Below are 72,089 nucleotides of genomic sequence, written 5' to 3'. Positions count from 1 at the left end.
GATATGAAATGTAAAGCTTATCATAATCATAGTAATTATTAATCATGTCCTCCATCATATTCAAGATATTTTGGAGAGAAATGAAACAGACTCCAGTCAGTCACTTTCAGTTTAAAGCACTGCAGAGGGGAGGTGTTGTGTGTCAGCTGATGCTCGTTGACGCTCGTTAATGTGACATGCATCTGCACTCTCAAATAGGCCTACATCTAATCTAAGATTGTATTATACTGTATCTGGTATTATAGATGTTTTTTAGCTGTTGGAAATAACTAGGCTGCACTTGGTTGGTAAAGTCCAGATGACAAAAATATGAGGTTTGTGGAATTTATAGTTATGCAGTCTTATATTATATTATATTTGTTATATTAGTGTCTATCTGTCCTCTGAAACAATGGGTTTATAGTTAGTGAGAACTTCACTTCTCCATTAAGCTTGCACAAATGTATTTATTTGTGTACAAAGCACTTTGTAATTGTTTCTAACTTGCTTTATAACGTTATTTATAAGATGATGGCCAATGTTGATGATACATGAGAAAAGAACATTAATAATATATCATATCGATATCATGCCCAACATCATGTATCATATTGTGAAATTCTTGACACCCCTAACCCTCCCCATCAAATACAACATGACATTTAAAACTGATATTTCCAATGTTTTGCTTTCCACATTGATTAGAACATTGCTGTAGTCAGTCTTGCTAAATGCACAGTGTATCTGTAGTAGTGGTAGCAGAATGGATAGTGTTCTCATCTTACATGTGGGAAACCCATTGAATCCTGGTCAGATTGAAGAAAGTTGAATATTTGGTAACCAGTAGTTTAAAACTTTTGTCACTCTGCCCTTTTAATTATCAACTACAGTGACTACAACTACACTGTTGCCTACATAAAACAGATTAGGCTATCAATTATGGCCTGATGCTTCTGGTTTTACTTGTGGAGCTATAGGCATCTATACACAACTGTCCATATAGATCCACATTAATCACATGCACAGAATTACTTCAAATGATTATGAATATCCAGTTATAGTAGGCCTATTTATAATGCATCTCTCCAATAACGCCTGTTGAAGTTTTGCTTAATTGTTCAACCACCATCGTTAAGACGCTGAATAGATTTGACTGGGTCGTTCACACTCGCTGTGCGTTGATGGCTTGTTAACGACCGTCATTGATTCTAAATAGACAAGGTGTTACTTGATTTGAATTATTTGTATCCTTTGAAATGGAGAGGGGTCATTGACCACTGTTCTGCTGTACTAAAAAGGTATATAAAAAACGGACTATTTTATCAATTCAAAATTGCATGACCCTCCCTTGGATTCAAAGTAAAATTAGCTGACCCTCCCTTGGACCAAAATTAGAAAGGCATGACCCTCCCCTATTTTCCTCCATGCCCCCCCTTATGTAAATTTCGACGGGTCCCTTAGGACTCAATCTCAATCTCCACACACAGCTCCCCCCATCGTCTCTTTCTGATTTCCGTTGCCCCATTATCCCTCTCTCCTCTGTTTCCATCCATCCCACAGTTGCCTATCTGTATCCATCGTTCTCATACTCTTTGTCTCACCTGTGTGTTTCTTTATTTATTCTTGATCCTTCTTCAGTCAGGGCTCAGGGGAGGTCAGCTTGTTACCAGCAGAGCCACGTTGCTGTCTAATAGATATGGGAGTAACAGCGCACAGGAGGCCCATGCTGGTCTGTTGGGAGAGCAGAGGCAATGAAAGGCAAGTTTATTTGTACAGCACATTTCAACGGCAGGGAAATGTAAACGGAGTGAGCGATTATCTGGGGAGACAGGCCTTGCCTCCATCACCATGCCAATATAGAGACAGAGCCTCATGGTTCACGGCCAGATAGGCCTGCAGACAGAGCCATGCTGCAGCTACACCCCACTCACTACAATGGAGAGATGAGACACAGTACACACCAACCACTATTATCACAGTCCACACTAGTTCTGTCACTGTGTGCTTTTATGTAATGTCTGTGTAACTCTCCCTGCTCTCTTAATTTCCCTAAAGATAACACTTTTCTTAAGGTGTAGAAATGTGTTATTGTCAGATCATCTGTAGCGGTAAAATAAAATAAAATCTATTTTGATTTTAAGTCTCAGCTGTATTTAGCCGCACATGGTGCTATGTTACTGGGAACATCTGTTCATTATGGTGAAATATAGTTTGATCAGGGGAGAGGAATCTAGGGAAAAGTGTTCCTTGGCTAATTTAACTTCTGTTAGGCCCTAGTTTTATTTATTTAACAAATGAGAAACATGAACAAATTCTGTCTCGGTTGTTATAGTAGCGTTGTGCAAGTGAGGCCAGATGTCTGGAAGGGCCTCGAAGTGCCCTGTGTTCTTTTCTAAAAGCAGAAATATATCTTAGAGTTAGACCAATTTAGAGTTGGTGTCTTGTACAAGAGTATAGACACAATTAAAACAATGAAACCCTGAAGGATGGATGAAGTGAGGAAAGTGAACGCATAATGTGTAATGTTTTGCGTTTGTGTGTGAACATCTTTTCTTCATTATTTGTATAACTCCCTTGATGCGAGAAGCTGTCTTTTCTTTCTTGGTTCTTCTTTTGTCTTCTGTCAGACATCACTGGAGCTCTGGGTCTCTACAGGGCCTTATCCCATGAAAACCGGGAAAGCGTATATTCATAGCGATATATAGCAACATACGTTTTTCAGAAAACTCTTAGGATTTAGAACAGTGATTCTCAAAAATAGCAGATATAAGCTCACAGTGTGTCACTTTGTGCAGCACTGCAAGCTTCTCATCTGCTATTTTTGCTATCTTTAAAGTGTTTGAAAAATGTTGAATAATTAACTTTTATTTGTATTTTTATTTTTTAAATTTTATCCCGCAATTTTTGTAACCCATTTTTTTCACCCGGTGCCAATTTCCTAAGTGATCCTGGGCGCTACACCAGCGCTACACCAGTCCCCCACAGCCTAGGGAGGCCAGGGCTGAGCTCATGCTTCCTTCAATGCATGAGAGCCAACTGACCTTCTTGTCACCTGACAGGGGAGAGTTTCCCTGGTAGGACGTAGTGAGAGGAAGGAACACGTTATTCCAACCAGTTCCCTTCCCCTCCATCAGGCGCCCCAGCTGTCATGGGGGAGGCGGTATAGCGACCAGGATTGTAATTTAAATTTTTTCAACACAAATCTTCTCTTCTGGGGAGTTCCTGGCATAAAATATTTCCGCGGCCAAATATATATCAATTTGGGAGTCCTTGACTGAATATCCTGATTCAGAAGGGATTTGTATCTGCCTCAGGTCTTAATGGGTTATGGGAAACAGCTAGCATCAGTGTGTTGGACCAGGGAATCCTGTTCCTCATCTGGCCATACGTGACGGGCCCACTTAAACCCCAGAGGACCATCAGAAGACGTCTGGACCATTAATCCATTCCACCCGTCAGTCACTGAGCAAAGACAGGCTTTTATTTCATGATGAGACTCAGACTCAGTAATGTAGAATCAACCAGCTGGGACAGACAGTATCGCAGAGGGATTGCAAAACGCTTTGTATTTCACCATGCTCCCAACTAATAAATTGTGAATTAATTGCTACTGTATAACCATCATGGTGAACAGCAAGGAATGGAGGAATGAGATAATGAGCTCTGTAGTGCTCAGCCCAAATTGGTGGAACAGCTTGAGCTTAGAGATAGGAAATGCATATCAAGTCATTCTACAAATGTCTTCTAAACCCTAACAATTTTCTGAAACACTTATGTTGCTATATCAGTGGTGCTCAAAACTTTTCATGTCAAGGACCCCCAAAATGATATGTATTTTTCCGCCGCGTGAAGGAAAATACATCTCTGAGGTGAATTAAACTGGATCTGGGTCCCCTGCTATGACTGCATTCTGCAGCAATAAACACGGATAACAAACAGTATTGCTGGAACTGGGATTTGTTTTAATTTGTTTTGCATGTGTCAGCAGGTAGGTATTTGTGTTTGTGCTTGTCTGGTAAGAAATGATCGTTTTCACAGTGGCTGCAGACTAGACAATAGCAGACAGGAATTGCTGAGCCAACTACAGCACTCTGGGAACAGTATAAGTCCAAGTCATTTCGCGGCCAGCCGTCCAGTTAATAGTTTTGGTGGATGCTGATGCATGAGTTTGGAAACCCATCAATTGGGCCAAACAGATGAGCAGACTGCTTACTAACATGCCCAGTGCATGTCAGGAAGGAGGAGGACACAATGGACCTGTGCACAGCATGAGTTCAGGTCATTTAATTACCCTTTGCAGCACAGGCTCCTGGCCACCAGTTGTGTCTGTGCGAGCCCCGTTGGTATCAACATCACCTCCTTTAAAAACATCTCCAGTCAGTGTTAAACCATGAAAAGAAATGATGCATCCCTCACATTTTAACAGCAAACTTTAACAAAACAGTAGCTTTACGTGTAGGTCTACTACTGTCATGATCTCTCAAACCTTACTTTTTACTTCACGTGCAAACTCAGCAGCCCCTTTTGTTTGTCTGTTTTGATTAAGTCGGCCATATTGTTAGTGTTAGCCTAATTTATTTTACTAGTTTACGGAATAATAACAGTGAATAATAGGGCTGGATTGCAGGTGCAAAGTCACACCCTGCAATCTGTACTTTTAAAAAAGACCATAGAAAATGGATAGGTATATACCTGTATGAGAATGTATGTGAATCCTCACAGTAGCAGAGATTCTGTAGTAGTACTGTATCACTTCAGCAGTAATACTGGAGGCCATCATCTTTTCTGTACTGTGGCCTCTCTTGAGAGACAAAATGATGAGTTTTTCTTGTGATTGTGCCATTGTCCCCCTTTCCAGCAATGCCATAAAAAACTATTGGAAGCAGTACAGCATATTAGACCATGATGTATTGCTTGAGAGGTGCAGGACACTGCATCTCACAATGTGCCAGTGTCCACTGCTGCTGAGCATGCATTTAAACACAACAGCTGTCTCACAGAGCCTTTGATAATGGCCAAAAATCACATTTCCAACAGTAGAATGTTATTGGCCACAGATTTCACAAATGCATATTTCACAAATGTGTTAGCATCAGTGGTGGAAAAATTACTCAAATGTTTATGTAAAAGTATCAATACTAAAATGTAGAAGCACTCTGTTACAAGTAAAAGTCAGGAATTAAAAAAGGACTTGAGTAAAAGTACAGAAGTATTGGTATCAAAATGTATTTAAAGTACCAAAAGTAAAAGTACTAAAATGTTTGAAAATAGCAGAGCTACAAGCTCACGACGCGTTGTGAGCTTCTAGATCGGCTATTTTCAAATAGCCTACGTTTAAAATAGGGCTAAAGTTGTTAATGTATGTTTTATAATGTAATAATGTATAGCTGCAAAGCAACTAAAGTTTTCAAATAATTGTAGTGGAGTAAAAGTACAATATTTGCCTCTGAGATGTAGTGGAGTAGAAGTAAAAGTACAGACAATTGGAAATACTCCAGTAAAGTGAAAGTACCTCAAAATTGTACTTAAGTACAGTACTTGAGTAAATGTACTTAGTTACTTTACACCACTGTTTAGCATTTACTAATGCTCATGACATTGAATCAATATCTGTTTAAAATATCGGTTTAACCCCTTTCATCTACATCTTTCCTAAACATTGATGGGTTGAACAGTTCCCCTGTAGTGAAAATGAAGGAAGATGAACAGAGGTGACCACTAATATTGCCCGTCTGAAACACATGCTACTGGCATGGAGCACCTTGAAGGGCCTTGATGACAGTTTAACTGTGGTGGTGAGAAACAGCCTTTCACGACAAAACAACACCAAAGAAAAACAGCTTGAATGATGAAGAATTGCACCTGGCTTTTTCTGTGTTCAGCAAATTTTACTGTCCAGAATTTGTGGTCAGCATTTACAGGGAACTGATACATAATAAGTATGACATTTCAAAAATAAAAGCAAAACAGCGACGCTTTCATGTAACGGTCTCCGTCTATTTTTGACCACTGGAATGCCAGGTAGCGTCAGCATTTTGTATAATAATTTAGAAGACAACATTTGTCTATGAGACATTCATGTCCATGGCAGCTCAACAGAGAGGCAGAGAATGTCACTCACACAAGCTAGGGGATCAATATGTCCAAGTCCAATTATATTTTGAGAACAGCCATGTTTTAGGTCCGATTTAAATCTGTCTGGGGAATCAGTTAGTTTACATGTCTGTTGGTGGGGCATTCCACATTTTGGTGGCAGTAGGCAATAGTAGAATGCATTTTTGTGCCTAATGTAGAGAGGACAAATGACTGAGGAGCTTCCTCTGGTGTAATGCCTGTGGACGTCTCTCACTAGAGAAGTTTGGCAGATACATGGGCACTGTTCCTGGAGTATTTTGAAGGCCAGACCCATTGCAAGTTGTACAACACAGTGCACTCTAGTAAATTACACTAACTTGAACATGAACCAAGAACCTGACATACAACTGAAGACGCAGCACTGAGAGCATAAATAAGGGCACAGTTAATAGTTTCTGCAGCTCGTCACCCTACCAGGCTCAGCTGGTCCTCATAGGTGATGGCACTCAGGGCAATCAGACCCTTCCATCTACTGTAGGTCACAGGGAGAGGGGAGAGGAGATTGGCCGAGTGGAATTATGAGCAGAGGCAAATCAGGGACAAACGGGGAGGGGCTGAGGTTGTGACCCTTTTAGGTTATAAGTTGGGTGATTTGTCTCTTTAAGATAAGATAAGATAAGGATAGCAATGGATAAGACCTTTATTGATCCTGTGAGGGAAATTCACCAAAAGCAGCACAGTAGGCGGTTATAGGGCAAGAGAAAATACTTTACAGTACATACATCCGGGTAAAGACATCACAGATCACACTCAAAAGAAAACAATGAACAAAACAACAGTATACACCCTCAACAAAGCTTGCGTTATGCAGGGCAAAATAATGAATACAAATAATACACAACAGTAACCATGTCCTTACAGTAATGTTGTTACTTCAGAGCTAATTAGATGATTGAATTAGACTATAAATGTCACTTTTTATGGTTATGGGGTCTGGAATTTCAATTATCCAGAAAAGGCTTCAGTTCACCTCTTGGGAATGCCATTACCCTACGGCGCTCTCTAAATATCCACCCAAGTCAATGGTTCAAGTAAAGTAAAGTTAGATGATAATGAAACTCCACTGGAAGACATTGACCCCTATGGTTCCTGCAACCCGATCTCCAGAGATTACCGTAACATTGCACGGAACGAGTGCACTTCATTCCGTGGATAGCCGCCTCGGAACTCCCGAATTGCGTGCATATGGTACGGCGCTGCCTTGTGACAAAACCATTTCGGAGGCGCGCAGTCACAGGCGAATTGTCACCCCGTGAAGGACCACCGAGGGAGCTAAGGCGACCGAGTTGCCGTCCTGAACGGTGTGACATTCGCCTGTGCCTACTCAGCGCCGTTTGAGTTATGTACCGATAGGCACAGAATCGTAAATTTTATTGTGCGGACTGCTCTGCTTCCGGGTTTTTCCGTGTTGCGACTGGTTACGCCCACCGTGGGACTCGCCGTACATATGCACGCAATTTGGGAGTTCCGAGGCGACTATCCACGGAATGAAGTGCACTCGTTCCGTGCAATGTTGCGGTATTCTCTGGAGATCAGGCTGGGTTCCTGTCAGGGTTCATTTATTCTCCTCTCAGTTTGCTCACCATGTGAATTCACATCTACATTCACATCTCAGCTCTGCCTGTGGCTCTGCATCCAAACGCCTTCCCAGTGGGCCTTGCTGTCAGCTTTTCACCACAGTTCTTACTGATTCAACCTCGTCTGTGAGCAGAGAAGACCCCACCTGGACCAGCTGGATCTGAATCACACCTCAGACTGAAGATCCTGACTGAGGCTTCAGACACAAGATGTCCTCTTTGATTACTTCGAGCCCAGAGGCTATGAAACTAGTCTGATCAAATACATTTTACTGCTTTTATGTCCTCGTAAGCTTCCTTCTGTGCAATGTTGGCCTTTCCGCAAAACGCCTACTTGTTTACCACTAAGGAGAATAGAGACAATCGCCTATGGCAATAGTACCATGTTATCAGTTTATTACGGTTTCCAGCTAAACAGAACTATATCAGATAGATAGACATTTATCCCTGTGGCGATAAATGTCATATGAATTGCCAAAGTTCAATTAAGTTTATTTTATTTGATATGGACATCACAGTAGAATTAAATTTGTAACAAACATGGAAGCAGAATTTGTGCTGTTTAGTGTTTACAGCTAAATTACAGCTATTTTACAACACAACATAAATAGAAAAACGAAAAGAAAGTACATCCAACAAATACCACACATAGCCTACATCAAAGTATGAGATCACTTTCTAGCTCCGTCTCTACTTTTGCCTTTTATCATGAATATTCTACCTGAAGATTAAAGTGTGTGTGTGTGTGTGTGTGTGTGTGTGTGTGTGTGTGTGTGTGTGTGTGTGTGTGTGTGTGTGTGTGTGTGTGTGTGTGTGTGTGTGTGTGTGTGTGTGTGGGGTTTTCAGTTTTTCACTAAAGCTCTCCTCTTCTCCCTCTCTCTCTGTGCAGCAAACAGTTTGTCCAAACCGGAGTCACTGATGCGGAGAGAATTGAAGATTAATTGGTATCTGCAGTGCCAGTGATGCCCTACATGTATGTACCTACATAGGACATCACTGGCAGGCTGTTTTTTTCTGGCCCCAATGGCAATAATCTTCCATATGCTGGATGAAATCTGACACATATTAGCATACATACATTACCCACAGGGGGACAGTTTTCATAATATTATTTCCTTCTAGCTGAGTGCTGCCCACAGAGGAGCGCGGAGGGGGGAGCAGTTAAGGGTTAAGTGTCTTGCTCAGGGACACTTCGACACATTGCTGAGAGCTGGAATTGTACGTGGGACCTTCGGGATCTCCAAAGTCCTAGGCGGGCTCACTAACCATTCAGCTATGGCCGCCCCCACATATACGTATGACATACATGCATATCATAATTGGATAAGATGGAAATGCTATCGTGACATTGATACAAATTTAGCTCAAATTATGAAAATATATGATGAGATCTTTTTAGTTCAGCCGGTGTATATAACGTGTTTTTGATTGTCTAATATACAGATGCTGAGGTTCAACTTAGTATCTAGGTCAGGACCATTATCATTTAGCAGCTGTAAAATAAAGTGCACAACAGGAGACTGTTATTATTATGCAGTTTTCATGTAGATGATGTTTTCCTTTATTTTGAAACAAAGAGTCTGTCTCTGTGGCGTGGCGTTTTGTTTGAGAGACACTTTTCACACGCTCTTAGAAAGAGCAAATTAATGAGGCCTCATTTTCACCGAGATGAGACAGAACCCTCTTCTACTATTCACACTGCCGTATTCCATTCTCATAATAACATTATTTTTGGATTGAAGCCTCTCGTCTCCAACTCCCAGAGGTGTATCAGTATTCATGCAACTCCTTACAATGCAATTAGTCTGGCACTGTCATTTCACATGCAGAACAGTGTGCCCCTTCCTCCAGTGATGGAAAGTAACTAAGTACATTTACTCAAGTACTGTACTTAAGCACAATTTTGAGGTACTTTTACTTTACTGGAGTATTTCCAATTTTCAATGCTTTTACTTCTACTCCACTACATCTCAGAGACAAAAATTTTGCTTTTACTCCACCACAATTATTTGAAAACTTTAGTTAAGTTACTTTGTAGATTTGGATTATTATTACAAAACATTCATTAACCACTTCAGCCCTATTTAAACTTTGTCTATTTGAAAATAGCCAATCTACAAGCTCACAACGTATCGCGATGCGACGCGTTGTGAGCTTGTAGATCGGCTATTTTCAAGGGATTTTTATACATTTTATACGTTTGAAAAACGGTGAAATGGGACATTCTGCATAACTTTTGGTACTTTGAGTACATTTTTATGCCAATACCTTTGTACTTTTACTCAAGTACATTTTTAATACCGAACTTGACTATTTCTACAATAGGGTATTAATACTTTTACTGAAGTAAAACATGTGAGTACTTCTTTCATCACTGCCATTCCCTTCTCACAATTTCACCTCACTCCTCCTCCTCCTCCTCCTCTTCCTCTTCCTCCAACCAGAAAGCACTGTGGCCTCTATGTGACATCATCAAACAATCCTAGACAGCCTAATCATAGGCCCTAATGGATGGACAGAGAGAGGTGGGGGGGGGGGGGGGGGGCGGTTGCACCTGTCAGTTTGAAGTCTTTTCATTAATAGTAGTTCGTCCAAAAAAATTACTTATTTTCTATAATATATAATCTATAATATAGTTCGTCCAAAAAAATTACTTATTTTCTATCAATTATACAGCCTTGAATTGAGATTTTTATTTTATTTTGTGGCATTCCTGAGCCAATAATTTGATGACCGGGTGGCTGCTCAGTAGGAGACTCAATTGAGTCTCCGCTGGTCATCAAATTATTGGATGTAAATGGTTAAGACGCCTGTCATCTATGACTTAAAAATAAAAGTTAAATATTTCAAAAACAATAAAAAATGATGTGAAGGGGCCCCCGCTGGCCTAGCGGTCCAGGCGCATGCCACGTACAGGCTCTAATGCCTCACAGCGTGTCGTGGGTTCGACTCCCGTTCCCGACGACCTTTGCTGCATGTCTCTCCACATCCCTCTCCCTGTTTCCTGTCTATCTCCTGTACTATCAATAGGCAGAAAAAGCCCCCCAAAAATATATGAAAAAATAATTATGTGGAGGGACTTATCTGGGGTACTGGCAATGTGCACAAGACATTTGACACTGATCGGTCCCGGTTTGTAAGATTAGCTGCGGACACACAGACAGACATAGACACAGACAGACAGACAAACACACAGACAGACAGACAGACAGATCCTCCGCTAGACAGTTCACCTCTGAGGACCATGATAATTGGCCTCCATCCATAACAGCGAGACATTTAGACCGTCGCCATCCATTCCCCAATGAATGCTCATTCATTTTCTATTCCACCTAATTGTTACAGCGATCCTTTCAGTCCTGGCTCCTTAAGTGACAAGGCTGACTGTTGATTGCCAGTGAATTTCAAGGGTGATTTATACTCACTGCACTCGTTAGAGAATATCCTGCTCTTTTCTCTGCATGAGATCAAAGCTTATAGATATGCATACACTCAGTGGTGGAAAAAGTACTCACATGTTAAAACATGTGAGCAAGGACTTAAGTAAAAGTATCAATACTGCAATGTAGAAATACTCTGTTACATAGTAAAAGTCCGGAATTCAAAATGTACTTTTTCAAATAAATGTAGTGGAGTAAAAGTACAATATTTGCCTCTGAGATGTAGTGGAGTAGAAGTAAAAGTATTGGGAATTGGAAATACTCAAGTAAAGTACAAATACCTCAAAATGGTACTTAAGTACAGTAGTTAAGTAAATGTACTTGTAGTTACTTTCCACCACTGCATAATACTATAGAGCACTGAAGTCTGATGTCACTGCCACTAGAGGGCGCTGTTTCACGGGTTCGTGGCTTTATTTTTTGTGTTGAAAAAGTTGGGAATCTTAGATCACGTCATAAGAACTGTGTTCCAAACATAAACACACCACCCCGGCGTTTTTGTCAGGGGGGTGGCTCTGCATCGTTTATGATATTCATTCATATTTGATACAGCCTGTTTCTGGCAAAAATGTAATGAATTCTGCCTTAAAAGTCTTAAGAACTACTACTTCTGGGTCTGATATCACTGTCCCTACAGCAGCCGTGTTCATGGGAAATGTAGTCTTTGGGTTGTTTGACTCGTTTCTAGTGTTTATATTGTGTTACTCTTTGGGTAAATGTGTACATTTACACCTTCAGTCGATGCTTTATATCCATATGAGTGAAATCGCCGGGGTGGCGTGTTTATTTTTGGAACACAGTTCTTATATGAAGCGATCTAAGATTCCCCAATGAGGATATCAACACAAAAAGTAAAGCCACGAACCTGCGAAAAGCGCCCTCTACTGGTAGTGACGTCAGGACTTCAGGGCTCTATACAATGGATGTATAGCAATTGTTTGTTGATTACGTTTGATGCAATAATGGTCGTTTTTCTTCTTCCTTTCTTTTTTAAGGTATTGAAAAGGTCTTCACTGTCAAATCATGTGGCGACCCCTCTGGGGGTCCCGACCCACAGGTTGAGAACCACTGGTCTGATACACAGATGCTGCGTTTCAACTTAGTATCTAGGAGTGGTATCATTTAATGATAAAGCAGCTGTAAATAAAGTGCACTACAGGGGACTGTTACAACACAGTTGTGCACCATGTCCTACACTGAAAATCAGTGTATTCTGCAATCTACAAGCTCACAACCAGTACGTACCTACGACGCGCTGTCAGCTTGTAGATCTGCTATTTTCGGTGCGTGACATGGCGGCGCACAACCCAGTATAAATCAGGCATGGATAACGGTTGGTATAGCCTGCAGGTATACAGAGCAGTGTGGCGATGAGAGATCTGCCCAGGGCAGAGCTGTTCTTGCAGGGAACTAGCTGTTCAAACCCCCCCCCCCCCCCCTCGAGGAACAACCTGTCAAAAACCTTTGAAAAGATGAGCTGTCAGCGTCTGACACCCAGCTGGGACCAGATTAACCCACAAATGCAGCAGAAAGAGAAGGAAAGACACAGCAGAGGCTTTTCCAATGCTGCCGGAGAACAGACCTGGAAATATTCAACATTTCTATTGACGTGTTGCTCACGAGGCATTTTTGCATCATATTTAATCATTCAGGACATGGTGTATAGTATCGTGTATACTAACTAGAGTGTATGCTTCTCCAGTAGATCTTTACTATCACTGACTCAACATTTGAACACGGTGGTTCACAAGGTACTGTACTTTAGTACAGTAACAGAGCCCACTTTACGCCCATTATTTTTTTATCATGATTTTTCCACTGTTTACAGATCTACATATATTATCCCATTATTGTTTAGCTGAGTACCGTACCTCAGTGACAAGTAAATAAATAAATAATTGCCAACAATGCCAGCGATTTTTTTGTTTTTCTTACATACCTTTTCAAGTAGTCACAGAATATTTATCTCCAGTATGACCGATCCCCTGAGGTTTTATCTATGCTAAAAAAATATATCTTTTCGACTGTCTGTTCTCTAGTTATTGGCCGTTGAACATAGCATGCAGACATAGCATGGGGGTCCCCAGCACAATAGCAGATATACAAGCTCATAGCGCGGCAGGGGCGGCACCGATCATGTGAGAAATCCAGGCACTGATGAGGATGGCAGCCCTGGTTTATAACGGTCACAAAACAGCAGAAAGGGCATCATAACTCCTACAGTATAAAACCATTTAAGGGTTTTGTAGCAGGCCATGAGCTGCCTCACACCAGCGGCGACTTTGTCCTTGCATGTCACCAAGTCACTGTGTAGCTGTCTCTCATGGGCATGCTGTATGGTTTTGCTTTCGCCTGTGGGGCCGTTGCTGTCCGTCAGTTCAAACTGGAGGAGCTCATCAATAGTGATTTAATTCTATTCTAATTCACTTAATTAAAGGAGTAGTTCACCCAAAACATTTCTTATTTTCTATCAATTACACACCCCATGAAGCTTTGAATTCATGGAGATGTTTTTGTTTTTGTTGCATTCCTAAGCCAATAATGTGATGACCGGTGAACTCTCCAGTAGGAGACTTCATGGCTTCATGGGGTGTGTAATGGATAGAAAATAAGTAATTTTTTGGGTGAACTACTCCTTTATACTCCTAAATCTGCCTACGCTACTCATCCTTGTTTATTTCATCCTTCATTTTCCATGAAAATAGGATGGGAAATGCTCAGTGTTGGCATGTTTCCTCTATGTGAAACACAAAAGCAACACAAACAACATGCAAGGCAAGTCGCTGGTATCTTGTTGCCAGACGTTTTTCAATTTGGCCCTCTGTCCTCCCTCGTTGCCCACCCTCGTTGTCTCCCGTTGTCACCGCTGGGGTGAACGCGGGGTAAGACACAGGACAACCACAGGACAAGGTGACATCTGATGGACAGGTATGAGGAGACTGGAGGAACAGGGATGGCCATGTGTTGCAAGTAGGCAGTGATGGAAGAGGTACTCACATGTTTTACTTAAAAGTATCAATACTGCAATGTAGATATACTCTGTTACAGGTAGAAGTCCCATATTGAAAATGTACTTGAGTAAAAGTACAAAAGTATCAAAATATACTTAAAATACCAAAAGTAAAAGTACTCATTGTGCATTTCAAGTTCAAAATGTATATGTCACGATCTGGTGGTGTGGTGAGGACCCAAATGCAGACAGCCAGGCAGAAATAGAGTTCAAACCCATGATCTGAATTTAATACAGGAAAACAGGGAACACGTCACAACATGATACAACAAGGACTGACTAGGCAACATGACTAATATACACATGAGGACTGATTACACATGAGATACAGCTGGGGAAGACATAACATAGAACCATGAAAACTAAAACATGAACATAACACATACTGATTGTTTGGGCAAATAAGGATAATAAAAGGGTAAGAATTATGGGGCGCAGAGGGACCCATATTTGTGTTTGCCTTCAGGCAAACACAACGCTAATTAATACATTTTGACAGCGCTTACTTTGTGTTGTCTTAGGACAACAGCTCATAATATTGTGGCATGCTGCTAGTGCCTTGCAAACATTTTACCTGGCAGCATCTGTAAGCCTTTGATCGCTCATACCGTGCCCTCCTCTCATATCATGTCATATCATCATATCCTATTCCATGGGAGTGGGCAGCTGAAGGCTCCCAAGGGCACTTTGTAAGAACATTAGAACTGCTGCTTTCACTATTTTAATCCATTAAGACCGGGAACGCATCTGTGTCATTTTAAGATTTCTTTGTCTATTAAAAAAAATAGCAGATATACAAGCTCAACTTGTAGATCTGCTATTTTTGAAAAAATCGTGAAAATGTGTGCAAATCTTAGAATATATATATTTTTAAAGCGAAGATTTTTAACTCTGTTACAACTTCTGGGGGTCCCTGGAACTAAATATTTTGAGATGGGGGTCCACTGCCATAAACATATAATTTTTGAGAACCACTGATATTATAGCAACATTAGTTAGGATTTAGAGTACATTTGTAGAAGCCCCAAAAGCAAAGATTTGAGTTACAAATGTTCACTTTGAAACTATACGTATTCAAAGACCCTCGATTTTCCAAGATGTTTCCCAAAAAATAGCAGATATACAAGCTCATAGCGCGGCACTCGGTGCCGCACTATGAACTTATATCTTATATCTGCTATTTTTGAATAGCCCAAAGAAATCAAAAAATGACAGAGATGCGTTACCGGTTTGAATGGGTTAAAATGAAAAACATTTTGTGTATAGCCTGTTTGTTGCTTGACACAAGCTCGCTGTTTGCCTGAAACTTTGCTTGTCCGGCAGTTTGTAGATAAGGGTGCTAAACCAGAAAGCTGCTCAGCTCAGATTGTCTGCCTGCCCATCACTGTGCCAACAGCACCCACCAATCAAAACACACAATAGTGTTTCTATGTTGTCTGTCTGTGATTTGTGTTTCTGTGTAAGTTGTGTTTTGTGAGTGTACTGAATGGATTTTACTTTAATGATGGGTTTTCTAATTAATTGCATTATGAGCAGTAGAAAGAATGGGGGGCCATTACAAAAAAAAGAGAGAGAGAGAGAGAGAGAGAGAGAGAGAGAGAGAGAGAGGTATCGCTTCATATTCACTTCTGTCTGGTTGACGCTACTTAGACAAGATTAATAGGCTGCAATGGGTACAGATGTATCTGTGTACTTGAAGAGTACAGCTAACTCTCTGTCTCTGTAATGTATATCTGGATCACATAACAGATCAAAGTAAAGACAGCTAGATATGTAAACTAAACTAAACTGAAAAGACTCACCTCCTCAGACTCCACCTTAGCCCATAGCGCTTGTGTAGCACTAGGCCTAGCCTTGACGACCTTGCAGGCTTATGCAAAGGATAACATGTAATTTAGATAGCATGTTATGTAGACAGATGCCAGGCTCATTGTTGACCTGGCATCCTATAGTTTCAATGTATAGAGATTATTAATGTTTTGATATTATACTGTTTAGACTGATAGGTTCTTGGTTTACCTATGATATCTCGTGTTTAAATCGTGTTTAAAAGTAAATCGCTCTGGATTAAGAGCATCTGCTAAATGCCTAAATTGTAAACAAGTCTGTCAAATATGTACCAAATAAATAATTTCATTATGGACTACACCAACATCTCTGAGTGTTGTTATTGTGAATCATTGGTTTAACATCCATCTCTGTACAATGCTGGCAGCATGATCACAAGCAGTTGATGAATGAATATTTAATTAATTTAGACTCTTTGTTACATTGCTAGATATAACATTATTTCATGTAGAGAGAGATACTGTAGACCACAGTTGATAATTCTGGGCTTTGTAATAACAGTAATACATACAGTATGTATCAATGATTTTCTTCTGGCCCATTTCTGGTAGCAAGGTAGATGATCCACCAACTAGCATATATCTTCATCATGCTAATAAATGTGGAGGCATATTGCAGAAGATATTGCATGACTCATCACAAGAAACAAGCTAAATATGAGCAAGGTTAGAACCTGCTGTTGAACGTTTATTTATATATTCTCTTGATTATGATTTATCGGAATCAATAACTGTGCTTCCCTGTACACTAAAGGGACTGCTTTAAAATAAATTATCTATCTATTTTCTGAGAAAAATTGTGAAAAGGGTTAATTAGTTACTTAATGATTAATTCATGATTTTAGCTGTATTACTTGACTATGTGCTTTCAAAAACTAAGATGGCTGAAAATAAAAGAGGTCCTTTTTTTACACAAATGTAATAATTATACTGTTCGTATTGGCGTATTCATGCCTTTGTGTGTGCATGTCTGTCTGTGTTCAGATTAAAGCTTGTCAGAAAGACATCTCTCTTCTCCAAAAGTCTAAAGAATTTAAGAGCGTTCCTCCGTTTTCCTTCATGTCTTTATCACCAGCATTATTATAGCATGAATTCAGTGGTTCTGTGGAAAAGCTTATTATCATGTATATGTATTTGAACAGGATGCTACCAATGGTTGTCATCAACGTCCTGTTTAGACTGACAGCCTGCCAAGATGAGTCGTCTTTGAATTCAGCTACCTGCTTGTTTTGGTCACAAACTTGGAAGATAAAATAAAAATAATTACAATTCCGGTGTGGATGTCACAGTTTACACGTGTTCTTACTTCAATAGACAAATGAGGTGTCATGCACTGCAGGAGGAGGAGGAGGAGGAGGACATAACAGCCTATTATTACCAAAGTTCTGTTGAAGCAAACCAACGAACAGTTGAGACATGCCTCCAGCAAGTTCCCAAAGTAAGGCGGAAGGAGAGTTGCCTCGACGGCAGAGTCATTGGGGCCCAGGAGGAGGTGACAGCAGCATACAGGGACTTTGTCACTGCTTGAAAAGGAGAGGTTCTAAGCGGAAGAAAGAGTATACCAAGTGTACGCAACACTGGAACAACAGGAGCTGACCTAAAAGATCAGGGAGGTTGAATAGGCATAATGTTAACCGGAGGCATGGCCAGAGCTGGAAGCTCATTAATGACATCTCTGGCAGAAAGCTCTCTCTAGTCTGCCAAGATCCAGGGAGTTCAGAGGAAAGAGTGGAAACTTGGTACTTGCAGTGTGGGGCCCGAGACATGTACGCTCACAGATACACGCTCACAGTACAGCAGGAAAACACCCTGGATGGTGTCTACACAAGAATGGCACTTGATGATAATCAGAAACATGAACCTCTATGGAGGCCTCCCGTGGGTCACAGACAAGGTCAGAGAGAGAAAGGAGGACGGACGAGGCTGCTGTGTGTGGGAGCCATACCAAGGCGCAGCTAGGAGGGGAAAAAGGCGCACCACCTACATCAGTGGTTCTCCGCCAGTGGTCCGGGGACCACCAGTGGTCCTTGAGGGGGTTCCAGGTGGTTCCCAGCTAAATGATGGAGAGTTGGTAACCAAATGGACCCTTATAGATCTTTAAAGGTATCATGACATTCATTTTCACTTTTTTTATTTTCAATGTTTTATTTGGGGTTTTATGACTTCAATTACACCCAAAAAACCTGAACTTAGAACATTCAGTGGATTTTCTGTGGTCACAGTCGATTAATCCCGCCCACTCTCCTCCTCGCCCCTCCCCTCCCCTATCCTTTCCTTTGGGGGGGGGGGCGGAGCAGAGAGGATGATTGACAGGCAAAATCCCTCACCAGCGACACCCGCAGGCAAAGATTTCTTTTTTCATTGCAGTTGAAAAGGCTTTAGAAATGTGAGAGAAAAACACCTGCCATTGATCACTGGAATGGAATTTTCACTTAAAACTTTTTGTACACTTTTGAAGGACCAGGACAAAGACTTTGAATGTGGTGTAAAATTGAATGTCATTAAACCTTTAACTCTTGAGCGCTTAAAATGAAACCAAATGGACCCTTACGGGTCCATTTGGTTTCATTTTACCCTCAAGAGTGACATTATTGACATTATTGACATGACATTATTCTAAGTTTTGTGTCTGAGAGGCTAAATCTCATCAAATGGTGGTTCCGTGGCTCAAATGCCGAATAAATAATTGATATGAAAACGGCAGATCTAGCAGCACTGCAGAGCTCCGGACCCTGATGCTGGATAGGAAGGAGTTGATGTCAGCTATAGTCTGCACTCTTGCATCACATGGCAAGTAAATTAGCCCATTAGCATCCATGCATCTCATTGCTGCTGTCGATAAACTTCTAGGACTGTTCCGAGCTGAATAAGAATGTTGCCTGCTTTGCACAGTAGCAGCCCAACCACAGAACTCTATAAGATACACCTCCATCAGAATAATGAGGATTACTCATATCAGTGAGTATTGATCAGTGTGTTCCCTCAGCCTACAGTGACACTGGAGTATTTTCTGTCTGTTGTTGTTGTTGTTGTCTGTTAGCTTGAAGCTACTATATCAAGCACAGACAACAGACAAGAGAGAAAGAGAGAAAGAGAGAGAGGGAGATGTACTATTTATTAAATAGACATATGAACCAGATAGCACACCATAGCACTCTGCATTTCCCTTATATGCACACCAACTGGGTCACAGAGAGCCAATGGAGCACAGCTTTTATTATAATAAATATAGACTGGGCACATGGTAATGCGTGTCATTACTTTCAGGCTATTTAGTAGTTGGATCCATTAGTAAAGATGGCAGCTACATTAATTGGAGAAAATGGTGTTACTGGATAATGTGTGTATGAGTCAACAAGGATGATGACTGGAGTGGGAGGCAGCCTGGGCCAATAACCGTGACTGCAACAAGTGCTGTTTCAGTGGAGTATAGTGGGCTGGCTTGAATCCTGACTGGTTGGGATCTAACTGGGTATTAAGTGAGAAATGGAGAGAAATCTGGTTAGAAACAACTCTCGTTTTATAAAGAAAGGAAAGGACTGACACCAGTCTGAATAATGTCTGAAGGGTCAAGAGTTGATTTACTTCACTTGAAAGCAGATCCATGGGACACTGACTGAGGTTATGGATGTTGATGTTGGTAATGAAAGGGAGTACATCAGAGGCAATGGTCCAGCAGATCAAGGGAGATGGGGTTTACTAGTAGCGGTTCTGAAAGAAAATCATGTCAAGGACCCCCATTTGAAAGGATTCAGTGCCAGCTAGGAACCCCCATTAGAGACTGGCACAACACCAGAGGGAGCTTCACTGATCTCGTTCAACCCAGATTCAGCACAAACATGGGGTTACATTTGTTCTACTGTTATGTCACCAAAATGTGGAATGCCCTACCAACAGACATCAAAAAGTATGACTCCTTACCCTCCTTCAAAACCACCATAAAAGAGCACCTGTCTGCAATGTGTAACTGGTCCTAGAAAAGTCTTCTAAGCCCCCCCCCCCCAAATTGTTTTCTGTACATATACGTTTATTGCTACTAGTGTTGATGATGTCTTGTATATTGTTGTCTTTAAATGATGAATTGAATACACATGAGCACAATGGAAACGAGCCCTTTTGTGTTATCCTTTTAGCATCATTGTATAATCGTACCACTGCACTATTTTCAAACTGATAATAAAGTATTCAATCAATTAAAAAAATGATTATACTGTAAAAGTTTGATTATACTGTATCTACACAATTTCACAACTGTCTATACTGTAAGTGGTGTTAGTTAAACTGTTCCTCTTTTCACCACAGACCCACTCGGACGTATGTTTATTGCTATGTATTTGTAGCATATAGGTGTGTAGCAGGGTTGTGCACACGACGGAGGATGGAGACCAGGTTAGGTTTAGTTTAGCAATAGGTGAGTACTAGTAGGCAGGGAGGGGGGCAGTGGCTCAGGAGGTAGAGAGCAGCCACTTGGGAACCCAGTTCGATCCCGGGCTCCCCCATGAGTCAGTGTCGAAGTGTCCTTGAGCAAGACACCGAACCCCTAATTTCTCCCCGTGAGCAGGTTGGTGCCTTGCATGGTTTCCTCCGCCATCGGTGTGTGAATGGGTGAAAGTTATGCACATTGTAAAGCGCCTTGGATAAAGGCGCTATATAAATTAAATGCTCCATTTACCATTTTACCAATGATGGCATTGTGCCCCACAAGCAGAGCAGCTTGTGTCTCTGTTGGCTGATTTGACTCTGTCAGGAACAAAATGAGAGAGACTGGAGCCACTGGAACTTCACAGGCGGGAAGCATAGAATATAAATGTATCTGGAAGTCATCCATGCTTCTCAATATGCAAAGTAATTTAGGCAATGACCCAAAAACTAAATTAAACTGATGCTATATCATGCTCCAGAAGTCTCCAGAGATTAGCACCAAGGATAAATCCCAGACTTCTTTGATGCTAATGAGCTCTCTAATTTGATCTGCTGCCATGAAAAAGCTGTTGAACAAATTTAACAGTTTAAATAAATTCTTTATTAAGACATAAACACAAGATAGTTCTCCTCTGAAATACTGCTGCTTCGTGCTATAATGTAATGCCAAATATTGGATATAATGATTTCCTACAAGGACATTACAACAATTATACTTTCACTTCAGAAGATTTATTTTATGTCATTTTGTAGTTTTGGAAAGGCAAAAATTACAAAGTAGCCTTTTATGTTGTTATGACACAAGAGGATTCATTTAAGTTTCCTTTGGAACCCATTTTCCATTGTAAGTCAATGTTTGAAAACGCTTTTTCATGAAGAAAAGATGTTTCAGCCGTTTGGAGAGCAGCACTGAATTGGCGAGGGATTGTCTGATAAAGTATTCATATTGCAATGGTTATGCTCACGAATTATGCATCATTCGCCCTTTCATGATGAATCAAGAGAGAGAATCAAGCATACAATACAAGCAGCAAAATGTTGGTGTGACATGCTCCACAAGATTATGCAACAACAGCAATATACCAGACAAGAGAATAATAAGAATAATACTGGACTGTAATAAAATAAAATAAAACTAGAAAAAGTGCTCCTCGGAGCACAAGTCTCCGCCAGGTCAGGTAGATTATTGTGGCCTCCTGGTGGCGCTATAATAGGCCAATGTGAAAAGGGTGCCATTTCTTCTTAGGCCTTGCACGACAATCGGAAACTGCTTTCATGATTTGAGGCATTTTGTTCCAAAATTTTTTTTTGTTTTGCTAAATTAGACCTGCTGGTGGTGCTATAACAGGCCAATGTGAAAAGCGTGGCATTTCTTCCTGGGCCAAGTGGGAATATCTGTGGAAAATTTCACGGAAATCGGATGCTGCGTTCATGATTTGAGACATTTTGTTCAAAATGAACCAATCCTGCAAACTTTGGAAGCCATTCTTAGCCAATCAGGATGGAATATGGTAAATCGGACAGATCCGTGATGATCACATGACTATAGAGATACTGTGTACCGAATTGTGTGTTTTTTGGACAAAATCTGTAGGAGTCATATCCAAAAATGTGTTTTGGATAAGTCGGCCTCATGGAGGCGCTATGACAGCCTGATCTGAAAAATGTGGGGCAGAGGTTCTGCTGTGGCATGAGTGTGTGTGTGCAGTTTCACAGCGACCGGGCCAACGGTGGCGGAGATTAGCTGGTCGCAGATAGGACGGACACACACACACACGGACAGACGGATGGACGGACGGACGGACGGACGGACGGACGGTAAAACATACTCTCTCGCCATGCCTTTCGGCCTGGCGGAGACAATAAAGAAAGGTTAAGCATATTTTAAGAAACACTCTGAAACTCAAAGGTGTTTGAGGGGCTCAGGGGTAGAGTGGCCGGTAGAGCGGCCGGATGGCAACCGCAAGGTTCCCAGTTCGATCCCGGGCTCCCCCAGAGTTAGTGTCGAAGTGTCCTTGAGCAAGACGCTGAACCCCTAATTGCTCCCGATGAGCAGGTTGGTGCCTTGCATGGTTTCCTCCGCCACCGGTGTATGAATGTGTGTGTGAATGGGTGAATGTAATGCACAATCTATGTAAAGCGCTTTGGATAAAAGAGCTATATAAATGCACCATTTACAATTTATTTAGAAGAGGTGGAGAAGAGATCCAGTAGAACTAAAAGACAAGTAATTGTATTTTTGGTTGCGCCGGGTGTTGCGCTCTGAAAATAGCAGATCGGGATCGGCTATTTTCATCATGCAAACAAGTGTAAAATCAGCCATTACGACACCATCAAGGCACAGCCAACATACATTTTAGTCGACTAAATCAACTATAGATTTAGTAGACTATAATCTTAGGATATTTAGTCGACTAAAACTAGACAAAAACTAAAACATTTCAGATGACTAAAATATGACTAAAAATAAATGGATTTTTTTTCAAAAGACTATATATGGCTAAAACTAAATAAAAATGTGCAGTCAAAATCAACACTGCCTGTCTGCAAGAACTGTGTCTGATACCAACCATGGACAGTTCCACTCTCCCCTGTCCTGTCCTCCCCAGTTTCAGGACCATGGAGAGAGCCTCTGCCCAATATACAGAGAGAGAGAAACCTGAGATGGATTACACACCAAACTTTATAGTTTTTTATTGTCAGATCCGTGATAGTTGCACTTTAATGCATTTAAAATGCAAATATAGCTGAAAATAGTTCCTGCATAAAACATTGACTGATTTTGCTGATGTGATTAGTGAGCTGACACAGCTGTTTCGTCTTACTGCTAATTGAACCCCCATCCACACCTTCTGTAAAAACCTACATGTCTTTGGTTAGACTAAGGCCAATAACCCATCCGTTGCTAAAGGGGAATTGTGTGATTAGTTTTGTCATTGTGTTTTGCCTACTGTGTTTCGTGTATAAGGAGGATGGACATTAGATTAGATTAATTCTGTTGGTCTTTTCTTAGTTCAAAATGTCAGCAAAAAAAACCATTTTGAAAAAGTTAAGTTAGAAATGACACTAATGTGATACCCAATCATTCCAAGATTAAAAGGCTTGCATTTCATAGCCTTTTCACAATGATAAGATAAAACCTATATTGATCACCAGCGAGACACTCAGGTGCCATAGCAGCAACAGATGAGTATTGTGTTTGCATAGACACTCGACAAAGCCAGATGCACACCGGGGTGGATTCGAATCCACAACCTCCGTGGTGGTGGGCAGGGACTTTACCACTGCCCCAACGAGTGCACCAGACATTTGTGAGACATTTATGAATCAATAGAGTGCTGTACTGGTGATGCGTGATGCCTCATGTTGAATCAACCTCTTGTTAAATAAAAGACTGCGTGGACTAGTGATTAAATGAACACATCAAAGTGTTCCTGTCTGTCTGCCTGTCTCTGACACATTCTGACTCATTATCAGCCATCATCTGGCACTGAAACTTGACTTATTTAAACCTCCCTCAAAGCTCACAGCTTATAACACCAGAGATTTCAGCTGTGATCTCCATTAATGAGACACAGTTACAAAGAACATGGGAGCCCTTTCAGATGAGTGTGATGACATGAAACCCACACATGATACCAGATACAATCTAATCAAATAGAATAGACTTAATTTGGACGCATTTGCACAGATGCATAGAACATCTTGGAGCTCAGCTCCCGGGGTCAGCATTTAAAAAAAGACAGAAAATACAGACAGAAAGAACATATATCCGACAATTCTACATAATATCCTATACTCTTTAAAAAGACAAATAAAATAAATAGTACTAAAAAACGTGCAATCGTAGTGCAATTAATATATCATGATTCAGTTCATCTGTCATGATTCAGTTCATCTGTCATGATTCAGTTCATCTGTCATGATTCAGTTCACCTATATCCTATGTATGCACGATATGTGATGTGTAATAATGGCTACCGTCCCTAATGTCGTCGGCGACTAATCACACAGTGTCTGGAAAAAAATGTTAACCCATTAAAACTGGGAAAGCATCTGTGTCATTTTAGATTTTAGCTGTAAATAAGCCTTACAAAAAGGTAACCAAACAAGCAGCAGTCTTGTCAAGTGTTAGACACTGAACCCCAGTTCTTGAGTCAAAGTAGCCTATAGATATATATATTGATATAGATATTGTGGTCAAAGTTTACTCACCTGAAATAAAATAAACAAATAGTGAAAGTATATATCTACAAGCACACAACACGTCACATCGCGACACGATGTGGGCTTAAGGTACTTTTTCTCTTATTATAAAAGTAGTGGAGGCAAAAAGTACATTATTTGACTTTTTGCCATCTTAGCGTTGACTGACACACAACACAAATGTATCATGCCCGTATATGACATTCGTCTAATTAACTCTTATGAACAATGGCATAAAGCACTTTATATCGTTTTTATGGAGTCTAGTGCAAAACCCAGACACTGACAGGTATTTTTGAAGCATTAACACGTTACATCTTTAAGACTCTCCAACTGCTCACCACTACAAACACACAGAATCAACTCCCACATGCATCCCCAGGCTCAATGGGCTTCTGCCAAGTCCTAAGCCTTGCCTTGTAGAGCAAACATACTGTATACAGATCCCTATGGTAAAAACCCTGCAGTAAAGTCAACAGGAATACAGCATAATGTACAGCCACCACTGGCTCATTCTCTGCAGCCTGGAGTTTATTTCACAGCTGTGAATGTCTTACAGTAACTTAGTAACCTACACCAGTGCTTCTCAAACTTTTTCAACTTTTTCCCAGTCATTGGGTCCTAACATGATAGCAATAGAGCAACCGCTTGAATCCCAGTAGTACAGAGCATACAACATAAGCAGCAGCAGCAGCAGCAGCAGCAGCAAAGAAATAAAGAACAAACTTCCGAAAGAAAGAGAAAGAAAGAAAGAAAGAAAGAAAGAAAGAAAGAAAGAAAGAAAGAAAGAAAGACAGAAAGGAAGGAAGGTGGAATAATGACCATGAGGAATATACAGTACATAGACAGAGGTGTTGCCACCAAGCCAATCATCATGAACCAATAAACCCACCATGTCAACAAACAGCCACAACACAAAAGATAGCATTTAGATTCACATTGGTCTTCATTTCCATTTAACATTTGCAATGTCAAAGCCCAAAGCCTCCATCTTAAACTTAAAAGGAAACTCAGCAAACTCACACATACTGTACGTAGGTATCAGACACAATGGTCACACAAGTGATACTGTACACATACGTACGCTGTACCCTGTCACAACTCACTACCTTCAACAACAACCACAACAACACAACAGACACACTCTAGATTCACAACAGCCTTCAATTCCAGAACCAGAAACAGTCACTGAACATTTTCATTGCCACCCAGTGGCTGGGTTCCAAAATCACAGCAATAGAGAAACAGCTTGAATGACATTACCATAGACCAATTATTTGTTTACCAACATTGAGGCTAGATGCACAGGTGATTGTTTCATGCAATCAATTCTCAACCTATTGTTTTGGGGTGTGCTGGTTTCAGCACACCCCAACCACCTCTTGTGTGTTGGCTAGTGAGGCGCGTTCTAGCGAGACCTGAAAGAATGGGTTTCATTGCGCGCATACTGGTTGCACGCATACTGGTTCTTATCAGTGTGACGTCGTCTGTTAAGGGGTCTATACACACAGCAAACAACACAAGCAGCAGCAGCAGAGAAAATAAAAAAAGGTTCCTACCTGGAGCTGTCTTCTACTTGACTTTATCAGATGAGTGAGTGATGACCAAACTTTGGAACTCATCATAGAGAGATAAGAGTCCCCTAATCTCTAGTTCGTCCTCGGACAAGCCCTCCAGTGGCATCTCCGGTCATCTCCATCCTCCATACATCTGGCTAGCGTCGCCAGTAGTTCAACCTGCTGCTGGGAGCTCCTGGTGAACGACCAGCCTCATTCTTCTGGTCGATATCTTTCACTCACCCTTGTTTTTTTATTGATTGTTTATTTCGAACACTGTTAAAAGACAAAGAGAAATACATAAAATAAACATAATACACTTAAAATAAGAAATTAAAAATATGAAAACAAATACATGTTGTGTTCGAAAAAGGCATAGGATGAAGTTAAAAACGTATCTAGTCCCATCCCTTATTGCTCAACGATCATATTATATTTAGAAATACAATTTCTAAAATCTATGTTAAGAAAATACTATGAAAACAGTAACGGAAAATAGTAGCCCCCCCATACAGATGCTTGTTGATAACAGTTGATAAAGGTTACCCATCTTCGACTGGTGCAAAATTCAGGTGCTAGATTATTAAAAAAAACATAACAAGAAATATGACCATATTACACTCATCCATGTTTCTCTTCACTGATGCCAGTGAGTTTCAGGATTTATTTTACTGATGACTTTTGCAAGGCCAGGCTCCCAGTAACATTTTATATATTGTTGCTGTCAGGTAGAAAAATGGTGTCTCCATATTTCAACGTTTGCTTGTTTGTTTGTTCTTGTTTTTTTTATTTTTATAAATGGCCTACTTTGTCTGTCATACAGTGTCACACAAAAGTAAGCAAACACACACACACACACACACACACACACACACACACACACACACACACACACACACACACACACACACGCGCGCTTTACCAGTATTGCGTCAGGTTACAATTATAAAACACAGCTCAAAACAAACAACATTCACCTCACAGCACACAAACATTTTGCTTTACCAAGTAAAATAATAGAAGGGAAATTATACACAATTCAGCTCTAATTACATGCAGGCTAAATGTTATGCTAAGCATTTAACTGTTAGCTATAAACTCACCATGGAGAATGGAAAGAAAACTCTCTACGCATTTTTTTTTGCCAGTTGCCACGAGTATAATTCACTTCTCTTTCATCTGACAGTCCACACACATCTTTTGGCAGCTTTGACTCCCTGCAAATACTGACAACAAAATTCCATGTCATGTCGTGGGAAGCTACATTATAAGATGTTTATTTCACTCTTTTAGCCTACTTTATCCAAACATAATAGAGCTGGAGCACTGTCTGTCCCATTACTTAAAAAGTGTGCTTGCTTAACATCCAGGGGCAACAAACAAAGCTCCATGAACAGTGTTGCCATGTCCGCTTATAATAAGCGAGTTTGGACTTGTTTTTCTGTAAAGTTGCTTGTAAATATTGGTAGTTGTGGGTTGTGTTTTTTGGGGCTTGTTTAGTTGCTTATTTGGGCTTTTGCTTCCTTGTGCCAGGGAGCCCTCCCTACCAGATTTGTGTTGTTAGAATGTTTAAAATATAAAAACAAAAAAATATATTTTTTAAAAATAGCAGATCTATAAACTCACAACGCACGTGCGTAGTGAGCTTGTAGATTGGCTATTTTCAAAGTGCTCATGTGGCCTAATAGTCGCTTCTTTTGTTTTTTTTCCCTAGACCTGGTTGCTTATTTCACAGACAATCTGGCAACACTGTCTGGTGGACAGTGGCCGCTCCCTTCGCGGGCCCTTTAAATCCTCCAGTTTCCGCGCCACCCCCCCCCCCCCCCCTACCACCACACCTGCACGCCAGGACAGACGGAGCTCCTCCAGCTCTATTACGTTTGGATTAAAGTAGGCTAAAAGAGTGAAATAAACATCTTATAATGTAGCTTCCCACGACATGGCAGTTTGTTGTGAGTATTTGCAGGGAGTCAAAGCTGCTAAAAGATATGTGTGGACTGTCAGCTGAAAGAGAAGTGAATTATAGTCGTGGCAACTGGCAAACAAACTGCGTAGGGAGTTGTCTTCCCATTCTCCAATCTCCATGGTGAGTTTAGCTAACAGTTAACTGCTTAGCATGAACTTTTAGCCTGCATGTAATTAGAGCTGATAATTTCCCTGCTATTATTTTACTTGGTGAAGCAAAAACAAGTCAGGATGAAGCATTTCTGTGTTTTGTGAGGGGAATATGTTTGAAACTGACGCAACATAGGCCTACTGTCCTAGTAAAGTAGGTGTGTCTGTGTGTGCGCGCGCGCGGGAGAGAGAGAGACATAGTGTCGCTTTAACTTTGACTTTCACTGGGCGGGAACCCCTATTTGTAACTATATCTTTCAGGAAGGGAACCCCTTTTGGGGTTCTTGTTACAATGTACAGTATATAGCAACATATTCCTACATTTGTTGTAATTTTTTAATAAATATTTGAAGTTTTTCAGAAAACTTAGGTCAGGATTTAGAAGGCGTTTTTAGAATCGGCCTGAGGTCTAAATGGGTTTAAAAAATGATAAAATAGTAAAGAATAGCTCACAATACATCTCTAGTTTGCCAATTGGCTATTTTTGCTATACTTTTGTGTGAGACAGTAGTATGACAAAGTAGGCCATTTATTATTTTTATTATTTATTTATTATAATATTTATAACAAAAAAACAAACTTTGAAATATGGAGACACCATTTTTCTACCTGACAGCAACAATATGTAAAATGTTACTGGGAGCCTGGCCTTGCAAAAGTCATCAGTAAAATAAATCCTGAAACTCACCAGCATTCAGTGAAGAGAAACATGGATGGGTGTAATATGGTCATATTTCTTACAATGTTTTAATAATCCAGCATCTAAATTTTGCACCAGTCGAAGATGGGAGATAACCTTCATCAACTGTTATCAACAAGCACCTGTATGGGGGGGGGGGGGGGCTACCATTTTCCGTTACTGTTTTCATAGTATTTTCTTGACAGATTTGAGAAATTATATTTCTTAATATAATTTGATGGTTGAGCAATAAGGGATAGGATATATGTTTTTAACTTCTTCCTATGCCTTTTTCGAACACCCCAGAGTACAACATGTATTCGTTTTCATATTTTTACATTTCTTATTTTAAGTGTTTATGTATTTATCTTTGTCTTTTAACAGTGTGAGTGAGAAGATATCGGCCATGGGATGAGGCTGGTCGTTCACCAGGAGCTCCCAGCAGCAGGTGGGGGGTTGAACTACTGGCGAAGCTAGCCTATGTATGGAGGATGGAGATGACCGGAGACGCCGCTGGAGGGCTTATCCGAGGACGAACTAGAGATTAGGGGACTCTATCTCTCTATGATGAGTTCCAAAGTTTGGTCATCACTCACTCAACTGATAAAGTCAAGTAGAAGACTGCTCCAGGTAGGAACCTTTTTCTTTTCTTTTCTTTTCTTTTCTCAGCTGCTGCTTGTGTTGTTTGCTGTGTGTATACTAATGTGATTCAAGCTGTTTCTCTATTGCTGTGATTTTGGAACCCAGCCACTGGTTCTACAGTGTGTCTGTTGTGTTGTTGTGGTTGTTGTTGATGAAGGTAGTGAGTTGTGACAGGGTACAGCATACGTATGTGTACAGTATGCGACTCTTGGTCACTTGTGTAACCAGTGTGTCTGACACCTGCATGTACATACAGAGTTTACTTTTACGTTTAAGATGGAGGTTTTGGGCTTTGACATTGCAAATGTTAAATGGAAATGAAGACCAATGTGAATCTACATCTATCTTTTGTGTTGTGGCTGTTTGTTGACATGGTGGGTTTATTGGTTCATGATGATTGGCTTGATGGCAACACCTCTGTCTATGCTCATGGTCATTATTCCACCTTCCTTCCTTCCTTCCTTCCTGTCTTCCTTTTCTGTCTATCTGTGTCTGTCTGTCTGTCTGTCTGTCTGTCTGTCTGTCTGTAGCTTGTTCTTTATTTCTTTGCTGCTGCTGCTGCTTATGTTTTATGCTCTGTTCTACCAGGGTCCCCACGGTCATGAAATTCCTGGAAATATTTGGAAATAAAAATAAAAAAAATCCAGTACTGGAAAAGGTTTGGAATTGAACAAAGGTCCTGGAATTTATCAAGGGTCCTGGATATTTTTTTGGCTATGCATTGTTTTTGGCTATTGATTTTGTTAACACAAAACATTTTCATAAACATGTATAACATTACACGAAATATGTAACATAAGTAGTTTTTCGCCGAACGGGCTGTGTGATGGCAGCCTAATGTATGTCTCAATTGTTAGGTTGCACTGCATAGGGTGCCATGTTGGTGTCAAGTAATAAAAAGAACAGAGCTACAAGCTCACAACATGCTGCAGCGTGATGAGTAGTTAGCTTGTAGAGCTGTTCGTTTGTCACGTGACACCAACCTGGCAACTTGAGCAGGTTGTGTGTTTGCTGTCCCAACAAACAATTGCGAGCAACATGTGAATAGTCGGTGAAGCATAAACGAACGCAGTTAAAATATATCTGTTGAGCTAGTAGTATGATCCACAATGCCAGGGAAATGTTTGTTTAATAATTTGTGGCTTACAAATGAAAAGTTTAAAGACTGGGTCAAGCGAGAAGAGGACCCGAATAGAGCTGGCTGGTTTTACATAATTATGTTCATCCCTCCTGTGTCTGACAGTATCCTCTTGTTGAAAACTTAATAGGAAAAACATAGGAAAAACTACAACAAAAGTGTAATTTAAAACATCCTTGCATCCTTCATTACTTTTAAATTCATAAATGGGGCAAATGCAAGGCAATATTATAAAAAAGAAAAATCATACGGATGCCATAATGAGTCTATTCCAGTGAGCTATGCCCTAATTTTGCACGGAATTTTTAATGGAATTGTACCATTCTATATTCTATGCTTTATTTTTGCTACACTGCCTATCTTTGGGCATTGTACATAGGAGTAAGAGACACATTATTGCGCTGAATGATTGTTATATAGGCCTGGAAATTGGGCTAAATATTCTGGAAAAGTTTTGGAAAAGTTTTGGAAATTCATTGCTAAAAATGTGTGGGGACCCTGTCTACTGTGATTCAAGCAGTTGCTCTATTGCTGTCATGTTAGGACCCAATTCACTGGGTTGGCAATGCAACATGGCTCTGGAATTGAAGGCTGTTGTGAATCTGCAGTGTGTCTGTTTGTTTTGTTGTAGAAGGTAGGGAGTTGTGACAGGCCCATATAGGCCTACTGTGTATGTGGCTCAATCTTGGTCACTTCAATTATGTGAGTTTGCTTCTTTCTTTAAAGTTCCAAGCTAGAGTTTTTTTGGGCTTTGACATAAAAGTATGTATGTATGGATGAATGGATGTATGGATGTATGTATGTATGTATGGATGGATGGATGGATCACATTATGTTGTGTTTTTTTTTCCTACTCGGTCTAGAACAATGGCTTCCATTATAGCATCCAAGAATAGATAGCCAGCAGTTTCTATTAGCTTGGCTTCCCCATTGATGTCGCCATTAGGCGCACGGTTTCTGAGCTGTCTCCCCTGAGACACAGAGTGAGTAGACAAAAATGGTACCATATTATACTGAGCATTAGTGAGGACACATTATATGAAGATATAGCTGGTATATGCAATGCCCGTTAGTACCACAAGGTGGTGTTGCTGCTGTTCTTCATAGTGTATGTGACGTCACTTGTAGTAGTGTATGCGCAGAAGGCATTCTATTTTTCCTACTTTTACATACCGTAGTACAATAATTCTGTGAGACCTGGCTTCATATGGTCCATGTTTACATTATATTCTGCTAAATAAATAAATCAGCTGTGTTGACACTATCCTATCCGTGGCCTGTCAATGAACTGGCTAACCTGTTGGACCTACTGTATGCTGCTAGTCAACTCCTGCTCATAAAACATTGCTCGCACACACACACACACACACACACACACACACACACACACACACACACACACACACACACACACACACACACACACACACACACACACACACACACACACACACACACACGGTGGCTCAGTCCTAAGGAGGCTGATTAAATGTATCGCTAATTTGGGTCAACTTACAGTATGTTAACTTTCCAAATAAGCATTTTCTGCAAATCTTGCAGCCCACATTTTTAGCATTATTTCCAGTTTTCTCTCTCATTTAAATTCCTTTTTGCAGTTTCAGCTAATGAGGTCAGAGGTTATAGATGACAGCAGTGGTGTAAAGTAACTAAGTACATTTACTCAAGTACTGCACTTTTGAGGAATTTTTACTTTACTGGACTAATTTCCAATTTTCAATACATTTACTTTAACTCCACTACATCTCAGAGGCAAATATTGTACTTTTACTCCACTACAATCATTTGAAAATGTTAATTACTCGTTACTTTTTAGATTTTAATTATTATTACAAAACCACTTCAGACCTACACTATATATATACTGTACTTTGGCTATTTGAAAATAGCCGATCTACAAGCGAAGTTCACAAATATTTGTGAAATGGAACCTTATGCATAATGAGTATGTTTACTTTTGGTACTTTAAGTATATTTTGATGCCGATACTTTTGCACTTTTACCCAAGTACATTTTGAATACTGAACTTTTTTCTATTTCTACAATAAGGTATTGATACTTTTACTCAAGTACAAAATGTGAGTATTTCTTGCAGTGGTGGAAGAAGTTCTCACATTTTGTACTTGAGTCTCCCTGCCACCATTTACTCTCTGTTTTAAAGAGATCAGCCTATCAGAAAGCTGCGTCATTGGCATGTCCTTGGGCGATGGAGCGTCATCTAAACCAATTAGAATCCACCGAAATTGACTTGTATATTGGTTTAATAGCCTTTAATTGTTTAGAACTGAGAACTGTCAGATAAATGAAACCCAGTATGACTCTATTGCTTTGCAACCGGCGCTGTCAATGACTCTCTCCATCTTAACCCATTAAGACCGGGAACGAATGCATCTGTGTCATTTTAAGATTTCTTTGGCTATTGAAAAATAGCAGATATACAAGCTCATAGCGCTTGTAGATCTGCATTTTTTTTTAAAAATTGAGGAAAATGTGTCCCTGGAAAAACATATTGAGATGGGGGTCCGTGGAAGTGAACTGAATGGCAAATGCATCGTCGTAGACCTGTGCTCAATGGGTTCCACAGTAAGACAAAACAAACAAACCACAACAACAGGTTTTTACCCAGCTATGTTATGAATGTTAATTTAGGACACATATTCATTTAGGAAGCAAAGAAAATGTAACCTTTTGTTGGTAAATTATATTAAATTGTAATACATTGCTACTCATCTCCTCTCCCAGCATCAGTACACAAATACGACAACACAGACATTGGTTTGACCCTTTCCACCAATGGAGATAGATGGTTTCTATATTCAAAGTAATGACTGCATTGATTGGCTGATTTGGATTCTGATTAGAGCTCTGATTGGACTGGGATCTCGAGGCAGCTCCTTATGAAACCAAGGAAGATATCATCTGTAGGCTAGTGGAGCTGGCAAGCAAAATCACACACACACACACACACACACACACACACTCACTCACTCACTCACTCACTCACTCACTCACTCACTCACTCACTCACTCACTCACTCACACGGCCAGAGCCCCTGGCACAAAACATTTTCAGATGGGGGTCCGTGGCCAAATGCTTATCATTTTGGGTGTCCTTGGCATGAAAAAGTTTGAGAACTACTGATTTAGAAGTCGTCGTAGAATCGGCCTCAGGTCTTAATGGGTTAATAAGTTATTTTATGTTTATTCAAACAGAACGTGCATTTGCTTTCCATCAGTATAAAAAGCTCTTGAGGGCCGACAACAACAACTAAATGCAACCAAACAACATTTCTTACAGCGCAGATGATGACAAACATCCGCTTGGAGCTGATGTGATTACCATCAGAAAATAGGGCAAAACAAAGACAGAGACAGCGTGTACGAAACATGCACTCTCTTAGTCTTTCTTTCTGAGACACACACACACACACACGCGCGCGCGCGCGCACGCACATGTGTGTTTGTGCATATTTATACACATTTGTATGTTTGTGTACATTCATGCATGTGTGTGTTTGTGTGTATTCATACTAATATGTGGGTTTATGTAAACTGTCCATAAAAAGTTTGGAAAGTTAACTCCTGTCGATTATATCTCCCGTTTAATAATACCAATTGGTATTGTGTTTTATATCATTATCGGTGATTAGTCACCATTACAACGAGATACAGCTTGTAAGGATCGGGCATTCGTGGAATGAGCAACACAGCTAAACGTGTGGGAATAGCGCCCCAAATGTTTTGGCCAAAATTCCCTGCAAAATTGTTCTGTATATTCACCCTTGTTTTGAGTTCCTTGGTGGATTGGATGATTGCACTCTCCCACAGTAATAAGGAAAGAACAACACATATTGGCCATTTTTACACTCAGTGTCAGGGTCCTTCAGCAAGATGCTGAACCCCTAATTGCTCCCGATGAGCAGGTTGGTGCATTGCATGGTTTCCTCCGCCATCGGTGTATGAATGTGTGTGTGAATGGGTGAATGGCACAATCAAGGTAAAGCGCTTTGGATAAAATTCCTGGGACGGCCACTTTGCGGTCTGTCTTTGACTTCACGGAACTTGAAGAACCTAAGTTTTGAAGTGGTTCCAGGGCTGACACCAAATAATGCTGCCACTTTGTATGCTGAAACACCAGCTTCCAATTGCTCTATTGCACAGGCCTTATCCTGAAGGGACAAACGTGGCATCTTTCCACCAGTGTTGCTGCCTGGAGCATACACAAACTCAACAAAGTTGCAGGACCCATGCTCAGGTGCCAGGCACACACCTGTGACTTGCACACACAGTGAATGCCAACAGAACAGGGGATATTGCAGGGGATTATGGCAAAATATTTTGGGGCGCTACCCACACGTTTAGCTGTGTTGCTCATTCCATGAATGCCCGAACCTTACAAGCTTTACCTCATTATAAAGGTGACTAATCAATGATAAAAATGATATAAAACACAATACCAATTGGTACCATTAACTTTTTGTGGGCAATTTTATATACAACAATATTGATGTGTATATTGTTGTACATGTTTATATTCATACATAAGTGTATGCTTGTGTAAATTAATACCTACTGTACACTACAGTACTGTATGTACTGTTTAAAATAGCAGCCCCTCTGTTTGTGGGAAACAGCTGTACCTCTCCATCCCCACTCTACTTCTGTTTTTATCTCTCCTACACACACACACACACACACACACACACACACACACACACACACACACACACACACACACACACACACACACACACACACACACACACACACACACACACACACACAGTTTCTCTGAGTCTGACTGGGTCAGCTCTCATCTGTCACCGGTTGTAGTCGTTTGTTGTTTATTATGAGCAACCTTTGGTTTTGTAAACATTTTTTTGTCAGGTGGGTCTATTTGTAACTAATAAAGCTCACAGGTTACGCTTCACACTTGCGACACGTTATGAGGTTTTAGATTAGATAGAGCTACGGTATTTTCGGCGTAGGACACCATTGTAGTATAAATTAAGCTTTTTTCTAGATTAGATGAAGTTGTAAGCAGACTAAAAACAGAAACGGGTAGAAGACAGGAGACAGCAATGGATGTTTGAAGACTGGAGACAGGCTCATGCGCATCAGGGTCCATTATAGTATTATACCAAACTCAGCATGCCTTTTTAGCTATATAAATATGTTATTCAGTGGTGCTGCCAGAGATAGCTTATAGTATTAGTAAGAACTCAAGTTTGAAATTAAGTAAAACTGGACTATACTGTAAATACAAACACATATTTGTCATCTAGTGCTCATATAGGCTATAAGTTGTCTGATTAGTCAATATACTATGCAAGATATCCAAGAGAGAAAGAGGGCATAAACATTCAAATGTGTATATACATTATTTCCTAATGATTAGTTCATCATTGACTACTAGTTTTTAATTATGTATAAGTGATCATTATGATGAACTTTTAATAACACTTGTAACATTGTTATTGTTGTATGTCTCGCCTTCTTTTTCTATTTTGTCCTTCTTAACAATGACCTACATCACACATCATTTGGACTCATGTAGGCAGGGTGTGGGACATATGCCGCTGGAGATAACACACATACAAATATGGTGTGGGAAAATTGTGTGACCACTGTACAGAAATAGGTCTATTTGACCATAATGCCAAATAATTTCCCCTTTTAGAAAAACCAAAAAAAAAACATACATCTGCTTTTTAGTTTAGACTATTATAGGATAAATGAAACCCAGTATGACTCCATTGCTTTGCAACCGGCGCTGTCAATGACTCACTCCATCTTAACCCATTAAGACCGGGAACGAATGCATCTGTGTCATTTTAAGATTTCTTTGGCTATTGAAAAATAGCAGATATACAAGCTCATAGCGCTTGTAGATCTGCATTTTTTTGAAAAATCGAGGAAAATGTGTCCTTGGAAAAACATATTGAGATGGGGGTCCGCGGAAGTGAACTGAATGGCAAATGCATCGTCGTAGACCTGTGCTCAATGGGTTCCACAGTAAGACAAAACAAACAAACCACGAAAACAGGTTTTTACCCAGCTATGTTATGAATGTTAATTTAGGACACATATTCATTTAGGAAGCAAAGAAAATGTAACCTTTTGTTGGTAAATTATATTAAATTGTAATACATTGCTACTCATCTCCTCTCCCAGCATCAGTACACAAATACGACAACACAGACATTGGTTTGACCCTTTCCACCAATGGAGATAGATGGTTTCTATATTCAAAGTAATGACTGCATTGATTGGCTGATTTGGATTCTGATTAGATCTCTGATTGGACTGAGATCTCGAGGCAGCTCCTTATGAAACCAAGGAAGATATCATCTGTAGGCTAGTGGAGCTGGCAAACAAAATCACACACACACACACACACACACTCACTCACTCACTCACTCGCGCACACGCGCACAAGCACACGCGCACACGCACACGCACACGGCCAGGGCCCCTGGCACAAAACATTTTCAGATGGGGGTCCGTGGCCAAATGCTTATCATTTTGGGGGTCCTTGGCATGAAAAAGTTTGAGAACTACTGATTTAGAAGGCATCGTAGAATCGGCCTCAGGTCTTAATGGGTTAATAAGTTATTTTATGTTTATTCAAACAGAACGTGCATTTGCTTTCCATCAGTATAAAAAGCTCTTGAGGTCCGACAACAACAACTAAATGCAACCAAACAACATTTCTTACAGCGCAGATGATGACAAACATCCGCTTGGAGCTGATGTGATTACCATAGATCAGAAAATAGGGCAAAACAAAGACAGAGACAGCGTGTACGAAACATGCACTCTCTTAGTCTTTCTTTCTGAGACACACACACACACACACACACACACACACACACACACACACACACACACACACACACACACACACATGTGTGTTTGTGCATCTTTATACACATTTGTATGTTTGTGTACATTCATGCATGTGTGTATTTGTGTGTATTCATACTAATATGTGGGTTTATGTAAACTGCCCATAAAAAGTTTGGAAAGTTAACTTATGTCGATTATTTCTCCCCTTTAATAATACCAATTGGTATTGTGTTTTATATCATTATCTGTGATTAGTCACCATTACAACGAGATACAGCTTGTAAAGGATCGGGCATTCGTGGAATGAGCAACACAGCTAAACGTGTGGGAATAGCGCCCCAAATGTTTTTCTGTATAATTCACCCTTGTTTTGAGTTGCTTGGTGGATTGGATGATTGCACTCTCCCAAAGTAATAAGGAAAGAACAACACATATTGGAAATTTTTACACTCAGTGTCAGGGACCTCAGTAGCGTGTAGAAGATCTATGTACACTGGGGCGGCAGTGGCTCAGGGGTAGAGTGGCCGGGTAGAGTGAACTGGAAACCACAAGGTTCCCAGTTCGATCCCGGGCTGGGGCGCTCCCCCGAGTTAGTGTCGAAGTGTCCTTCAGCAAGATGCTGAACCCCTAATTGCTCCCGATGAGCAGGTTGGTGCCTTGCATGGTTTACTCCGCCATCGGCGTATGAATGTGTGTGTGAATGGGTGGATGGCACAATCAATGTAAAGCGCTTTGGATAAAAGCGCTATATAAATGCACCATTTACCATTTACACTTCCACTCCCAAATTCCTGGGACGGCCACTTTGAGGTCTGTCTTTGACTTCACGGAACTTGAAGAACATAAGTTTTGAAATGGTTCCAAATAATGACACCAAATAATGCTGCCACTTTGTATGCTGAAACACCAGCTTCCAATTGCTCTATTGCACGGGCCTTATCCTGAAGGGACAAACGTGGCATCTTTCCACCAGTGTTGCTGCCTGGAGCATACACAAACTCAACAAAGTTGCAGGACCCATGCTCAGGTGCCAGGCACACACCTGTGACTTGCACACACAGTGAATGTCAACAGAACAGGGGATATTGCAGGGGATTTTGGCAAAATATTTTGGGGGCAAATTAATATACAACAATATTGATGTGTATATTGTTGTACATGTTTATATTCATACATAAGTGTATGCTTGTGTAAATTAATACCTACTGTACAGTACTGTATGTACTGTTTAGAATAGCAACCCCTCTGTTTGTGGGAAACAGCTCAGTGTACCTCTCCATCCCCATTCTACTTCTGTTTTTATCTCTCCTACACACACACACACACACACACACACACACACACACACACACACACACACACACACACACACACACACACACACACACACACACACACACACACACACACACACACACACACACACACACACACAGTTTCTCTGAGTCTGACTGAGTCAGCTCTCATCTGTCACCGGTTGTAGTCGTTTGTTGTTTATTATGAGCAACCTTTTGTTTTGTTATTTTTTTTTGTCAGGTGGGTCTATTTGTAACTAATAAAGCTCACAAGTTACGCTTCACACTTCACACTACGCGTTATGAGGTTTTAGATTAGATGGAGCTACGGTATTTTCGGCATAGGACACCATTGTAGTATAAATTAAGCTTTTTTCTAGATTAGATGAAGTTGTAAGCAGACTAAAACAGATAAAGAAACAGGTAGAAGAGACAGGAGACAGAAATGGATGTTTGAAGACTGGAGACAGGCTCATGCGCATCAGGGTCCATTATAGTATTATACCAAACTCAGCCTGCCTTTTTAGCTATATAAATATGTTATTCAGTTCTGCTGCCGGAGATAGCTTATAGTGTTAGTAAGAACTCAAGTTTAGTATAGTACTCAAGTTTAGTATAGTATTTACAGTATAGTCCAGTTAAAACTGGACTATACTGTAAATACAAACACATATTTGTCATCTAGTGCTCATGTAGGCTATACGTTGTCTGATTAGTCAATATACTATGCAAGATATCCAAGAGAGAAAGAGGGCATAAACATTCAAATGTATATACATTATTTCCTAATGATTAGTTCATCATGGACTAATAGTTTTTAATTATGTATAAGTGATCATTATGATGAAGTTTTAATAACACTTGTAACATTGTTATTGTTGTATGTCTCGCCTTCTTTTTCTATTTTGTTCTTCTTAACAATGAACTACATCACACATCATTTGGACTCATGTAGGCAGGGTGTGGGACATATGCCGCTGGAGATAACACATATACAGAAATATGGTGTGGGAAAATTATGTGACCACTGTACAGAAATAGGTCTATTTGACCAGAATGCCAAATAATTTCCCCTTTAGAAAAACAAAAAAAACATAAATGTGCTTTTTAGTTTAGACTATTATAGGCCTGAAGAAAGGCAGTGTTGCAGGAGGCCACGGTTTTCTTTGCTCCAACGACACATTCAATTATTGGATAGGTTAATTTAAAGTCATGCCATATAATTAAAGATACAACTATGGGATAAAAAAAAAAACTGGGTAAACTCTGAATCCAAGCCAAGCCAATATGGGTGTGGTAAAACCTGACTACATAATAATAATAATAATAATAATAATAATAATAATAATAATAATATCAATACATTTAATTTAACACACTTAACATTTTTGCAAACCCCAAAGTGCTACAGGGTTTAAAAAAAATGGCATAAAACGGCAAAGGCAGACAAACAACTACATGGGACCCTGCTAGGCTAAAGGGTCAAATTAAAAACTAGGTAAAATAAGGTAATAGAAAAAAAGAAGAGGGAAAAAAAGGCTCAAGAATAATTAAGAAAACGCTTTGTTTAAAAGGTAGGTTTTTAGACCATTGTTAAAAGCATCAGTGGACTCAGGTGTTTGGGAGGGCATTCCACAGACGTGGGACAGTAGAGCAGAAGGCCCCGGTCGCCCATGGTGCGGCGCTTGGTCATGGGAACTAGATGCATTATTGGAAACATCCTTATCTCTTCCGACCAGTCAAAAGATAAACAGACCACAGGAATGGACACAGTGTAGACCAAAATAGAACTTCCAAAAGTTCCTAGAAGCTACTAGAAAAACTGAGACATAATCGGACACCTCATCTCCAACCTATCACAACCAGTCGTCTCGTTTTGGGGCGGAGGACATTTCATGTATATAAAGAGAAGAAGGGCCCAAGTACAGTAGGTCTGCATTTCTTCTGAGACTTCTTCTGCACTTCAGGAAACCACAACAAAGCAACCATGGGAGACAAACTGTGGACAGATAATGAAAAGGCCTTGATTCAAACCGTCTTCACCAGTCTCAACTATGAAGAAGTCGGAGCCGAGGCTCTTTCCAGGTATAGAGTTCCTCTCCATCAAAATCAGATCATTATCAGATGTTACGTTTAACATATCGTATGATCATTCCCTTCAACATAATTTCAACCTGCTCTGTCATTATTTCCCCAGGTGTCTGATCGTTTACCCCTGGTGCCTGCGGTACTTCGGCAACTTTGGTAACTTGTACAGCGCCAAGGACATCATAATGAACCCAATGATCGCAGCCCACGGTACCAAGATTGTGCACGGTCTGGACAGAGCTATGCAGAACATGGACAACATCAAGGAGACGTATAAGGAGTTGAGTACTCTGCACTCAACGAAGCTGAACGTTGATCCTGACAACTTCAGGGTAAGATTTATAATAAGAACCAAGTTATGTTATGTTGCACCTTTCTTCAGCCATGCGCCTCACTGTCTCCCTGGGCGTTGGTGACGATAATACTGACACGTTTCTCTTCCATAGTGCATTGCTCTGAACAAACGCTATGGTATAAATATTTAGGGCTCAAGCCAATTTCTCTGACCTCAAATTTTGTACTACTACCAACTAATAGTTTTTCATTCGCTACCTCTTCAACTGATGTTTCGATCTGATAATAGGTGATCAATTATTATATATTATTTATAAAATTGTAAGCTTTTTTTCCAATGTTTTCTCAGCCATTGTCCGACATTTTACCTATATGAATATGTACTTAGACTTAGAAAGGTATAGGATATTAACAGCTTAATTGTGGGAGTATTTCTAATCATTCAGTGGTACAAATGGGAGGGGATGCATATGCGTTTGTGTGCATACAATTCCACACTGATTTCTCCACCATGCCATGATTTATGATAAAAAACAGTCGTACAGTACATTATATGCATACGCATGCATTTAGTGTGGATACTTCATACATACAGTATCTAACAGTATTAATTCTCTACCCCACAGCTGTTTTCTGACGTCCTCTCCATCGTCATTGCCGCTAAGCTGGGCGTCCAAACCTTCACTCCTGAAATGCAGGCAGCCTGGCAGAAGTTCTTGTACGTAGTGTGCAACGCTCTGAGCCAGCAGTACAACTAAAAGTCCATGAGAACGAGAGGCAAGGGTGATCCTTTGGATGGAAAAGTGCACTCATTTGAAATGACACCATCTGAATAAAAACTTGAGAAGGAGATAACTGCTAGTAATTTGTTATTGTGTGTGTGTGTGTGTGTGTGTGTGCGTGTGTGTGTGTGTGTGTGTGTGTGTGTGCGTGCGCATGCGCGTATGTTGATGGAGCAAGAGGCAGCAGCTTACATACTGTATGGAGGTCATCCCATGAAAAATAACATTGAGCTACTCAAAAACTTCACACTCAATAGCCTGTAACAAGACAACTCTCTCTCTTGTGTGCACACGCACGCACAGACGCACAGACGCATGGCGCACGCACCCACACCCGCACGCACACACGCCAAAAAACACCAGATGAGTGGAAAAAGCTGTACTCCCAAATAAAAATGCCAAGACGTTTAGCACAGGTTAATTATTTGTATAATATTAAAAAAAATGAACCTTTGCTAAACGTTAATACAATATAACAATTAGGGTAGTTGTATTTTGTCTCCCTGCTCTTCTATTGAGACATTTAGATCGTGTCAAAGGCCATGTCTCACCTAGACACAGGATCTGACATGACATTTGATCTGATGGTCAAGATTTAATTTATCCCCTGAACAAGCAGGCAGGCTCTATTAGCTCAATGGTAAAAATGTCAGCACTCAACACAGGTTCCAATCTGAGGTAGAAGAGTAAAGTTACATTAAGCCTAAGCCTAGGCCAAGACATACACTTGAATGATTTTTAAGGTTTTCATTTATATAAATGTGTTATTCAGTGGTGGTGCTGCTGGAGCAGGAGGGGTATATGCAAGATATCTAAGAGAAAAGGCAAGATATCCAAGAGAAAAGGAGGGGATATATGCAGGATATCCAAGAGAAAAGGAGGGGATATATGCAATATATCCAAGGGAAAAGGAGGGGATGTATGCAAGATATCCAAGATAAAGGAAGGGGATATATGCATGATATCCAAGAGAAAAGGAGTGGGTATATGTGCAAGATATCCAAGACAAAGGGAGGGGATATATGCAAGATATCCAAGGGAAAAGGAGGGGATATATGCAAGATATCCAAGATAAAGGGAGGGGATATATGCAAGATATCCAAGAGAAAAGGAGTGGGCATATGTGCAAGATATCCAAGAGAAAGGGATGGGATATATATACAAATGCATATTGTATGTCTTAATAACTATTTATTAATAGGGCTGGGACTCGATAAAAAAAATGTAATTAATTAGAGGCTTTGCAATTAATAAATCAAAATTAATTGTACGTTTAATCGTATATCAATATTTGACCTGAGAAGCAATTTCTTTTAAGTTATAACAGATTTTGGTATATGAGTGAATCAATGAGTGAATACATAAGTTTAAGTATATGTTTTATATTTACAAAATATAGTTGTTTTTTATCAAGGTTGTACTAAACAGACCAACAGATCAGTGTATGTTTTACCATAAAGTGCAGCAATTTTAGGAATATATTCAGAGATATTCAGCCTATATACATTCAAGGACCTTCTGTAAACTCAAGCACAAGTAAAACACAATACTTTCAAGTACATTCCAGAACAGTGGAAACCCTGACCATTAGAGAAATTAAAATAAAGATGTCTTGATTGACCTTATTGTCCAATATCCTGTATGAACAAACCAGACTAACAAAAACAAAACTCTCTGTTGCTTCTAAAACCATAACACTACCAACAATTTAGTTAGTCCGTATTGTCCATATTGATAAAAACTAAGCGTGATTAAAATGCGATTATTTGCGTTATTTTTCTGTAATTAATTAATCAAAATAAATCAGTTAAAGTCCCAGCCCTATTTATTAATGATTAATTAGTTCATCATCACAAACAAATAGTTTTACATTATTTATAAGTGATCATGAAATTCTCTCTCTCTTTTCTTTTACCAGAGACGTCATTTCAGAAAATAATAGAGGGAGGCAAATAAAGTGACCATTAAAGCTTTATTTTATTTTTTAAACATAGCGAAAGTAGCAGATCTACAAGCTCTAAATGCGTGAGAAGTTTTATTTAACCAGTAAATACACATTGAGACAAAGTCTCTTTTTCAAGTGTGAACTGACCAAGAGGCAGAATGAAATTACACATCTTTGCCAAACATACACTACAAAACAAAGAATAATAGGACATCCATGATACACAGTAAATACCTAAAATATAAGTGATACAGCTGAAGCAAAAACAACAAAAAAGAATGATCCTACATAGAATTTCACAAAATGTAAACCTACAAAGAGGCTACACATCCAAGCAGTGTTGGTGAGTACATCAAAAGTGATCCTTTTAAAACTCAAGGAAATTAGCAGTGCGAATTTGAGTCTGGTCAGCAGATCGTTCCTTTTTTTTTTTTTACGATGCTTTGTGAGTTTACAGATTACCTATTTTTGCTCATTTTGGGCGGGAACCCCTATTTGTAACTATACCTTTCAGGACGGGAACCCCTTTTGGGGTTGTTGTTGCTATGTACAGTATATAGCAACATACATACAGATTTTTGAATAAATATTTGAAGTTTTTCTGAAAACGTTTTTAGAATCGGCCTCAGGTCTAAATGGATTAAAAAAAATAACAGGTTGAAAGTTGTTAATAAATGTATGGTTGCAGACCAAAAAGAATGTGTTACATGTCACATGTAGGTGTATGGGCGACACTGGGCGTGGATTAAAATCAGATTAATCAGTAAAACAACATTCAGAGGTGAAAAAAAAGGAGCATATAAAAACTGAATTTGAAGTTAAATGTGAATGCTAGGGGTGGCAATTGTCATCCCCTTGGAAACCGAATGACACAACTGGCCTTCTGGCCTCAAGTACATAGGGTGTGGGTCACATGCTGCTGGAGATAAGACGTTTCTAAAAATAGTCATATGAGTGACCACTGTGCAAAATCTACTAGAAGCTTCTAGAAAAGCAGAGACTTATCGGAAACTTCTCATCTCCAACCTATCACAACCAGTCGTCTCGTTTTGGGGCGGACGACATTTCGTGTATATAAAGAGCAGAAGGGCCCTAGTTACAGTACGTCTGCATTTCTTCTGAGACTGAAGGAAATCACAACAAAGCAACCATGGGAGACAAACTGTGGACAGATAATGAAAAGGCCTTGATTCAAACCATCTTCACCAGTCTCAACTATGAAGAAGTCGGAGCCGAGGCTCTTTCCAGGTATAGAGTTCCTCTCCATCAAAATCTGATCATTATCAGATGTTACGTTTAACATATCATAAGATCATTCCCTCAACATAATTTCAACCCGCTCTGTCATTATTTCCCCAGGTGTCTGATCGTATACCCCTGGTGCCTGCGGTACTTCGGCAACTTTGGTAACTTGTACAGCGCCAAGGACATCATTGCCAACCCAATGATCGCAGCCCACGGTGTCAAGATTGTGCACGGTCTGGACAGAGCTATGCAGAACATGGACAACATCAAGGAGACGTATAAGGAGTTGAGTACTCTGCACTCAACGAAGCTGAACGTCGATCCTGACAACTTCAGGGTAAGATTTATAATAAGAACCAAGTTACGTTATGTTATGTTGCACCTTTCTTCAGCCATGCACCTCACTGTCTCCCTGGGCGTTGGTGATGATGCTATTGACAGTTTTTACTGTATAGGTACAGGACCTCAGCCATGCGCTGGTCTAGTAGTGCATTGGTTCTCAACCTTTTCAGGCTCTGACTCCCCAAAATAACCATATTTGAACAGGGTTTCCCCCAAGATAATCATATTTGAACTGGGGACCCCCCACCCTGACAAGCACTTGAATTGTAGGAGTTGAGGCATTACATTTAGTTTGACTCGGTTTGACAGATAAATGTTGTGAAAATAGCAGATCTATTTTCAAAATGTTTGCCTTTTTCTTAAGTCATGTCACAATTTGGCTAATATTTGACTGACTTTTTAATTACTTTTGACACAGTAGTCTTGGAGGTATTAAAAAGGTATTAAACGTCCTTAAAGTGTCACTTTAGAAATATGTTGGTTTGTTTACTGTTGAGTGAGAAGACAATGTTGAACATTAAGCTAATCATCTGGGTACGACCCATAGAGTTTTGTCTCCTCTCCTCCTCCAGTGGCTGGCACACTTGCTTCGTGCTCATTGATCCTTGATCCACTTTTTGGACTCCCTTTTGAAGTCCCACCATGTTTTTCTTCCATAGTGCATTGCTCTGAACAAACGCTATGGTATAAATATTTAGGGCTCAAGCCAATTTCTCTGACCTCCTATTTTGTACTACTACCAACTAATAGTTTTTCATTCGCTACCTCCTCAACTAATGTTTCGATTTGATAATAGTTGATCAATTATTATATATTATTTACAAAATTGTACGCTTTTTTTTCTAATGTTTTCTCAGCCATTGTCCGACATTTTACCTATATGAATATGTGCTTAGACTTAGAAAGGTATAGGATATTAACAGCTTAATTGTGGGAGTATTTCTAATCATTCAGTGGTACAAATGGGAGGGGATGCATATGCGTTTGTTTGCATACAGTTCCACACTGATTTCTCCACCACGCCATGATTTATGATGAAAAGCAGTCGTACAGTATACATACGCATGCATTTAGTGTGGATACTTGCATACATGTTCATACATATCTAACAGTATTAATTCTCTGCCCCACAGCTGTTTTCTGACGTCCTCTCCATCGTCATTGCCGCTAAGCTGGGCGTCCAAACCTTCACTCCTGAAATGCAGGCAGCCTGGCAGAAGTTCTTGTACGTAGTGTGCAACGCTCTGAGCGCTCAGTACGCCTAAATGTCCGTGGGCCTACAGGCCTGGAGAACAAGAGGCAAGGGTGATCCTTTGGATGGAAAAGTGCACTCGTTATCTACAGGGTTATTTGAACTGATACCATCTGAATAAAAACTTGAGAAGGAGATAACTGCTAGTAATTTGTTATAGTGTGTGTGTGTGTGTGTGTGTGTGTGTGTGTGTGTGTGTGTGTGCGTGTGCGTATGTTGATGGAGCAAGAGGCAGCAGCTTACATACTGTATGGAGGTCATCCCATGAAAAATAACATCCAGCTACTCACAAACTTCACACTCAATAGCCTGTAACAAGACAACTCTGATTGATTGAATGAATATTTTATTTGGCAAAAATGTAAAATAGCACAGTTACATTTAAAATACTTTGTCTAAAAGGTTCGTTCATAAAAGTCCTTGCGGTCTTGTTTCCAATGAGGTCCTTGATATTCAATTCATAGACAAAAAATAAAGTGGCACCACAGTTCAAATATCATTACAAAAAAAAATGGTAAAAGATAACATTATGTACATCAAAAAAATAAAAAAGGGGGGAAAATAAGAAGAGACTAAAAGACTATGTACAAGAACAGGGGGGGGGGGGGGGCGTCGTCTGTCTAATGGGAAAATAGTACTATCTCCTTTCTTGGACTCCTGAAAGGTGAATTTTCAGGGCTGTTTTAAAAGAGCCCAGCGAACTGCACTTTTGGAGGGATGGGGTTAGACTATTCCAAACCTGGGTGGCAGTGCTGTAGAAGGAGAATTTGCCCATGTTTGTTTTGTGGGTGGGTGGTACCAGATCGTTGTTAACGCTCCCTCTAGTTTTGTGACTGTGGGTGTCGCTAACTTTTTGTAGGTATTTACTCAGATATGCGGGAATAGGGGGCATATCGGTCAAATTTGCATTTACAATTTTGAAGACCAATCCCATTTTTAGTTGTTTAACCCTGTCTTCTACCCTGTGGCAGCCTAGGCTGGCAAAATGGGTGGGTGAAAGGTGGGTCATGGGCCCCAGACCGAGGAGTAGCCGAATCAGTTTGTTTCGGGAGGTTTGAAGCTTAGTCTTCAGTGACACTGAGGTGTTGGAGTACCAAGAGGTGCAAGCATAGTCAAAAAGGGGCTGAATCAGGGCCCCTGAGAGGGTTCTGAGTGCCTGAGGGTTGACAAAAGAGGAAACTCTGCCCATAAATCTGGTTCTCTGGTTTACTCTTTTGACTACCTTTGTGGCCATGCTTTCACCTGTCAGGTATTTGTCAAGAATACAACCCAAATAGGTAATCTCTTCTTTGCTAGAGATAACTGTGTCATTGACTTTGACCTTGAAATCATTTACATTCATCTGTCCGAGGGAATGTTTGGTCCCAAAGAGAATGGATTCAGTTTTCCTAAGGTGTAGTGACAGTTTGTTATCGGTAAGGCAATTACGGATTTTGGGGTTCGGAGCTGAGAGCTTCCTCAACTTGCAATTTGTCCTCTCCCGAGATCAGGAGTGCTGAGTCATCAGCGAACAGGAACAATTTGCAGTTACAGGCAGCATTCATGTCGTTAATGTATAGAAGAAACAGTAACGGCCCTAGAATGCTTCCCTGAGGAACCCCGCAGCTCAACAGGAGGGATGAGGACATGGTTCCGTTGATGTCAACCACTTGTTCTCTACCCTCCAAGTAAGTTCTCATCCAGTTTAGAGATGTGCTATCAAAGCCAATCGCCCTCAGCTTGTCAATTAGAATTGAATGGGTTACAGTGTCGAACGCCTTTTGGAGGTCCAGCATGACCATGCCCCAGTACTTGCCCGAATCTACCTCACGTTTGATGTAGTCGGTCAGATACAGTAGGCATGTGTCAGTGGAGTGCTTACCAATTGGGTCGCAACGGTGGTAAAAAGGCTGTAAAAACAGTTTGCTACCACCTGCTGGTCGGTAATGAATGTGCCAATTGAAATAATGCAGATATTTGTTGATTTGGTTTAAATTTTGTTGTTGCAGCAACAATTTTGTTGTTGCACACGCACGCACAGACGCACGCACGCACGCACGCCAAAAAACACCAGATAAGTGGAAAATTATTATATAATATAAAAGAAATGAACCTTTGCTAAACGTATAGTATATAGTTCACACGTATCAGCATAGTGCCTTCATCAGAGCATTGATGCTCTTTGTTTTGGAGTGCACTCGTCTGCTTTTCTTTTTTTCTCTCTCTACAAAGTGTTGAGTGTAGCGTGAGCACCCACAGCCAGGGAGGCAATCAAGCGCAGCTGCTCTGCATCTTGACTCAATCTCACTGTCTCTGTATTTCTCATTATTTATATCTGACTCTGTGTCTCACCCTCAACTTTCTCTGAATTGAGCTTCTGGTTAATTTATGCTTTGTTGTACGATGGTCGCACACGCCAAACATAACAGATAAAGCCCACCAAGTGTTGAGAGCTCAACACATCGTGGGCTTGTTCAGCATTCAACACAGTCAGTCTTTTTGACTTGAGAATTTCTAAAATACCCAGCTCAAGAAGATCTACCAACCAAAACATTATAGTAATTATTAATAGCGGCACTGGCGTTACGTATAAGAAAACGTACTTGGAAAGACTTTCCTCCCATACTGTATGGAAGTGGCAGTGGTGTAAAGTAACTAAGTACATTTACCCAAGTACTGTACTTAAGTACAATTTTGAGGTACTTTTACTTTACCGGAGTATTTCCAATTGTCTATGCTTTTACTTCTACTCCACTACATCAGAGACAAATATTGTACTTTTACTCCACTACAATTATTTGAACATTTTAGTTACTTTGCAGATATAAATATATTACATTATAAAACATACATTGGCCACTTTAGCCCTATTTTATTCCTAGGCTATTTGAACATTTGAAATCTCTTATCTATTTTCTTACTATTTTCACATGGCTATATAGTATCATGTCTTTGCTTTGTCCCAATCGTTTCTTTTGGCTTTGTTTTTGTCTCTTCTTCCCTTATCTTTTTAGATCACAGACGTTTTTTCTGTCTTGTTTTTTTGTCTGTTCATTATTAACTCATTGGCCGCCATTATCGCATTAACGCGATCTAATAAATAGCGCGCTTGGCCGCCAGGATCGCATTAATGCGATCTAACGTCTTTATTGATCTTTATGCTCTGATCACGCTATTCTGTTATGAATCAGGCTAAGTTTCGGGTTCCACTTACTTCAACCACCACTGCATCCGGTTCCATGACTTGGGTTCCGTTTTCGGTTTTACATTTTTCCCCCCAGTCATTTTCGACCATAATAGGGAAACAAACGGTTTTTCACACGCTATGAAAAGCGATCGGAGACCTCCCCCCCTATAATCTATGGTCTGGGTGACGAACAGTCATCCCCGTTGTGTATCACAAAGTAATTTTCGCCGATAACAGAATCTGAGAGATTTCACTTCCGGTTCATGTGTTTCACTGTGTGAGTGGGTCTGGGAGGGGGCGAGTGTGATCGAGAGGCGATCAAGCTTGGTATGTGCTGCTCTCTGGTGGTGGAACGATCAAAACGTTTCAAGTGTCAAGGTAGACTTTCTAGATGTGAATTAAATAACAAAATAACGAAACAAAAAAACACGAAAATCGCTGGCAAGGGCTGCTATGAACGAGGTTTTAACTCTGGCAGTCAATGAGTTAAGGTTTCGAGGCCTATCAGGCTCGAAGCCTTATTGAGATTGTAGGCTTTCTTCCGCCTTTTTTTCAGTTCTGGCCCAACCGCGTGGTCGCTTTTTACGAAACTCGGCAATATGGTAGAGGGCTATGCCAAACGGCGAAGACCCGAAACTCACAACCATTGGCCAAAGGGTGGCGCTGTAGCACTCAATTGAAATATGCCAACTTTGAACAGGTACAACTCATGCCCTGTTTGACCTACAGCCATGAAACTTTGATAAACACATGCGTCTCCTCATGCCTAACAACTTTCACATTTTTACTTTTGACCTCTGACCATTAGATCCCCCACCATTTTGAATTATATGAAAAACAGTAAAAATATATAGCTTTCTGGGATCTTTGAGCAATCTGCACGAAACGTTTTACACATGAACTTTGGACCTATGCCGACAAAAACATGGTTTGGATTTTTTCTAAGTGAAAACATTAAGCTTTTATGAGCCAATTAATATTGCAGTTTTATGACAATTATTTGTCTGCCCCTAACACGTTCATGCAGACTCAAATTTGTTTGAAACTTTGCAATAATGTACAGGGTCATTCCAAGTATCACTGAAACTAATCTTACTCCAATTGGTCAAAGGGGGGCGCTATAGCAATTTTTGGAAAATGCAAACTTTAAACAGGCAAAAGTCATGCCTCGTTTGGCCGACAGCCATTGAACCTGCTTACACATGTGCCTTTACTCATGAGGAACACATGTCTCTCTGTCACTGCCTCTCTCTCTCTGCCTCTCTCTCTCTCTCTCTCTCTCTCTCTCTGTCACTGCCTCTCACTGCCTCTCTCTCTCTCTCTCTCTCTCTCACTGCCTCTCTCTCTCTCTCTCTCTCTCTCTCTCTCTCTCTCTCTCTCTCTCTCTCTCTCTCTCTCTCTCTCTCTCTCTCTCTCTCTCTCTCTCTCTCTCCCTCTCTCTCTAACTGCCTCTCTTTCTCTCGCTCTCTCGCTCTCTATCTCTCTGCCTGCCTCTTCCTGCCTCTGCCTTATCCCTCGAAACCGCTTATTGCTGCTTGCAGCTATATTTGTTTTTTGTTTTTGTTTTCAATATTAAATAAATCAATTTATAGGTAATGTAAACGGTGAGGTACTCTCATAAGCCCCCCTTGGGTTTCTTACCTCACCGGCACAACAACTAATACTGTAAACTTTCCCATGGAAAGAGCTATCATGTTATGCTTATGTTTATATAACTGTTGTACAAATCAAATAAATCTAATAAAATAGCCGATCCAAAAGCTCACAACGCGTCACATCGCGATGCGTTGTGAGCTTGTAGATCTGCTTTTTTCATTCAACATTTTAGTACTTTTACTTTTGGTACTTTTAGTACATTTTGATACTTTTACTCAAGTACATTTTTAATTCAAAACTTTTACTTCAACTTTTTTTTTATATTTTATATATTTTTTTATTGTATTTAATTTTTTTTATTTTGCCCAAAAATATTAAAAATAAACAAAAAAAGTTATCGGAAAAACACGGCCCCGTCGCGTATTAGGAGGGCAGGGTGAGTCACCAGAACCAAGGACGGGTGTTTCTGATGAATCTAACATGTTAAAAATGGAGTTTGTAGTTATAATGGGTTTGTATAGGAAGGGGGCGTGTCTGATTAAATGAATATCAAATATATATATATCAAATATCCCTTTAAGTAAAACATTTGAGTACTTTTTCCTCCACTGGGAAGTGGAAGGTTTTTGGGTTCTTTGCCACACACATTTGTATATAACTTTGTAATGCTACTGACATTTGCGCGCAACACTCTTGAAAACAACAATATTGCATTGTGGGTATGGCTACTATAGAAGCCGTGAAGGGAGCGGACAGGCCATTCTTCATGTCAATCAATCAAGTTACCTTAATTCAAGTGGCAAACTCCAAAAGAGGAGGAGTTTTGTGATTAAATACATAATTTTTAAATATTTTAATAATGAATAAATGGGGGCATGGCATGGGGTCTACCTGCACAGCCTTGGTGATCTGCTGGTAGATCACAATCAACCTTTTGGGCAGCAAGAACCTTGCAAACGGCACCTTCAAGCACCTTAAGCAGGACAAACAGACAAACAGTTGTTTTTCAAAATGATGTTGCTATTTTTGATTATTCCTTTTTTATTTCCTTGTTTCACTCAACAGTGTTGTGTATTATTATTATTATTATTATTATTATTATTAGGCTGAAAAGCAGCACTATGTAACTTTGTTTTAAGGAATAACATAATTTTTTTTCCAGTATTTTAATACAATATAACAATTGGGGTGGTTGTATTTTGTCTCCTTGCTCTTCTATTGACACATTTAGATCGTGTCAAAGGCCATGTCTCACCTAGACACAGGATCTGACATGAAATTTTATCTGATGGTCAAGATTTAATTTATCCCCTGAACAAGCAGGCAGGCTCTATTAGCTCAATGGTAAAAATTCCAATCTGAGGTAGAAGAGGAAAGTTAAATTAAGCCTAAGCCTAGGCCAAGACATACACTTGAATGATTTTTAAGGTTTTCATTTATATAAATGTGTTATTCAGTGGTGGTGCTGCTGGAGCAGGAGGGGTATATGCAAGATATCCAAGAGAAAAGGCAAGATATCCAAGAGAAAAGGCAAGATATCCAAGAGTAAAGGAGGGGATATATGCAAGATATCCAAGGGAAAAGGAGGGGATATAAGCAAAATATCCAAGAGAAAAGGAGGGAATATATGCAAGATATCCAAGATAAAGGGAGGGGATATATGCAAGATCTCCAAGAGAAAAGGAGTGGGTATGTGCAAGATATCCAAGAGAAAGGGATGGTATATATGTACAAATGCATATTGTATGTCTTAATTATTTATTAATAGGGCTGGGACTCAATTTAATTAAAAAATAATAATAATTAGAGGCTTTGTAATTAATTAATCAAAATTAATCGCACGTTTAATCGCATATCAATATTTGACCTGAGAAGCAATTTCTTTTCACTTAAAACTGATTTTGGTATATGAGTGAATCAATGAGTGAATACATACGTTTAAGTATATTTTGTATATTTACAAAATATAGTGGTTTTTTATCAAGGTTGTACTAAACAGACCAACAGATCAGTGTATGTTTTACCATAAAGTGCAGCAATTTTAGGAATATATTCAGAGATATTCAGATAGCCTATATATATTCAAGGACCTTCTGTAAACTCAAGCACAAGTAAAACACAATACTTTCAAGTACATTCCAGAACAGTGGAAACCCTGACCATTAGAGAAATAAAAATAAAGATGTCTTGATTGACCTTATTGTCCAATATCCTGTATGAACAAACCAGACTAACAAAAACAAAACTCTCTGTTGCTTCTAAAACCATAACACTACCAACAATTTAGTTAGTCCGTATTGTCCATATTAATAAAAACTAAGCGTGATTAAAATGCGATAAAAAAAGATGAATCGCGTTATTTTTCTGTAATTAATTAATCAAAATTAATCAGTTAAAATCCCAGCCCTATTTATTAATGATTAATTAGTTCATCATCACAAACAGTTTTAAATTATTTATAAGTGATCATGAAATTCTAATAACTCTCTTTTCTTTTACCAGAGACGTCATTTCAGAAAATAATAGACGGTGGCAAATAAAGTGACCATGAAAGCTTTATTTTCTTTTTTAAACATAGCGAAAGTAGCAGATCTACAAGCTCTAAATGCGTGAGAATTTAAAAATGTTTAACCAGTAAAAACACATTGAGACAAAGTCTCTTTTTCAAGTGTGAACTGACCAAGAGGCAGAATGAAATTACACATCTTTGCCAAACATACACTACAAAACAAAGAATAATAGGACATCCATGATACACAGTAAATACCTAAAATATAAGTGATACAGCTTAAGGAAAAATAATTTGAATGATCCTACATATTAGAATTTCACAAAATGTACAACATGTACAAAATGTAAACCTACAAAGAGGCTACACATCCAAGCAGTGTTGGTGAGTACATCAAAAGTGATCCTTTTAAAACTCAAGGAAATTAGCAGTGCCAATTTGAGTCTGGTCTGCAGATCGTTCCTTTTTTTACGATGCTTTGTGAGTTTACAGATTGCCTATTTTTGCTCATTTTGGGCGGGAACCCCTATTTGTAACTATACCTTTCAGGACGGGAACCCCTTTTCGGGTTGTTGTTGCTATGTACAGTATATAGCAACATACATTTGTTGTACTTTTTGAATACATATTTGAAGTTTTTCTGAAAACTTAGGTCAGGATTTAGAAGGCGTTTTTAGAATCGGCCTCAGGTCTAAATGGGTTAAAAAAAAATTACAGGTTGAAAGTTGTTAATAAATGTATGGTTGCAGACCAAAAAGAATGTGTTACATGTAGATCATTGGGCGACACTGGGCGTGGATTAAAATCAGATTAATCTGTAAGACTACATTCAGAGGTGAAAAAAAGGAGCATATAAAAACTGAATTTGAAGTTAAATGTGAATGCTAGGGGTGGCAATTGTCATCCCCTTGGAAACCGAATGACACAACTGGCCTACTGGCCTCAAGTACATAGGGTGTGGGTCATATGCTGCTGGAGATAAGACGTTTCTAAAAATAGTCATATGAGTGACCACTGTGCAAAATCTACTAGAAGCTTCTAGAAAAGCAGAGACTTATCGGAGACTTCTCATCTCCAACCTATCACAACCAGTCGTCTTGTTTTGGGGCGGAGGACATTTTGTGTATATAAAGAGCAGAAGGGCCCTAGTTACAGTACGTCTGCATTTCTTCTGAGACTGAAGGAAATCACAACGAAGCAACCATGGGAGACAAACTGTGGACAGATAATGAAAAGGCCTTGATTCAAACCATCTTCACCAGTCTCAATTATGAAGAAGTCGGAGCCGAGGCTCTTTCCAGGTATAGAGTTACTCTCCATCAAAATCAGATCATTATCAGATGTTACGTTTAACATATCATATGATCATTCCCTCAACATAATTTCAACCTGCTCTGTCATTATTTCCCCAGGTGTCTGATCGTATACCCCTGGTGCCTGCGGTACTTCGGTGCCTTTGGTAACTTGTACAGCGCCAAGGACATCATTGCCAACCCAATGATCGCAGCCCACGGTGTCAAGATTGTGCACGGTCTGGACAGAGCTATGCAGAACATGGACAACATCAAGGAGACGTATAAGGAGTTGAGTACTCTGCACTCAACGAAGCTGAACGTCGATCCTGACAACTTCAGGGTAAGATTTATAATAAGAAACAAGTTATGTTATGTTATTTTGCACCTTTCTTCAGCCATGCACCTCACTGTCTCCCTGGGCGTTGGTGATGATGCTACTGACAGTTTTTACTGTATAGGTACAGGACCTCAGCCATGCGCTGGTCTAGTAGAGCATTGGTTCTCAACCTTTTCAGGCTGTGACTCCCCAAAATAACCATATTTGAACAGGGGTTCCCCCAAGATAATCATATTTGAACTGGGGACCCCCCACCCTGACAAGCACTTGAATTGTAGGAGATGAGGCATTACATTTAGTTTGACTCGGTTCGACAGATAAATGTTGTGAAAATAGCAGATCTACAAGCTCACAACACCTCACGTTGACAGGCGTTGTGAGCTTGGCTATTTTCAAAATGTTTGCCTTTTTCTTAAGTCATGTGACAATTTGGCCAATATTTGACTGACTTTTTCATTACTTTTGACACAGTAATAGTCTTGGAGGTATTAAAAAGGTATTAAACGTCCTTAAATTGTCACTTTAGAAATATGCAGATACCCTATGCACTTATACTGTATGTTGGTTTGTTAAATGTTGAGTGAGAAAACAATGTTGAACATTAAGCTAATCATCTGGGGACGACCCAAATAGTTCTGTCTCCTCTCCTCCTCCAGTGGCTGGCACACTTGCTTCGTGCTCATTGATCCTTGATCCACTTTTTGGACTCCCTTTTGAAGTCCCACCATGTTTTTTTTCCGTGTGCATTGCTCTGAACAAACGCTATGGTATAAATATTTAGGGCTCAAGCCAATTTCTCGGACCTCCTATTTTGTACTATACCAACTACTAGTTTTTCATTCGCTACCTCTTCAACTAATGTTTCGATTTGATAATAGGTGATCAATTATTATATATTATGTGGATACTGCATACATGTTCATACATATCTAACAGTACTAATTCTCTGCCCCACAGCTGTTTTCTGACGTCCTCTCCATCGTCATTGCCGCTAAGCTGGGCGTCCAAACCTTCACTCCTGAAATGCAGGCAGCCTGGCAGAAGTTCTTGTACGTAGTGTGCAACGCTCTGAGCCAGCAGTACGCCTAAAAGTCCATGAGAACGAGGGGCAAGGGTGATCCTTTGGATGGAAAAGTGCACTCGTTATGTACAGGGTTATTTGAAATGACACCATCTGAATAAAAACTTGAGAAGGAGATAACTGCTAGTAATTTGTTATTGTGTGTCTGTGTGTGCGCGCGCGTGCGTGCGTGTGCATATGTTGATGGAGCAAGAGGCAGCAGCTTACATACTGTATGGAGGTCATCCCATGAAAAATAACATACAGCTACTCACAAACTTCACACGCAATAGCCTGTAACAAGACAACTCTCTTTCTTGTGTGCACACGCACGCACAGACGCACGCCCACACGCACAGACGCACACCCGCGCTTACGCACACCCGCACGCACGTCAAAAAACACCAGATGAGTGGAAAAAGCTGCACTCCAAAATAAAAATGCCAAGACGTTTAGCACAGGTCCATTTTTTTATAATATAAAAAAAATTAACCTTTGCTAAACGTATAGTATATAGTTCACACGTATCAGCATAGTGCCTTCATCAGAGCATTGATGCCCTTTGTTTTGGAGTGCACTCGTCTGCTTTTCTTTTTTTCTCTCTCTACAAAGTGTTGAGTGTAGTGTGAGCACCCACAGCCAGGGAGGCAATCAAGCGCAGCTGCTCTGCATCTTGACTCAATCTCACTGGCTGCGGGTACATGGACAGTTTCATTCGGAATGAATACACTTCTATTCGGAATGAATGAATGGATGAATTCATTCAGAATAGATTTGCTCATGTAAACACCTCAATTGGAATAGAATATTCCATTCCAGTCTGACCCGAATTAATTTTCATTCGGGTTAGGAGGGGTGGTATAGACCGTTTGAATCGGTATATACCAACCGGAATTGACCTTGTAAACACCTTATTCCGAACGCTCCTCTCTGTTTGGAATACATGCATTCCTTTGCGCATGTCCGTGCTTAGTAGTGCTGTCAGAATTGTCAAAAAATGACCTATCAAATCTCTAATTCGGCCACGGTTGGTGCTGAGAAGCGCTCACTCCTGCGGGATAAAATGAATGATTCTATAGCGTCATTTAATAAGCATGTCATGGCTAAGCCCAGACTTGTCCAGGAGAACGGACGCTCCGAGGATTGCTGGCCGGCTACACTTATATGGATATTTTTCTAAACAGGTATTTTAGTCCTCAGCTTTTAAAAAGAATCCCTGGCCACATGACAAAGATTTTAAAAAAAATCCCTGTCCACACGTAAACGCAGAAACGCATTGATCAGCTGCAAGCTTCAATTTGAAATCTGATTTTACATTTATTTTATATATGAGGGGCCAAATACATATACATTTTTAATCACATGTTAAGGCCCAATACTGCAATAGCTGCATTATTTTAATAGCATACGTGAACAAAAATAAATGAAAACAACATTATTAGGGCGCAGCTGCAGCGAAAACATTTGAGTTTTACTTCATCAATTCATTCCATGGGCAGCTGGAACGGTCGTCCCAAAACACCCCGCCCCATGCACCTTTTGAGCGGGCCATACGCGGCCGCTCCATGGTCGCTGGATTTTCACCCGGGGCGATTGTGTTTTAGGACGACAGACCCCGCATACAACCCGTGTGCGCTACTCGGCGCAGAAAGAGGGGTTTCGTCACAGTGAATGAGTTACAGCATGTTTCAAAGCCTTTTCATAATAATACAAGAAAAACGTGACATTCGGCATAATGAGTAGCCTATACTTTCTACTTTAAGTGTATTTTGATGCCAATACTTATGTACTTTAGCCATAAATGAGCGTGCCTTGTTTCATAGACTGTAAGTGTTGCTCTCTCTCTCTCTCTCTCATTTATTATTATAATGACCATGAGCGTCGGGTGTTTATGTAGGCCTATTATTATTTATTATTATAATGACCATGTGCGAATGCGCGATGACGTCATCGTACCTACATGAGAAATGTGACAAATAGTATAGGCTAGCCTAAGTTTTACCGTGTCTGGTACCAATACAAAAAAAGAAACTGGTCTGAACTTGTAGATCTGCTAATTTTGCATTAAAACGGCGATAACAAAGGAACAAAGGCTTGCACCGCATACAACGCTGTCTGGCCAGGAGTCGGTGCGTTGCTTCCCGGCCTGCCTACGACCAACAGACCTCCGCCGCGGAGGCACAAGGGGACTATTGCCTCCTCCCCATGCCCACCAGGGGAAGCTCTGCTCTGGGTAGTGGCCCCTGGTCCATGCCCGGGCGTAGGCGGGAACCACTTTGCGCAAGTCCAAAGTTATATTCCGAATGAATGCTTTGGGTCATGTAAACGAGGAATACTTTTATTCAGGTCCCATGTAAACAGGTGAGTGGATCAGATTCCTCTATTCGGAATGAGTTCATTCGGAATGAATTCATTCTGAATGAATACATGATGGTCCATGTACCCGCAGCCACTGTCTCTGTATTTCTCATTATTTATATCTGACTCTGTGTCTCACCTTGTTACTTTTTCTGAATTGAGCTTATGGTTAATTTATGCATTGTTGCACGATGGTCTCACGCGCCGAACATAGCAGATAAAGCCCACAAAGTGTTGAGGGCGCAACACATCGTGGGCTTGTTCAGCATTCAACACCGTGATATGATTAAATATATCAAGCTTTACTGTCTGTCTGTCTGCCTCTCCAATTATCTTTCTTCATCTTTCTCTCCCTCTCTTTAACTTTTCTCTCCTGTTCTATGGTGTTGTATCTGTAGACATCATCTGAGCAGTGGTGTAAAGTAACTATGTACATTTACTCAAGTACTATAATTAAGTATATTTATATTTTCAAATAGCCAAAGTTTGAATAAGGGCCGAAGTGGTTAATGTATGTTTTGTAATAATAATCAAATGAGTTAGGGTTAGGGTAGAGGTACAGTAAAAGTATAGCAAATTGGAAATACTCCAGTAAAAGTACCTCAAAATTGTACTTAAGAACAGTAATTGAGTACTTGTAGGCCTATTTGGTTACTTTCCACACGTGTGCGTGCATGCATATATTTCTCGGCCTCCTTTTTAAAGACAAACTTGTGTAACACAGTTGCATCATCTGCTGCAGTCTGAAAATATAACTGGATTTTAAAGGCAGAGATGTCAGCTAAATGTCAGATAGTCTTATTCTACTTTTATTTTGTCCTCTTCCTTCATCAGTCAGAGCAATGTGGTGAAGTAGGCTACAATATGCACTAGAGATGTGTGGATGGGCTTTTTCGTCACCCGAATCCGCATTAATTATATCATCCAATTTATAGATCTGCACCAACCGCACCACAGGGATGCACATGGGATTCTATATGGCTACGTACAGTACTTGTACAAACAATGTCACTCACCACTGTCACCATCACCGATGTAGTGACTATACATCCATATCCAAGGTAACCGCGAGCGTCTACCTCACTTTCTCAAATCGCAACTTTTCATAAGACAAGACATATCCAGTCGTCGGCAGGGTTAAGAACACTAAATCACTCCCACGTCAAACTTTTATTCCTCCCTTCTTTTTTGTTGTTGTTTTAAATCCTCCATTAAGTTTCTCTCTCACTATTGCTGCCTTAATTTAGTCCAATGTGTTGTTATTTGGACTTTGAAGGACCCCTTGCCGGGTGGCAAAAGCAGGTGTAGCAGGCGGCTAATTTGTGCATGATGGAAAATTACGTAATATTAAAATAGTACAAACGCACATACGCCGAGATTTCGTGCTTTTTAAAAGCTATACTAGGCCTAGATAGATGTCATTAATGTATTTCCCGCATTATTTCACCTGTGGTTTATCCAATATTAATTAATAATTATATTTGATTGACCCAAATCCACCCAAACTATCCGCGGCAACTGCGGCCAAAACCATCTCTAATATGCACTCTCCATCGTCGATTGGGAGATGGGTGGTTTTGCTTGGGCCAGAGGGCAGGTGACAGAGAGAGACATGATGACACAAGCAGGACATATCCATACAATTTGTCTGATCTGTTTTTTTTTTACCATTTCTCTTGTGAGGAGCAGGAAACTTGTCCTCAGAATGTCTTTCTCAAATTCTAACCCTACTACAACGTCCGTAACAGTCATGACAAAAGAATACTGGTACTGTATACATGATGAATACAGATCTAGACTGTAAATAGAATGATTTGGGGGGAGACCAGTGCAGATTTCACAGTTTATACTCAGGTTTGATTAGTTTTATTGCAGCAGCCCTCAGTTCTGTGCAACATAAAGTCTCCCTGGGTGCTCTTCTCTTGCAGTCATCTTCAATGTTTTATTCAACTATAGTCAGATGTTACATCATGATGATTTCACAGTGTGACAGGCTCAAAGGGTAGCTAAACAGTTATATTACTTCCTGTGGCCTGTGTGTTGAACAAAGCCAACTAAGGACACTGGCACTGGTGTAAAGTAACCAAGTACATGTACTCAACTGTAATGGAGGATTTCCAAATCTCTACTCTACTACATCTCAAATATTTTACTTTTACTCCACTACAATTAGTTGAAAACTTTAGTCAGTAGTTACTTTGTAGATTTTGATTATTATTACAACACATCCATTAACCACTTCAGCCCTACAGTATGTAAACTTTGGCTACAAGCTCACAACGCGTCGCGATGCAACACATTGTGAGCTTGTAGATCTGCTATTTTTAAATATTTGTATACATTTTAGACATATTACAGCTTATGAAACAGGACATTCTGCATAACAAGTACTTTTATTTTTGGTACTTTAAGTATATTTTGAAGGCAATACTTTTGTACTTTTACTCAAGTAAATTTTGAATACCAGACTTTTACTTTTAACAGTAAAGTAGTGTTTCTACATTGCAGTATTGATACGTTAACTTAAGTAAAAACAAATATTTTTCCACCACTGGACACAGGCACTGGTCACTTTTAAACAAACACAGACATACATATATAATTATGTATATGATAACCCAGGAGCAAGAACCTTGCAGAGTAGAAAGGGATTCATTCTCCCACTGCTCCAGGTATAGGTGCTGATTCTAGTAGCAGTATTTAATGAGAAAAAAAATAACACTTAAACTATGATACAGTAACATTATTAAATGAGGTAAGAATGAACCTAACACTGAAAATATGATTCAGTAGTAGTATTTAATGAGGGAAGAATTACCCCCCAACACTGAAAATATGACAATACTGTCCGTATAATTGTGGTTGTATTTCATTTTCTTTCATTACCAAAAAAATCATGAAGCCAATTCCACTGTGATTCAGGTAATAGCTTCAAGTAATATCCTGGCATACATTAATGAATAATGTATATATTTTTTGTCCCACTGGTCAAATCTATTTTACATTTGAAAATGTCCAACACCGGAATGCTGTTTAACCCCCAGTGGAGAAGGTAGCACTGTGACTGATGGTTTCTTATCTTTTCCCCATTTCCCAGCAGCCTCCAGAATCCCACACCGTCTTAAATCTCCCACTGGCCCTACATCCCTGCATCACAATGCCATTTAACAAACCTGTCACTCCAATAATGCCTCTTACATTATTTAACGCGTGTGTGTGTGTGTGTGTGTGTGTGTGTGTGTGTGTGTGTGTGTGTGTGTGTGTGTGTGTGTGTGTGTGTGTGTGTGTGTGTGTGTGTGTGTGTGTGTGTGTGTGTGTGTGTGTGTGTGTGTGTGTGTGTGTGTGTGTGTGTGTGTGTGTGTTCATGTTAGAGTCAGGGGTGCCAGATCTGCTTATTATAATTTCCCCGCAAGATTTTATTTGAAAAAATATAATCTACAAGCTCACAACAAGCGCAGTACAAGCTCACAACGATCGCGATGCGTTGTGAGCTTGTAGATCTGCTATTTTCAAATAGCTGATGTATATGTTAAAGTGCTCATGTGGCCCATAGTCGCTGCTTTTGGGCTGGTTTTCCCAGACCTGGTTGCTTGTTTCTCTCACAGAATCTGGCAACACTGGTGTGTGTGTGTGTGTGTGTGTGTGTGTGTGTGTGTGTGTGTGTGTGTGTGTGTGTGTGTGTGTGTGTGTGTGTGTGTGTGTGTGTGTGTGTGTGTGTGTGTGTGTGTGTGTGTGTGTGTGTGTGTGTGTGTGTGCGCGCGCAACTACTTGTTGCACAACTTTTGCTTTAACCATAGAAAAATAATAATTGCCTTGTTACTATAGCACTGTGGCTGTCCATAAGGGTCACACAACAGGGAGGAAAACAAGGTCAGGTCACTCATAAGTTCCCAGCTTCGCTAACTAGTGGCAAGTGTGATGTGTGCTTTCATAAAGCACATTTTAACAGTCCTTTTCCTGCAGTTGCTGATAATAGCATGGAGTTATTATAGCCCTTGCCCTCAAATTCCCTTTGCTACGGTGTGTGCTTGACTAAATCTCATTATGTAATGCACATTATTATTATGTTTTTGAACATAACTGTCTGTTTTCATGAAGCATTTATTTGTTGTGCGTGTCTTTCTGTCAGTGTGCTAGTGTATAGTTATGCCTACATGGATGCCTTTGTGCGTGCGTGCATGCGTGCATGTGTGTCACTTATACTGGTACTACTGGGAGAATGACAAGCACACAGACAGTGACAGAAGTGGTTTGTTTGGAGGAAGACTTGCTACTTGTTGGATCATTGTGTTCCTTTTGTGGGGTTCGAGTTCATTCTGTCAAGAACACTCAAGTACTGTAGATTTAACCATGTTTTGCAACCAATGGAATACAGTTAAACTTGGTGTTAATGGCGTTAAGATGTTCCCATGCATGCTAAGAAAAATCAGGGAACGCTATACAACCCCACCCCCCCCCTTCAGGTATACAAGAGCGGGCCCATAACAGACATTTAATCAGATTAACTTGAGTCATGCAAACTTGAATGCTGTTTAACATCAAAGCCAAAAAACAATGAATTCAGTTTACTTTACTTTACTTTTCACACATGAATTTCAGTTTAACGTTCAGTTTAAACGTTTGAGTAATGCAAGACTCTGAACTATAAGGTGGAAACTGGGGTGGTGGAGGAAAGCTTTGCCAGCAGCAGCTGAGATCCAGTGTAGGAGGAAGCTGTATTTAAACGGACTGCCAGTAGGGAATGCGGTTTGATTGGTGTGTAGAAAAGTGTGGCTGATTGCTTTCAATTAGCAGACGTGTATAACTCCTGTGCCGCGCTGCATGAACTAACGCAATGCTTTGTTTATTTTATTTTATTTCTTATTACCAAAAAAAACACTTTTGTTTCATGGTTTAATGACCACTTCACAATCTTCTTGGAACCGTGAATATTCCATTCACAGACCTTTCCTTTTCTTCATAGTTCATAGTGCTTCTTTTTACTCAATAATTTGTACCTGCTATGGAGTTATCTATACCTTTACATTTAACATAGCCATTTGTTCCATGTCAGAACCCGACTCATAGGGAGAAAGCAAAGTTGGAGACACAGCCAGAGAGAAAGTTTCTCAACTGAAATAATCCATCTTGACTTGTGAATTTATGTATTAATGTCCAGCTAATTTCTCCACTAAACACCTGTTTAATGAGAATGCGAATCTTCTGGCCTGTGGTCTTTGTCAATGATTGAAGACATCTAATATATCCTCCCAGATTCTCTATTTATAATGACGCTGCAGGGGGGGCGGTGGTTGAGTTATGAGACCTGAGTCTGTCTATAAACAGATAGGAAACACCACAGGGATTTATGAAGACAACACCATGATTCAATTTCTGAAGCTGTGATAGATCATCATTTATGTGCACCTGACACCTGACAATCCCACGAGCAATGGATTATCATGATATGGTGTTTGCTATGGAGGCTGGGATACTGGCTCAGTGTGAGTTTACGGGTCTCTAGTATGAATGAATGAATTTTATTTATATAGCGCTTTTCCAAACATGGTTGCAAAGTGCTCTACAGACGTGTTAAAAACGGCAAACATCAGCAAAAAAGAAAGAAAAAAGAAAACATCAAAACAGCATTTGTAGTCAGCCGATAAAACAAGTTTAAGCAATCCACGCACGCACACACGCACGCACGCACGCACGCACGCACGCACGCACGCACGCACGCACGCACACACACACACAGGCATGCTTGTGTGACACCTCGGTCTCAGTATGAGTATATTGTGTGTGATAATGTTTATCACATGCCATTATGTATTAACAAAGACAACAAGGAAATCGCAGCCTTAGTGCACGTACGCACGTACACACACACTCACACACACACACACACACACACACACACACACACACACACACACACACACACACACACACACACACACACACACACACCCTTTAGAGTGTGAAAACAGTCTCAGCATGAAACTGTGTGTGATAATTTGTTTATCACATGCCATTATGTATTCACAAAGACAACAAAGAAATAGCAACCTTAACGCACAGATAGCACGCCATATACCCCCCCCCCCCCACCCAATGCATTTTGCACCCTGCATTTCAGATAAGCTCATAGCTTGAGCTTGCAGATCTGAACATTTTTAACTCAAATCTTTGCTTCTGGGTGTCAATGGAACAAAAACATTTTGAGATGCAGGTTGGTGGCTAAAATATATATAATTGTGGGGGTCCTTGACATGAAAACATTTTTAGCACCATTGATAGGCTATAGCAACATATGTTTTTCAGAAAATTGTTAGGATTTAGAAGATATTTGTAGACTGTAGTAGAAATTGTTCTTCATATCCATCTGCACTTCACTGAAAGCGCATTCAGATGATGAAAACATGTAGGATTTGTCAGAATCACTTCAGACCATTCCAGTGGTTGTCTATGACTTCCATTAGTCAAGAGAGGACCCTTTTTTTTATCTGATCCCCCTCTTTGCACGTTTCTATGCATGAAACATGATTATTTACTTGCTGAAAAACACTCAGCAGCACACTATTTACTAAAATGCCCATGACCAACTGCTGATTAGTTATGCTTGGATCTGGCATTTAGTCTTTGAAGTTTTGCCTATCACAATAGAACCAAAATGTATTATTTATTGTCTCCGCCAGGCCGAAAGGCATGGCGAGAGAGTATGTTTTGCCCCCTGTCCGTCCGTCCGTCCGTCCGTCCGTGTGTCCGTCCGTCCGTGTGTCCGTGTGTCCGTCATTCTGTCATTTTGTGTACAGCTAATCTCCGGCACCGTTGGCTTGATCGCAGCGAAACTGTGCACACACACTCCAGGATGCCAGAGCAGAACCTCTGCCCCAAATTTTTCAAATTAGCCTTTTATAGCGCCACCAGGAGGCCGCTTTTTGCAAAACACATTTCTTGACAGTACAGATTTTATCCAAACATCAGTATCGGGTTGTGTTCTTGACAAATACCTGACAGGTGAAAGCAGGTGAAAGCATGGCTACAAAGGTGGTCAAAAGAGTAAACCAGAGAACCACATTTATGGGCAGAGTTTCCTCTTTTGTCAACCCTCAGGCCCTCAGGACCCTCTCTGGGGCCCTGATTCAACCACTTTTTGACTATGCTTGCACCTCCTGGTACTCCAACACCTCAGTGTCACTGAAGACTAAGCTTCAAACCTCCCAAAACAAACTGATTCGGCTACTCCTCGGATTGGGGCCCATGACCCACCTTTCTCCCACCCATTTTGCCAGCCTAGGCTGGCTCAGGGTGGAAGACAGGGTTAAACAACTAAAAATGGGACTGGCCTTCAAAATTGTAAATGCAAATTTGCCCGATATGCCCCCTATTCCCGCATATCTGAGTAAATACCTCCAAAAGGTTAGCGACACCCACAGTCACAATACCAGAGGGAGCGTTAACAACAATTTGGTACCACCCACCCATAAAACAAACATGGGCAAATTCTCCTTCTACAGCACTGCCACCCAGGATTGGAATAGTCTAACTCCATCCCTCAAAAAATGCAGTTCGCTGGGCTCATTTAAAAGAGCCTTAAAAAAAAAATCACTTTTCAGGAGGCCAAAGGAGGAGGTAGTACCATTTTCCCGTTAGACAGCAGACCCTCCCCCCCCTGTTCTTGTACATATTTTTTTTCCCCCTCTTTTTAATTTTTTTGTTGTACATAGTGTTATTTTTTTTTGCTGTTTATTTTGTAATGATATTTGAACTGTGGTGCCACTATATATGCCTATGAATTAAATACCAAGGCCCTCATTGGAAACAAGTCCGCAAGGACTTTTATGAACGGACCTGTTAGACAAAGTATTTTAAATGTAACTGTGCTGTTTTACATTTTTTTGCCTAATAAAATATTCAATCAATCAAACACAGTATCTCTATAGTCATGTGATCAACACGGATCTGTCCAATTTTCCATATTTCATCCTGATTGGCTAAGGTTGGCTTCCAAAGTTTGCAGGATTGCTCCGTTTTCAACAAAATGCCTGAAATCATGAACGCAGCTTGCGATTTCCGTGAGATTTCACACGCACATTCCCGCTAGGCCGATGAAGAAATGCCACTTGAAAATGTTCAAATCAGCCTCATGGTGGCGCTATAAATGGACGATTTGTGTTTTTAACTATAACTGCACCGATCTGCATGAAACTTTGCACGCACACTCCCTAGAGGCCAAGGAAAAACAACTGACCTGCATTTTTCACATTTGCCTTTCATAGCGCCACCAGGAGGCCGACTTATGTAAAACATTTTTTTTGATATTAAGCCTTTAGAATTTATCCAAATTTCACACATCGGTGCACTTGATCTCTATAGTCATGTGATCACGATGGATCTTTTAAAAAAATCATATCCTGATTGGCTAACATTGACATCTAAAGTTTGCAGGAGTGGCCCGTTTTGAACAAAATGCCACAAATCATTGCCCTATTATAGCGCCACCAGGAGGCCAATTTTGCAACACTTTTCTTTTTTATATTACTCCTATACAAATTCAAACATCATGCAAATCGGTACACATATAGTCAAGTGATCAAGATGGTTCCGTCCAATTTTTCATATTCCATCCTGATTGGCTAATTCCGAACATTGCTGCCCCACAATAACCTACCTGACCTGGCGGAGACCTGTTTCTAGTTTATTTTATTTTTAATGGGAAAATGTATGTTGAGAAAGCAAAAGTATTTTTTTTAAACTAGTTTTATTTCTAAATATTGATAAACTACTCTTACTTTTTTTGGGAAAAAAGCAGTAGCCTCCTCCCTTGATGAACAACACTTCAATGAATTATATCACCTCACTGCTTAAAGATACTTGGGCTCCAGTGAGGTGAATAAAGGACAGTGGTGTAAGTACATTTACTGAAGTACTGTACTTAAGTGCACTTTTTACTTTACTGGAGTGTTTCCGATTTTCAATACTTTTACTTCTACTCCACTACATCTCAAAGGCAAATATTGTACTTTTTACTCCACTCCACTTATTTGAAAACTTTAGTTACTTTGTAGATATTGATTATAATGTGGACATTTTCTAAATTCTGCATAATGAGTACTTTTACTTTCAGTACTTAAGTATATTTTAATGTGAATACTTTTGTACTTTTACTCAAGTAAGTTTGTAATACCGGACTTTTATTTGTAACATAGAGTATTTCATTCAGCTAGCTTTGAGTGTTTTGAGAAATCGGTTCATAAAGATGGACAACATTATATTCACTTTCCATATTCATTTTTACAGTTTTTTCCCTGTTCTTTCCCAATTCCGTTGTTTATGGAGCAGAACCAGGCCTTTCTGCTGAAGTTGAAGTCTTAGCACTGATAGTGACCTTCTTGCTTTATGAAACGTTTGATTGCGTACACAAAAACGGATTAACTTCCTTAGACCATATGAATAACAGATGTGGCTGTTTCCCAATAAACTATTCTAGACTCTATAGTGTAATGTTCACAAGCTCTTCCAGAATCCACTTTATTTGCAGTGACACTCATCCATCATCTTTTACAGACAGACATCCATTTTACACTTCAAATTAAACTCAGTCCACCGTTCATCCTTTGACTTGCCTTAAAGCCTACTGTAGCTCCAGTTATTCTGTGGCTATTATTATGACTGCCCTCCATCAACCTGTGGAGAGATAACAGTGACTGAACCCCATTTATTTGAGCAGTGCAGCGAAACACCTGGGTCATAACAGTCAGACACCAATAAAGCATAGAGACAGACACACACACAGAAGCACGCACGCGCGCGCGCGCACACACACACACACACACACACACACACACACACACACACACACACACACACACACACACACACACACACACACACACACACACACACACACACACACACACACACACACACACACACACACACACACACACACACACACACAGAGAGAGAGAGAGACAGTGTGACAGAGAAGGAGAGAGAGAGAGAGAGAGAGATGTATATGTTCAGGCACATACACCCACTCACAGGCAGGCATGTTGTTTTCTCTCTCTCTATCTCTATCTCTCTCTCTCTCTCTCTCTCTCTCATATTCTCTTTCAATCTCTCTCTCACACACACACACACACACACACACACACACACACACACACACACACACACACACACACAACATTTAGTTGAGGGTCAATCATGGTGCTCAAGAGTTCAAAACCTTTCATCACCCTTTGAGTAGATCAAAAGGAAAAAAACAAGTTTTTGGTTGCTCCCTCTACAGATCTGGTCAATGGAATTTTTCTATTGACCAGATTTTTCCTTCCGGTGAAATACTTAATTTTCTGGCCAAAAAGTGTATTTTACAGAGAAGGTGGGGTGCTGAGAGGCTTCCCACCTCCGAGAATAGACTTTCAACAACGCAAAACAGCCTTTGTTTCGGTGAGTAGCGAAGTGGTTTTGTTTATTTTAACTACAGTTGGAGCCCTCGCAGGGCAGTGGAATTCCTTGTCTATGAGCAGAGCCGAGCGCCGGGCAGGGCGTTAGAAAGACCTCACTAACGCTCTGGACCAGGGCTAGATTGGATTCAGTTCATCCTAAAAATCTTGATCCCACTGGAGGGGTGGATTTATAGTGGATTACCAGAGCAAAAATGTACTACAATGACGTTTGGTCTCCAGGGGAAAAAGTAGGGGGCCACGGATAGAGCCTCAGGCAATTAAGTATATAGGGTTTAAGTGTTTATGGTATCTGTCCCCGTCCCTTATGTTGATCTTCATATACACTAGAATGATGGAGATAGAAATCATTAAGTCACTGCTAATCAGGATCTGGTAATGTTGAACAGTCTGAGTCTGGATAATAATCCTATCTGAATGGCTTTGATATGCAAGGACAAACTGTGGCTGGATTGTCTGATCCTGGATCACAAAATATAGGATTTTCAAAACCTGATCCAATCAGATGGGGATTACCAGTTTTGAACTCTCGGGCCCGGTGACCGCCGTAAACTTCTCCATAACACAAACGATATAGGCAGCAGGGAATGGAATGTCTTTGTCGATATCTCACAACTATGGCAGATTGTGACACACAGGCCCACAGCATCAACCCTGAACACATCAATATTACAAGGCCTGCAGTATTTGCTGAATTGGTGACAAGATGCTGGGAGTTCTAGCAGCTTTATCATTATCGTTGCTTGGAGGGACGTTTTATTTGCTGTTGGGCAGAAACCTCTTATCTGCATATTTCTCAATATTTTTTGTAAATTAATGCCCTTATTCATCATACAAGAGTGTCACACAAATGTAGTGAAAATAGCATAAACTCAAAGCTCATCACGCGTCGCATTGCGATTCCGTGGTGAGCTTGTAGATCAGCTATTTTCACTATTTTAAAAATGTTTATTAAAATAATAATACAAGGGTTTTGGACATACAAGGTTTCCACCCGACAGCAAGGAAATAGATGAAAGTACACATAACAGTAGAGTGTACCGTCTTTATCTGCAGCTGAGCTCCAATAGATCGTTCGATGTTTCACTAGTGACAGCACTATCATCAGTGCTGTGTATACCGTTTTTATTCATGGATTTAGACTATTGTTTGGACCCAATGTTTTATACAATTGTGTCAATAAAGTAACTAACTAACAACTATAAATGAATGTTTGTTTACACAGGATCTTCTCTATTGATATGGTGGATTCATGTTAATGTGTATTTTAAGTCATTATTTAACCACCGAAAATCTTGGCTCTGTACTCGGTCTGCACTTTTGCCCTCGACATCAAATCTCTTTGCCGAAAATAGCCCGATCTACAAGCTCACGTGGTGAGCTTGTAGATCTGCTATTTTAGGCAAATGTTCCCGCTAATAGGGATGCTAGGGTTCAAATGTTTTTTGTAAAAAAAAAAGGGGGAAAAAAGTGTATCACTACTGTATCACACAAACACTTGGCGGCCCCCCTTTAGTAACTCTGAGGTCCCCCTAGGGGTCCCGTACTCCCTTTCGAAGACCCCTGCTATAGAGTGTTTGTTCAGTAACAGGGGTCACCCTGTCTCTCATTTTGGTTGTGGGGTGAGCTATCCCTGTAAAGCACATTAGGATGAGACTGTTTTTGAGACCTGAAGCCGATTCTACATGTCTCCTAAATCCCAACAGTATTCTGAAAAACGTATGTTTCTATATCAGTGGTGCTCAAACCTTTTCATGTCAAGGACCCCCAAAATTATATGTATTTGGCCGCGGACCCCCATCAAAATATGTTGTTCCAGGGACCCCCATGAAGCAAAGATTTGAGTTAAAAATGTTCGCTTTAAAAATATATATATTCAAAGATTAGCAGATCTACAAGCTCGTAGCGCGGCACTCGGTGCCGCGCTATGAGCTTGTATATCTGCTATTTTTGAATAGCCCAAAGTGTAAAATAATGCTTTTTAGCTCAAATCAAAAAATGACACAGTTCCAGGTCTTAATGGGTTAAAGGTTTTTGTGATTAAATCTGATAGGACTTGACTATGTGCCAATCATCACACATGAATTCCTATCAGGATCAAACCAGCTGAGACTTATCTACATGAAATAATTGAAAACCAGTGGCATGTGCTGCATATGTTGATTACGGGATATCGCACAACTCTTTACAAAATGTAATCACAGTGTCAGTACATAGCAAGACTGGAATGCTACACTTTATAGTACTTAATGTGTGAATCTGTAAATCTCTTGTGTCACTGCATACTCACACACGATAATAATCATATTTGAACTGGGGACCCCCCACCCTGACAAGCACTTGGAATTGTAGGAGTTGAGGCAGTTTGACTCGGTTCCACTACTGTATTGTGAAAATAGCCACGCGAGGCGTTGTGAGCTTGTAGGTCTGTTATTTTCACAATGTATGCCTCTTTCTTATA

The 72,089-nt window shown here is 40.2% G+C and overlaps 3 protein-coding genes across 3 annotated transcripts; all 3 read left to right on the top strand.

Moving 5' to 3' along the window:
• Positions 1-40,892: 40,892 nt before the first annotated feature.
• LOC308076362 (hemoglobin subunit beta-2-like) lies at positions 40,893-42,048 on the top strand (the record flags this gene model as incomplete). The annotated part of the gene is made up of 3 exons (XM_080416596.1): positions 40,893-40,993; positions 41,106-41,328; positions 41,917-42,048. The coding sequence occupies exons 1-3, from the start codon at positions 40,896-40,898 to the stop codon at positions 42,046-42,048; spliced, it is 453 nt and encodes a 150-aa protein (XP_080272722.1). The 5' UTR covers positions 40,893-40,895.
• A 3,099-nt stretch (positions 42,049-45,147) lies between these two features.
• On the top strand, positions 45,148-46,869 carry LOC308076360 (hemoglobin subunit beta-2-like; the record flags this gene model as incomplete). The annotated part of the gene is made up of 3 exons (XM_080416594.1): positions 45,148-45,265; positions 45,377-45,599; positions 46,738-46,869. The coding sequence occupies exons 1-3, from the start codon at positions 45,168-45,170 to the stop codon at positions 46,867-46,869; spliced, it is 453 nt and encodes a 150-aa protein (XP_080272720.1). The 5' UTR covers positions 45,148-45,167.
• Positions 46,870-55,330: 8,461 nt separating this feature from the next.
• On the top strand, positions 55,331-56,848 carry LOC308076359 (hemoglobin subunit beta-2-like; the record flags this gene model as incomplete). Its single annotated transcript, XM_080416593.1, has 3 exons — positions 55,331-55,428; positions 55,540-55,762; positions 56,717-56,848. 3 exons carry the CDS (start codon positions 55,331-55,333, stop codon positions 56,846-56,848), a joined length of 453 nt encoding a protein of 150 aa, XP_080272719.1.
• Between the last annotated feature and the right edge of the window lie 15,241 nt (positions 56,849-72,089).

Source organism: Gymnoscopelus braueri (genome assembly GCF_963280865.1).
Source record: "Gymnoscopelus braueri genome assembly, chromosome: 20".
NCBI classification, from domain to species: Eukaryota; Metazoa; Chordata; class Actinopteri; order Myctophiformes; family Myctophidae; genus Gymnoscopelus; species Gymnoscopelus braueri.
This window is presented reverse-complemented; position numbering and strand designations above follow the sequence as displayed.